This window comes from Labeo rohita, unplaced genomic scaffold, assembly GCF_022985175.1.
Source record: "Labeo rohita strain BAU-BD-2019 unplaced genomic scaffold, IGBB_LRoh.1.0 scaffold_49, whole genome shotgun sequence".
Classification (NCBI taxonomy): domain Eukaryota; kingdom Metazoa; phylum Chordata; class Actinopteri; order Cypriniformes; family Cyprinidae; genus Labeo; species Labeo rohita.
This window is the reverse complement of record NW_026129410.1, coordinates 1928211-2000299: the sequence shown is the minus strand read 5'-3', so window position 1 is coordinate 2000299 and position 72089 is coordinate 1928211. Positions and strand designations below refer to the sequence as shown.

General features: G+C 39.5%; 1 pseudogene; it reads right to left on the bottom strand.

The window, feature by feature from the left end:
* Positions 1 to 17700: 17700 nt before the first annotated feature.
* Positions 17701 to 52503, bottom strand: LOC127160891 (integrin alpha-L-like; annotated as a pseudogene).
* Positions 52504 to 72089: the final 19586 nt, after the last annotated feature.

The following is a 72089-nucleotide window of genomic DNA, read 5'->3' as shown; positions in this document are numbered from 1 at the left end:
CCTCCTAAAGCTGGCGTTTGAATCCTGGTTGCTTTAGGCTGTATTGATGACAGCCTGCTTGGATAAAAGAGAACTTAGGATAAGTAATATTATAATAATATTCAAAAGGGAGCATCGGATGCAATATTCACTTTAACGTGGTGTTTGCCTATAAACGTGTGTGAACACAACCACCTTACAATGCTAAAAATCCTTTCCAAAACAGTCTCTGTTTTGAGTGTCTTAGCAGTATGACGTCATATTGCACAGGCCTGGCCCGCAATCACTGACTGATTGTCCGGTTTTAGCATATTCCAGCCCTCAACCAGTTGTACTTTTTCTGCCATTTTCTCAGCGCTTGAGCAGCTGTACCAACAACATATCTTATGCAATGCAGGTATTTTGTAGTTGGATGAAATAGGGCTGGCCAATATGACAAAAATCTCATATCCCGATAATGATACATATCAAGATATAGATATCTTTTCTGCCTGGTGGATTAATTTGGCCCGACACTTGTGATATAAACTAGGCAACTCAACTTGTGTGAAGTGCTTTCGTCGTGGCATTGTGTACCTGGTGTTGACTGTTTTCATAAATGCACAAATCCCCTGTTTCTGGACTGTGTAAACTGGGACCAAGTCTTTGCAGATGTACATTGCAATGGCTTCTCTTACAATTATATTGTTGGGTAATTATACTGTATATAAATAATGCAGCCATCAGGCAGCTGCTATCAATATGCGGGCCATTGAAACTGATTTTGAATGCACGATCGCATTTTACTTTCACTTTTGATATTTGCGATAGCACGTGCTCTGTGTATATTAGAGCTGCAGTACTTACCACACATTTTACAAGATCAGATGCTTGTCAGTGGTGTTCAGGATCTGTAAATCATTTGCCATCATTCTCAGTCATTTCTTCTTAGTTTGTTTATGTGGTAAGTGAAATATTATATATTGTAATATAACAGACTACCGCTAGCAATCAGTCAACCATGTCCCTTTAGTGGCTTACGTTAATTTATTAGAACACGTTATTTGTTTTCCGTGCCTTTCTGAATACAGACACTCGTTTTGTCCTGTCTGGTCCTTCTCCTGCATGGAGCTAATCAGTTCTGTCTCCCATTCACTCGCCATGCTGTTATTCACGTTTCTGTCTGCATCCCTGTGGTGGCATGTAAGATTGCGGTCATCTAAATTATGAAAAAGTATTACTGTAAACAATGTATTTTGCCACAAAATAAACGATAGAGCATAATGTGGAATGATAGACTTTTCATTTCATCCATCCGATATACACTACCGTTCAAAAGTTTGGGGTCAGTACATTTTTATTGTTTCTTTTTTTTTTTTTTTTTTTTTTTTAAGAAATTAATACTTTTATTCACCAAGGATGTATTAAGTTAATAATTAAAAGTTTATTAAAAGTTAATAATAAATAATTTACATTGTTATAAAATATTTATATTTTGAATAAACACTGTACTTTTTAAACTTGTTATTCATGAAAGAATCCTGAAAAAAAAAAAAAAAAAAAAAAAATCACAGGTTCCAAAAAATATTTGGCAGCACAACTGTTGATATTATCCAACATTGATCATTCTAATAATAAATCCGCATATTAGAATGATTTCTGAAGGATCATGTGACACTTAAGACTGGAGTAACAGCTGATAAAAATTCAGCTTTTCATCACAGGAATAAATTCTATTTTAAAGTATGTTAAAATAAAAAACATTATTTTATATTGTAAAAACATTTTGCAATATTACTGTTTTTTACTGTTTTTTTCTATATTTTTAATCAAATAAATGCAGCCTTGATGAGCATAAGAGACTTCTTTACAGACTATTACAAGTCTTACTGACCCCAAACTTTTGAACGGTAGTGTATATCGTCATATCGCTCAGCCCTAGGATGAAAAAGTGAATACAAGAGTCTTCATTTTCTCCCGACATCAGAGCCACTGAGAACGCAGTGGATTCGCTTTGTTTTTGATGGTAATGCACCACCGAATACACCTAAATTCATTAATGTCTGCACAAATCATTTTACTCCAGACTGCTTTCTGAATGAGTGACAATTCAAGGCCGGTTTTGCTAAAAAGTTCAAACTCAAGGATGGATCAGTACCCACTGTTCATGATCCAGCTGCACCTCCAGAAGAAGTAATAGTGAGTTGGTCAACTGATTTATCTGAAAGATTGGTGGTTTAGCTAGCTAGTAGAGCCTTGGATCATCGACCTAAGGAAGACACAACCGTAATAAGATTAATTAAATTTATTAACAATAGATATGCAAGAGTAAATACAGCACCTAGTGATAAAACCAATAAATGAATATGCACTGCTAATAGATAATAGGCAACTACACATGAAAAGAAGATATAAAATAAATTATAGAAACAAATAAATGGAGTGAACACAGAATGGCAGAACGCAATGCTGTTGAGCTGAATGGAAGAGATTTCTATGGTAATGCTGCCTTTGGGAAAACCACTTAATGGCTCTGGTAGACTTAACGACAAAAAACTCCGTATCTATCTTTGAACAACAATATAGCTATTATTTGTAATGTTGACCCTAAATAAATGTTATCTAAACAGGTTAGAAAACATAGGCTGCAGGTATTATCTAAGCCAAGGTCTTTAGGAAAGAGGTTTGGTAAGTTTATTGTTACATTCCACGTGGTTGGGTGATCAGTCTGGCGGCAGAGACGTCTTCCACTGGTGATGCAGATTGCGTACAGTGGGGAGGGCACTAGGGATGCACTGAAATGAAAATTCTTGGCCGAAACCGAAAACCGAATAAGAGGAAACCAAGGCCGAAAACCGAATACCGAAACACCGAAACAAATTATGCCAATTATTAGTACCATTGCATTTGTGGCTATGACTGTGCACTAACCTTACTAAAATCGAGGCATTGCAATTGCATAAATTAATATTAAAGTTTTAAAGAATAAATCGTTAAGGTTGAGCTTGTCCTCTGCCTGACATTTGAGAAAGATTTGAGAGAGTGCATTTATATAGGGCCAGTGCATAAATTATTATTTTTTTGGCAAATCTAAAAAAATATCTAGCAGAAATATGGCTACAATCTAATAGTCACATATATAGTAGCCTAAGGGGCCGTTCACATATCGTGTCTTTTGCGCGCTCAAGTTCATTATTACAAATGTAGACGCGCGGCAGCCGCGCTCATAACAGAAGCGACGCGGTCGCGACGCGCTCGTTTTTTTCAGACGCGTCCGCGCCGCATCGAGATGAAAACATCAGAATGCTGCAAGCGCACCGCGGGTCACGTGACAAGATTCAACCAATTAGCTTAATCCTTTCCCGTAACAACATTGAAAGCTCAGCAAAGATGGAGAAACAGCTGATCATAGCTGTACATTTTTAAACAAATTTAGCAGCAGAGCTACAGCAAGTGATTTTTAGTGCTGGAAATCTGTTTGTCCTCTGATGAAACTTCCGCGTCTTCATTGAGAGTGCGGGTCATGGTTGCTTAGCAACGGCAGACGCCACAGGCGCGCAAGCTACAGACGCTTTGGAAAGGAGGAGAAATCGGCGTCTAGCGTTTTACACGCGTTTTTAGGCGCGATATGTGAACGGCCCCTTGAGTGTAACCTTACTTTTCATTGTTTTCACTCCGTGGTCCATCTCAACCTCACACCGCAGACATGTTGCTTTAGACAAGCACGTGCAGGCCGCGGTTTCTGTTTGCGTCATCACAACATACTGTTTCGGCCGTGTTGTTTCGGTGATCAAAATCTTTCGGCCGAAAACCGAAAATGCACTTTTGGGCCATTTTCGGCCAAACATTTTCGGTGGCCGAATATTCGGTGCATCCCTAGAGGGCACAGAGTTGCGTTCCGGTAGCCGTTGATGTGCTGACCTGGAGAATGCTGAACTTCTGTTGTGCCAAAGGGGTCCTTAGAGCATGGACCGGGCGGCTGGGTCAGATGGGTTTTCACAGGGTCCTTTGCAGCTGGGCTGCGTCATCGAGGACCCGTGTTTTTCAGGCAGTGTCTGCTTATGCGGAGGTTCTTTGTGGACTGGGCTGCACTGCTTTCGGAGTGGCAAGAGTCAGACGGGGTCCGTCACTGCTGGGTCCTTTGCAACTGAAGGGCTGCCGAATGCAATATAGAAGGTTACTCAAGAGCTGAGCTGAACCTTAACTGTCTTGAAGTCTCTTTCCTCATCAGAGGAAACTCGAGATGTTGTATCTGTTTCTATCTCCTACCACACAGGCTGAAGATTCAGAACACAGTCCGTGACTGGCCGCTTGTGTCTGCGGTGGCCATGGTGTTGCCCGCCCTAGTGTGGAACACATTTGCATATAGTAGAGTACAAAGTTAAACAATGTCTTTAACATTTTACCCATGCAATATTTCTTTACCAAACCTCTTTCAAATTGTTATCCACATCATGAAGATCACTTGATTATTAAACTGTTGAGCAATCACTTATACCATAATATGTTAATAGGCCTGCTTCCGTAAACTGTTATGTTAACAGTCAATGGCCATCAACATAAACTGTACTTTATGTGAGGTGACATAAATACATTGCAGTTTACATTAATTTAAGGTCTCCAAACAGGTATGAATGGATTGGGATGGTTCTTTGTGGCCTTTCTTTGTTTCGGCCACTGCTGTTGCATCCAGAGTTCTGAAGGAATTTTTATGGCAGTCATTCCTAAACCGTAGGATTTTCATTGACCTACGGGGTTGGCCCTCACCAATCCTGTCTTAGGAAAAAAATATAAATGCCACTGACAAATGTGCAACACTGACATAAGGTCATAATAGAATAAAAACGAATCATAATGCTTTTCACAGACTATGTGGACAACCTTTTGGAACTTATCTTTGAAAAAGTTGTTCTGGACCTGACCCCATATGCAGAAAAGGATCTCTTGGCCCAGTTTAATAAACCAGCAAAGCTGGAAGTCATAGTCAGCTATGTGTCAAGGTTTAATCAAGGGCAGGTCTGAACTCCACATACCTTCCATGAGCATCAGGGAATCCTGTCCTTATTCGTAGCACCACACAGGAGGGCAACACCAGCTGACAAAGCTATGCCAAATACCTGCAACGGCTCAGACGAATAAACATCTCTACAAACTGTTTCATGTGCTTTCAGTAATTGGTATGTTATATTAAAGGGTATGGTATGTTTTTTGCCATATTTTGAATCATCCTCTTTCAGATTATTGTCTTTTTGGCCTATCAAGTTAATTTATGGATGTGAGAGGAAAGACATCATCTTCCTAACAGTCCACCAGCACTTAAGCACTGAAGCACCTGTTACATGCAAGGGTCTGGAATACTAAAGTCATGTGATTGATCTTCATGTCCAGTTCATTTAATGTCTCCAGAATTGCCCTATCAACATCTGCAATATAGAGGGTCCAACTAAAAGTCTATGTTTGTTAAAGTGTTATAATTGTTTTATTTGTAGGCACCTTTCACAACACTCAAGGACACCTTACAAGCTCAAATAAAACAATCAAAAATAACAAAAGGCCCTCAATATAGCCTACACTAGGGGTGCCCAAACTCTGTCCTGACGGGCTAATGTCCTGCAGTGTCAATGCAAGTACTTTAGTACAAAAGAAATATGTTCAGTGGCAAGAGTTTTTTTTTTTTTTTTTGTAATAAGAAGTAATTTTGTACTAACTGATGCTAGTGGAGGAGCTTTGGAGGAAAAATATAGAACATAACACCTAAACTTTTAACCAGTATAGACAGAAATACTGAAAAGTTTTCAGTGATCACAGAGGATCAATAACATGTTTTCAGGTTTACTACTGTTGTTGTGGGGAAATTATGTGTAAACCGAGTTTTAAACTGAGATTATCTGTTTGCTATTATCTGAATTACACTATTGTGAACTGATGGCATTTCCATTAACCAATGTTATGTGACTAAAACATATTTTATTTCCTCATTCCAAAGTAGGCAGAGCTATAAGGTAACATATGTGGACATGATAAGCATTAACCTTGTTAGGACATGAATTATGATTGGAGTAAACAAAGACTAAAGCTGGCCGCACACTAGACGATTTTAAGGCAAAAAAATTCCTCAATTATGTGGTGTCATTACGATTATTTAGCTACTCCTGATCAAGACAAAGCGTCCCCAAACACGAATCGTGAATATCAAACATGTTTGATATTTGGGATTCTTGATCGGCCTGCCTATGAGGCGATACCCGCGTTAGCCAATAAGAGCAAGCAAGCAACACACAAGCAACCGGATGCTACGTTCTTCTTTAGCTGAAACTTGGTAGCCACAAAAATGGCACAACTTGTGAACTGGGAGTCTTCTGAGTGCTACGACTTGTACCACATGACCGCTGTACCACCTGACCAATGTATGCTCTGTTTAGGCGTTGATAGTGTTGCCACAGAAAAGCATAATTCCGAGTCTGAGGACTGAACAGCTCAGAGTAGAACGTCACATGTTGTCAACTCGAAATTACGGTAATTACGATATGCCGTGAATGCAGCATTACCCATAAAGGTGCCTAGGATGAGAGATGGTGCTGCTCTCTCTTTGATAGCCATTAAACTTCTGAAAAGATTAATATGCCACTTCAGCTGGAGGATTATAGTGACTCATGCGTCCACTCGTAAAGAGTTTTTTGAGAGAGTTTACGGGTGTACAATGGTTAGAGGTGAAAAATGGCAAAGAAAACAAGAAAAACTAAATTCTCACTTGAAGAAGTTTTTGAACAATGTACTCGGCATGACAGTGATGAGTCGGAGGAGGACATTTCTGAAGAAGATAGCGATGTTTCCAACTTTTTTTTTTACAAACTATTTTACTGACAATAATTCAAAACACCAATGACCTTGGTTCAACTCACCACTCAAAGTCCTCTGACCTATGGGTTGACGTGACACTACCATGGCTATGAATGCAAACATATCCTGTAACTTATATGGGTCTAGTAAAACTGTGGGTCAAATTTATAGATTTTTCTTTGATGCCAAAAATCATTAGGTTAAGTAAAGATCATGTTAAAGATCAATATCATGAAGATATTTTGTAAATTTCCTACCGTAAATATATAAAACCTTTATTTTTAATTAGTAATATGCATTGCTATGAACTTCATTTGAACTTTAAAGGCGATTTTTTGCGCCCTCAGATTCCAGATTTTCAAATAGTTGTATCTTGGCCAAATATTGTCCTTTCCTAACAAACTATACATCAACGGAAAGCTTATTTATTCAGTTCAATCTAAATTTACACTTATGACTGGTTTTGTGGTCCAGGGTCACAAATGGTTCCCTCTAAAGCATGTATCGGGATAAAACAATATATGAAAAATAAGCCTGTTCACTGAGGATATAAACTTTTTGTTCTGGTGGACTCAGACAATGGGTACACATGGGACTTTTTTGTATATGAAGGAAAGCTGCAGGGAAACAGTGGCAAGGGACTCAGTTATGAGTCAGTAATGGAGCTTATTGACACAAGGTTGTTTGGCACAGGATACAAACTTTTTGTTGACAATTTCTATACTAGTCCCTCGGAACTGTATGCGGAACTGTACACACGAACAGAATTGGATTTCCAAAAACTAAAAGAAAAGTCTGGACACTAAATCTCCTCATGGCAGCATACAATGGATCAGAAAGGACTCCCTCCTCTTTGTCCAGTGGCGAGACACAAGGGACGTGTTCATGTGTTCAGTACTCCACACAGCCCATGCTGGGGACACAGTTAAAAAGGAGTGTCAGAGATGCAGATGGACACGGGGTGTTGAAGGACATCTCTGTTCCACCAGCAGTGAAGGAGTACAGCTGCTATGTATTATATATTCAACAATCTTTTATGTTATTTGAAATAAAATACACATACATATGTCTCAGTGTTGTTTTTTCTGTCCATACAGGTGCATGTGTGGGGTGGACCTCTCAGATGCCTTAATCAATTACTGTAAATTCTTCCACAAGACCCAGAGGTGGCATAAGACATTTTTTAATCACTTTCTGGGTATTGCAGTTGTGAATGCCTGGCAGTGGCAGCTGGCAGACCTGCTCCATCACCCACTCCAAACAGAGCATATCACAAACCTGTGCATTTCAGTGGACACAGCACCACAGGCCATCTGAGTTGCAGACACTGCCAAGCAAAGACACCAGTGAAGTGCTCCTCCTATGATGTGCCTTTGTGCTTTTTGCCAAGTCGCGATTGTTATAATGACTGGCGTGATGCCAATAACCTCTGAAAAATATAATTGTATATATATATATATATATATATATATATATATATACAGTATATGTATATGTAATATTAGAGTCCAACAGAACTCCAACAGCCGCTTCACTGTTTGTAATTGTATCACTCCACTTGTACTACTTACAGCGAGTGTCATAGCGGACGTCCAAATCTACTTTATAAATATTACTGTTTCTGTGTCACGGAATGTAGTTTTAAGAGGTTTTCAGGCAAGAATGTACTTGTTTATTGTTCAAATATGCAGTTTGTTAATAAAGATAACGTGTATTTGAAAATGTGTGTCTACGTTTTCGGACGCGTGAGTTCCAGGGTGTTCGAACCTTCGAACTCGGCCAGATGTTCTGGAATGTACTGCTGACTCTAATGTCTCTACAGTGGTTAAACATGAGATATAATTTGTTTTGGGTTAAATCTAACGGTCAGTCTTTGGTCTCATTAATCTATTATTTGCTCCAGAGAAGATAGTTTTGGCAAATCTCATGTATATGTAAATTCAATACTGTATAGAGAAAGTGTGTGTGATGGTGATTTTAGTTACATTATTCCGCCTTTAGATGGCGACAAAAGACTGCTTTTATGAGTGAGTCGGCAGTAAAGACTTTTATAGTAAAAAAGTTTTAAGCAGAAGTTATTTTTAGCTTCAACAACAGCTTGATGCAGCGAACAAATGCACTGGGCAGCAAAATCGCTCTTTACAGATGAAAGGTTATTAACGTTACCACAAACATAATGCTTTAATTGTGAATATGAATAATGCTCTATCAGATCCAGGTACGTTAATCACACTCGCTCAGTAATACCATTGTACTTGTTTTGTCTTTATATTTACACAAAGTTTAGTTTCAAAAATGGAAAAAAAACTATACAATGTTCAGACAATTTATGCTTCAGTTACTGTGTGTCAGCAAGTATTAACTGAATCTGGATAAGGGATAGATTACCTCTAAGTGCAACCTTTCATTAGAACCCAAAATTATGACTGTACATTAAAGCATTTAAGAATTACAGCCTTGTATGTGTCAGTGGTTAGAAAGGGTCATTTAGAGTCTCCAAGTGGCCTTTTTTGGGAAGTGCCCAGACATCAACTTAGATAAACAATTGTAAAACACTAATTTTCTAAGGTATTGTTATCAATTTTGACATTTGGCTTGGTAAGGCTTCATGTTTTGATCCCATTGTTCTTTCTAACTAATAGCTCCCAATTATAGTCATCTAAAGGCATAAACCTTAGAGTGCCACCTTTCAAGAGAGACCAAATCCATGCATATACAAATGGTTTAAGAACAATTAAACATTGATCTCAAAAAATAAACAGCAGGTTTGAAATACTGTGAAATTGACAAAATTTCTTGAGTCAGGCCCTGGTTTCTTCAGTATAGGATTCAAGACTTCTGGTACTGTACTGTCTGTACCTTCTCAAACAATCAACAATCAATAATATCAATAATTAGAGAAGAGAGAATAGCTCTGTAAGTGAGTTGGAACGATACAGTTGAAATTACTTTCAGAACGATGAACGATCAAAACATTGACACCCAGTCAGAATCAATTCTGCTATAATAAGCTCAGTGTTTGTGTCATTTGGTTCAGATGTGTGCATTTTGTTTTTCTTTGTTTTGAGAGTTTTTCTTTTGGATTTTTATTATGTTTGACCCAAAACCCAGCCTACCACCACCCTGATACAAAGAGCCACAGTTTGAGCCCACCCCTGACGGAGAGCCAGAGATACTGCGATCAACAAGCCATCGCCTGAGAGAGCGACAGAGCCAAGGTTTGCCCTGGAGCCGGAGCCGGAGCCGGAGCCAGAGCCTGACATGTCAGACCACGAGCGCGAGCTGGCTGCTAGGCACGCAATGGTGGAAGTGTCAGTAGTGAGCAAGGGCAGGAGGAAAGCCCCACCCACTGCACCACTGCTAGGGGTGAGCTGAGTGTATATTTAAGCAGATACGCCTTGTTTTCTTCTGCCATCATTTCCCATCTGTCCTGTCACGAACATGGAGATCCTTTTTGTGTGGAAGTGGCCTTGTGGCACTGGTCTCAAACTCAGTTTCTGCTGGGCCACAGCTCTGCACAGTTTAGCTCCATCCCTAATCGAAAAAACACCTGATCCAGCTAATCAAAGACTTCAGGATTACTAGAAACTTCCAAGCAGGTCTGAGTTGAACCTGATTGGAGGTAAAGTCTGCAGAGCTCCAGAAGTTTGAGACCCTCTGCCTTACGGTGTGTGTGAGCAGCACATACCATTTCTAACCTCCCTGATCATCCTGAACTTCCACCCAGCCTCCCTCTCCCACCACCTCTGCACTAATCCTCACCTGCACCAATCCTCCTGGCAGCCCCTCTGCTCACCCTCAGCCCACTATCTGTGCAGTGATACTCTGCCAGGTCTCCAGCTCTGTCTGGCTTCTCCCTCCCTCTGGCTCCACCTTGGTCCTCTGTCACTCCAGCTCCACCGCGGCCTTCCAGATCGCTGCCTTCGCCTTAGCCCTCCGGATCCTCAGCGTCACCCTGGCTCATTGGCTCTCCGTCTTCGTCCTTGTTCAACTGTCACACCTATGGACCTGTTTTGTTGCGTTTTCATTCCTCATGAGCTCCTTGTCCTAGTTTTCCTTGTTTGATTGTGTCATTTAGTTCAGGTGTGTGTCATTAATTATGTCTATTTGCTTTAGTATTTGTATTGTAGTCTGTCCTGTGCTCCCTCATCGAAGACGCTCCCACTTTTGATGCAAGGCCTCATGGGGCATAGTAAACTTGTGGATAGAATACTAGGGGTGGAAGAAAAAAATTGATTCTCCAATGCATCGCGTTTCTCTCTTCCATGATTACAACGAATGTTTCTGAATATTTCAGAATCGATTCTGAGCTTGTTTTTTCCTGCATACGGCACGTGCGCACGCTAGAGACGTGGCGAGCTTCAATGCACAGAATTTGCGCTGTGAGACACGTGCGCATTGCTTGACAGTGTGTGCTTCCACCCACCGTGTTTTACTTTAGATATGATTTTGTTAATGCAGTTTGGAACGCAGTACTACTAGATGCACGAAAACTTGCACACTGACAGACTTTCACATGCACTTTTTTTTGTTGTCCTAAAGGTCAATTGCGGCTGTGGTTAAATGCACTTGCATTTGCATTTTCAGACAAAACATCTTATATATCGAAGTACATCTGTGCATTAAGTCCAAAGTATACTTCACTTTATACACGTAAAAAGTGAAGTATAAGTGAAGTGAAGTCGTGTTTTCCTGTTTTTTTTTTTTTTTTTTAATTTAATACACTTTGGCTTGCATTCAATCTGGATATTTGTGCCGTTTATTGTGTCTGCACTGGTTCAAACAGGCATTATAAAGAGGTTAAAGAACAAACTTTAAGGAAAGGAAAGGAAAGGATGTGACATTTGGCCAAGCGTGGTGACCCATACTTTGGAATTTGTGCTCTGCATTTAACCCATCCAAGTGCACATACACAGTAGTGAGTAGTGAACAAACACACACCTGGAGCAGTGGGCAGTCATATTGCTATCGCTGCGGCTCCCGGGGAGCAGTTGGGGGATCAGTGCCTTGCTCAAGGGATTCTCCTCAGTCATGATATTGAGGGTGGGGAGAGCACTGGTTATTCACTCCCCTCACCTTCAATACCTGCCAATCCCTGGGACTCTGCAACCTTTCGGTTATAAGTCTGACTCCCTAACCATTAGGCCATGGCTGCCCCTGTATTATTTGTGTAGGCTTATTTAGGCTGGCACAAACTGGATTCCTACATATAGGAAATACCATTAGATTACTTGAGAGGCAGGGTCTCACATGAAAATTTATTCCTGTCAAAAACATTAGCCTGCAAAAGACTAGCAATCCAAGTTGTCTAGCAATCCACACGTGTGCTTATCTCGGTGGAGAGTGGCTAATGAAGCCCTCGTCACCAGAAAGCCAAATGCTGCCATAAAAGGTTTTGAGTGAGTATACAACAGAAATGAATAAAACATCTTTTTAAATTGAAACTGTAATTTATATTAATTATTGTAATTTCAAACAGAGTTATTACAGCACTTTTCTGATTCTTGATTTTGTGCCTTTGCTGCGGAGCTTTTGTGCTGGAGCAGGACCTGCAAGGCAAAATTACGGCTGCGTTTGTAAAAAAAAAAAAAAATATATATATATATATATAAAGTAAGATCATTTTGTTACTTCTAATACAGATCTAATACATCACACTGCTATTATGTTTGTGCAATTTTGTAGGATCTGAAATGTCCCCAAACTGGCGTGAGCACTGAGGATGGAGAGACCACAGCAGCATCGTGGAAATGGTACAGTGCCATGGATGAACCAATTGGGAGCAGACCCTCCAGATGTTGCTGTGCCCTCTTCATCCTCAGTGATGCCAGAGCCAGTGAAGCCTGTAAAAAAGACCAAGGGACCTCAGTGATCTGATGAGAGAGATGGAGGAACAGGAAGCGGAGAGAGAACGGGAAGGAGCTGACAGGGAGGAAAGAAGATGGAGAGAAATGGAGGAGAAGGAAGACAGAATGGAACGAGAGAGACAGGAGAGAGGAGAGACAAGAAAGAGAAGCCAGAGAAAGAGAGGAAACGACAGGAAACAAGTGAGAGAGAGGAAAGGAAGACAGGGAGGCAAAAGAAAGGGAGAAAAGATTCCTTTGCCTCCTTGAGGTTCTCGCAAAGAAATTACTTTAATAAACTGTAAAATGAAAGCATGTTCTGATTATTTACACATTTTGGTTTACATGAATAAACCAATTTTCAATTTTATTAAATTGATTTACATATTCTATCTATCTACCTATCTATATGCACACAGTACTGTGCAAAAATCATAGGCCACCACTTGCTTTGTTTTAGCAATGCTTTAATGACCATCCATATTTATTTTTTAGTCTCTTTATTAAGATTTAACAAAAAATAATAGAGATATATAAAATGTACATAAAAAAATGAACAAAATGGCTTCATTAGACAAAAATCTATATTTAGTGGGATCATCTGGACACCTTCCAATTTTTTAAAGAAACTCTTCAGAAGTTCCTTCTGTTGCTCAAGTATAAAGGAGCTCACACCAAATACATTCCACTTCAGCCTACAGAAGCAGTATTTTTTTTAATGTGGCATCATCTATTTTCTTGATGTATTACAATATTATGTATTACATCAAATGGTGGCCTACACCATTTAAATAAATGCACATGTAAATACAATGCACATAAAACAATTTCTAGATTTTCATAGTACATTGTGGAATTATAGACATTTGGTGATGTATTCAGATGATTACATTCATAAATTAATTAAAATATAAAGTGAGGAATATTTTGTGCATATGTGTGGTCTAATGTACCACACACACTTCAAAACAATAGTTTTATTATTTTGTATCTGACTTCTAAATGCATACAGAGCACATAAAGGGATATCATGGAGGGCTACTGCTCTGTTTGTAATTTTCAAAGCGGCTGTTATTAATTGATTTGATTAGATTGTTCAGGTGTGTTTAATTAGCTCATGGAGGGACATCGTTCTGCAGAGTTTTTCCTACCCTAAGTTGAACTTGAGACTGCTTGCACAAAGTTTTGCATTAACTACACAAGAGTAACATAGTGATTAAAGGGTTAGTTTACAAAACTATTTAAATTAAATCAGTGTTTACTTTATGTTGTTTGATCCATGTGATTTTCCCCCTTTACACAAGAGGTGAATATCAATCAGTGGACTTTCAGAAGCATCATCAAACAATATCATGAAGCTCCTGAAAGTCAGGCTCCATTAACTGATGTTGTATAAACAGAAAACAGAATAATGAAAAAAGGAATTGAACAACATGAAGGCAGGCAAATAATGACTGAATTTATATGTTTAGGTGAAGAAACCTTTTAAGCCCCCAAATAAAAACTGTATGAAATGTATGTATGCATTTATACTATAAGTAGTACCTTGAAGAAATAAACATCTTTAGAAAATAGTAAGAAAATAAAACAGAAGCTTTATAGAGAGTTTGTGCCTGAGACACTTTCAAAAAAGGTTTTACTAAAATCATTTATATTTCTGCATTTGACAGATGCTTTTGTCCTGCAGTGGCTGCAGAGATCAAACCAGCAACCTTCGGTCTACCAGTTCAGTGGTTTAGCTCACTATACCACAAAAGTAATAAAGTTGTACCACAAATTAGCATATAATTGTAAACATTTGAAATGAAATTAGGCAAGAAATGGAATGCTGACAATACAAATTTTTAAATGTTTTAATTGGTTCAAATGTTTTAGAGGTAGTCATGCTCATGGAGAGCAGCCACACAAATGTTTGGGGCTGAGACAGCTGCAGGCAGATTGTCCCGAACGTGATCTCCCACTCTTGCCTGCGGGTTGTGGGGTTCAGGGGGGCCGTCGTCATGGTCTTCCTCATCCTCTGCCTCAACAATGTCCCCATTGAGAAGAGCGAGATTATGAAGCACGTGCACAGCACGTGACAACCTTAGGCACGAAGGCAGGGCTGATCTCTAAGGCCTTGAAGAAGATGCACTTCCCCGGTGGTGGGTACAGGCTGCCTGTGTACACAGGGCTGTTCCTCAGCACCCTGGCATCGTGCACAGACCCAGGATATCCCACAAAGATCTCAAGGAATTTTCCCCAGTGATCAGTGATGGCCTGGAGTTGGATGGAATGAAACAACTTCCTGTTGTAGTAACAGTGGGAGTTATTTGCTGGAGGTTTTATGCGGATATGACAGCCGTATATTGCACCAACTGCCCTGCTGAAAGCTGGTGACCCAGCCAGCTGTGCAAATCCTGCTCCCACTGCCTCCAGGTCATCACTGGTTGGAAAGCAAATCACCTTCCTTAAAATTCCAAGGACTGTCATGCACAGAGGTCTTGGGGATATCGAAGGTCTGTGACACCACCCTGTAAGATGCTGCATGAGCAAGCCAGTAGAGAAACACAAGCACTGCACCAATGAGGGCACGGTGGTCAGCTGCTTCATCCAAATAAAGCCGCAGAATCAGCACAGCTGCATTAAAATGGCAGTATGATGTGGGGCTCACCACCTGTAAATATGTTATAGTTAGCACAGTTAGTTTAAATAAAGCATTGTGTCATGTGTTAGGGACTTAATTTATTGTGATGGTTAGTTTTATTGTAATTTACTAACTTTTGTGTATGTTACCTATAGTTGTCAGTAAATAAAAATATACTTTAATTCATGCATTGAAATGAAAATTTTGACTGAAAACGCATGTATTCACATTTGTTGATTTTGTCTAGTATTCATGCATAGTTAGGTCATATAACAATACATATAACAATTAAGTTACTTTTTTCTTTGTTTTACTAAAATATATGAATTTCATTAAGAAAATATCCAGTATAATTTACTATTGGTCAGGATTTATCATCATTATTACATAATTGTTGGGGTAAGCTAGTAATGCAGTTATTTTAATCTGAATTTTTAAATATTGATACTTACATTTTTCAAGTGTAAAATGAATAGTCTTTCCCAAAGGCAAGATCTTCAAGCAGCTGCGTGACGTCTCCTTTTGGGAGAGTATAGTGCAAACATTTTTCTTGCAAAACCATACAAGGTGATATGTGCCACTGATGAAATCAGATGTTTAAGATGGTCACAGGTCACATGGTAACGTCAACACAGATTCATCAGTGTACAGATTCATTAATGTAAGTGATTAAGCTGTACAGTAGGTGGCGGTAATACTCCGTAGGAGAGAACAGCCATTAAAGAAGAAGAAGGTAATGTCAACATGGCGGCTATGTTGGGATCGCATTCATACTTAACAAGATTTGGCTGTAGAGTACTACTCTTTTAGCGCTCGTTAAGTAAGTGCTTACTGAAATTAAGTACCTGCTCATTGAGTATGCTTTTTCGAATGCAGCCACTGACTCCTTCATTGAAAGTTTTTTTATTATTATTTTGTTTAAATGAGTATATGTTTTTAAAAGACTTGAGCAATTAACTGTTTGTCAGAACCACTAGTAAATTACGTTATTCTGTTTAGATTTCTAATCTTTTGTCTCCAGAATTGTGAGAGAATCATGGTCTTCAATTTATTAAAAACAACTGGGATTCTCAATTTATCCAGAATCATGAAGCTCTTGTTTAAATGTTGTTTATTACTGCATATAATTCATTAAATTGGAAGTTTAATTTCATAAAGATCAAAATGCACCTACATTTTTTTTGCATTTTGTCTCTTTCAGTTGAATATATTTTATCAATGAGGATTTCTTAAGAAAAGTTTGAAAAAAATTGTCTCGTTCTCGTACACCCAGTCTCGTATCTCATCTCGTGGGATAAGTGTCTCGTCACACCCCTAATTGGGACCATTAAAAATCCTTTTGTTTTGCCTCAGATTACCTCAAAAAGGAAAAAAATGGACCAAGTTCTGGGAATATTTCTGCTTCCGGCTCTGCATTTTGTTTCTGAGGAGGAGGACGAACACGAACATCAGAAGAGGAGCCGTGTCTGCTATTGAATAGCAACAGTGCTTCCCCAAGCCTGTGAACAGGTAATAGATGTATCCTATTTCTATAACAACCTTATAATATGTGTGTCACAAAATAAGAAAAGGCCTACCAAAGCTCAAGTTCTGAAGATTGGTGAAGGTTTAAGGAGTAGGAGCCATCGATGGCTGCCACATTAAAATAAGATATCCAGGAAAAGGTTTAAGCCAGTGGAACTACAACAAGAAACTTTTACTTGGAAATAGTGGCTACCCTGCTAAAAAAACAGCTAAAACCAGCCTAGGCTGGTTGGCTGGTCTTAGCTGGTTTACACTGGAAGTAGCTGGATTTAGCTGATCTCTCAGCCTGGCTGGTTTTAGCTGGTTGTTCCAGCTGGTCTCCCAGCCTGGCCAGTCAAGGAAGTGGCCAAAGCCCCTCAAAAACCAGCAGGATCAGCTATGACCAGCTAAGAACAGCCTGGATGACCAGCTAAAACCAGCCAACCAGCCTAGGCTGGTTTTAGCTGTTTTTTTCAGCAGGGTACTTCTGTTTAAAAGAGCCAGTCTGCCTCATCACACCTTTCAAAGAGCCACTGCAAGGCAATGCTGAAGCATGCTTTAACCAGTACCATGCTAGGGCACGATCTGTAATAGAAAGAGCATTAGGAATGCTGGAGAATCATTAGCAGACAATATTTTTGCAATCCCTGATGGTTCACCACACATTTGCCCCAAAAGTTGTTGCAGCATGTAAGGGTGGATTCCCTACAGTGGTTCAGGCTGTAGGATTGCCAAAAGACTAAAAAAAAACATTATCTGCGTGATGGAGTAAAACTGTACATTTCTTGTCTGTTACTACCCACTGCCACTTATACCAATGACAGAAATAAGCACAGTTAGAATAGCTAAATATGTTGGAGAGCATTGCTATTGTGTCTTGCAATAGGTAGCAATTCAATGTTAAATCAAGACTAGTTAACACAGTTATACAAGAAATGCTTTAATAACAGTATTTTGTTATGGTTACACTTGATTTGGTAGCAAAAGTCAGCACTTATGTGCCTTCAGGAATTCCAAATGGCCCATTTGTTGTGAAAGATCATATTTCAGATTAATATCATGTCTGATTTATTTATCAGTTCTCACGTAAAACTCAATTTCAGCTTCTGATCAGACACAGCTGTTGTTTGAATTTCAGATCCTTTGAAACGGCACCTAGTTGCATACAAAAGAGAAATTACTGAGCTTTTGAATGTAATGGATCCTTATACAGTAAAGCTGAAGGGTCTTATGATTTGACTGATAAAATCTGATATTTGTAGACTCACCTCAACATACTCCTCCGTTCTGCTGTGGATGTCAAGAACAGCCATAGTGTTTCCAGACAACATTTTAGTTTGTGAAAAATTCATTTGTATCTTCATAGGAGATACTGTGTCTGCAATGCAGCGCTGAAACAAACACAAGGATCACGGTCAGACCAAAGCTGCTGCGATTGGATGAAGCTGTGACAGATGACACATACCGGCATGAAGATGGAAAAGCTGAAACAGGAGAACCCAGAATCCAGTAGAACGGACTGTTGCAGAGTCCTGGACGATGAATCCATTGGATCGAAGAATCCTCGATTTATTCCTTGTACCACGTCCACATTCAGGTTCAGAAAAACATTCAGTTTCTTCTCCAGAGATCCTGAGAGACATGAAAGGGTAAGACATGGAGCAGTTTTCTTCATGTGACAGAGAGATTCTCTGAAACTTATTTGACGTTACCTGTGCTACTGGTCCGCTCGCTCACCAAGAAACATGACGTGAGATTAAATGCATTAAATGTGTTGCCACCAGGACATTCAAAGTAGTTCAGACTGATTTCCTTTGGACTGAAACTGAGCTGTGCAGATACAGACATCACAGGCCGAGCTCTGAGAAGAGAGAGAAAAGAGTAAACAAGCTGGGTCACTAATGTGGTAAAAAGGTAGACTGTTTATTAGGTTGGCTTGAGAAAAATCCCATAGATTTACAATGACGAAAAGTTCAAGTGAGCCAAGATAATTCAAACTGCAACTGTCAAAGGTTTTATTAACCTTCCCTTCAATGGCTGCATCCCAATTCAGGGGCTGTGTTTTACAAAGGCTGCATTTGAAGACTGATTCAAACACGGCTACAAAATGCCTTCTTCCTTTCCTGGGCAATGATGGATACAACTAATGGATCCTTCAAGGCCCAGGCTATTCCAAAATTCATTTGCAGCATCGAAGATGACTATTTTTTGAAGGAAAATTGTGCATTACACTTTTAAATGTAAGTTGAGTTTTAACTTACTCGAATATGTAATGATACAAATGTACAAATGTGAGAAAAAAAACAAAAAACTTAAAGTGGTTTAAATGTTGACATCTATCTATAAGCCTTCAGGCATGTCCTGATTTTAAATGTTAGAGTTCCTGATATTTTTTGACCCTGGAACAACATTTTGAATACAAAAATGTAATCTTGACCACATCCCTAAACCTAAAACTTTATGTAAAATCAGAGGAAATGATAGATGAATGACACTGATGTACAAGTATCAAACACTGATTGTAAGCCTAAATTTCACAAAAACTATAAACTGTTTTTTCAGGTCTGATTGGTTAATCACAATGTTGTTCCAGGGTCAACAAAGATGTTGATCCAGGAACATGTCGTGCTTGGTAAAATCAGGTTCTGCAAGCCTTCAGGCTAGGCTTTCTCAAGCCAACTTCAAATTTGCCTTGACAAACTTTTTTCATCTAGTAGTTAATAGTCTGATGAATTCAGCAGTTTGACACCCTATAGGTTTTTCTCATTGAATTTATTCTCCAAACTAACAAATGACATACCTGAGCAGGACAATCCCTCCTCGTGCTCCAATCACGATATCTGTCAGATTATCATCATTCATGTCCAGCTGACCGGACAGAGACACTCCGAACTGCTGCAGACCAGGAAGAACCGACCGCGCTGGGATCCGCTAAACACCACAAACAAACACACACACACACACACATACATATTGAGTGCATTCAGACTTAATCCCAAAGTATACTTCAGTTTTTATAAGTATGTATTTACACAGTGCATGGCCCATTTTTTTTTTTAACCACGTGTTCAAATCTTTCTTTGGGGCTAATAGTTTGTCCACAAGGTGGACACTGACCCACGCCATTGCTGCACAGTCAAAAAAGAAACAGAAGAGACGCAATAATGACAGACAAACATGTTGACAAACACTTGTGTGATTCAGTTTAGAAATTCACACAACTCCAGTCTAAAAGAATGCAAATATATTTTTTTGATCATAACTTCTGGAGAGAAAAAGCACAGACACTGGACAAAGATTAAACTTTCCAGTGTGCATATGTGCCTTTGTTCATGCAAACTATCAAATGGAGTTTACTTAGAAATTCTGCATGTTCTGGCACAAAGTTAAAAGGGAGGTCCAGTGCCGTTTCATTCAAGTTATTTCACTGTTAAAGAATTGGATTCTCATGCTAAACATCGCCAAAGTTTAAAAAAAAAATGATTTGGATGTATAACAGAGTATTTCTGTGCCAAATACGCACTTCCGAGTTTATTACAAAGTATTTTTTCGATCATGGCTTTTCATGACGCCACTCCTTGTATGGGCATTTCTCCCACAAGAGCGCGCCCATCAACGCACTTCATTTGGCTGCACCGCTGCACGGGACTCACTTGGGAAGAATGTCTCTAAAGAAGTGTGGTTTTAATTGTAAAGCAAATGTAACCTTGCTCAGCTTTCCGAAGAACCAAGCGTTACATGAACAGTGGATGCAGTTTGTTTTTTCAGGGCAGAAACTGAGTTTTGCAAGTGTGCTTGTTGACGAACGTTTTATAAATAAGGTCCAGTTCGACGCTGGATTTGCACATTGTTTGATACTGAAAGATGGAGCGGTCCCAGCTATAAAAGATCCCGGTCATGATTCAGAACTGCAGATAGTCATTGAAATGGCATCAAATGTCTGTGTTTTGTTGGCAGTCAGTACATGAGTGCTCGTCAATCTTTAGCTCCACCCACGGCGCGCCTCCGGGAGCTCGGCTGTTTTCAGAGAGAATTGTAAAGCTCTATCTTTTTTTTGTAAATATGATAAAACTAAAGACTTTCTGGAGAAATGAAAGATGCAGTACTACTCTATAGGTACTCAAGATTAACATGAGATTGGGTGAAACTCAATACTGTGTATTATGCCCCCTTTAACTTCTGTTCTGTGTTTGTTTATCGGTCCAGCTAGTGACTATCTGTGTTTGTAGTTGGCACCACATTACTAAAGTAAAAGTCCACTTCCAGAACAAAAATTTACAGATAATGTATTCACACTGTTGTCATCCAAGATGTTCATGTCTTTCTTTCTTCAGTCATAAAGAAATTGTCTTGAGGGAAACATTTCTGCATTTTTCTCCATATAATGGACTGATATGGTGCCCCGATTTTGAACTTTCAAAATGCAGTTTAAATAAGGCTTCAAACGATCCCAAATGCTGTTGTAAAGAAGGGTCTTATCTAACGAAATTATCAGTTATTTTCATTAAAAAAAAAAACAATTTAAATACTTTTTAATCTTAAACACTCCTCTTGTCTTGCTCTCTCTGAACTCTGTGTATTCTGGCTCAAGACAGTTAGGGTATGTGGAAAAACTCCAATCGTATTTTCTCCTTCAACTTCAAAAATAATTTCAAAATCATCCTACATCGCTGCAGAAGTACCGACCCAGTCTTTGCAAAGTGAACATGCAAAGAAGATCAAACACCCTTAACAAAAAAGGTAAAGCGGCGATATAAGATGATATTTTTCGACATACCCTCACTGTCATGAACCGGAAAAAAACAGTTCAGGCAGAGTAAGACAAGACGAGCGTTTGACATTAAAAAGTATATAAATTGTATTATTTTTATGAAAATTACCAATCGTTTCGCTAGATAAGACCCTAAAGACATGAACATCTTGGATGACAAGGGGGCGAGTACATTATCTTTGTTCTGGAAGTGGACTTCTCCTTTAAGGTGATGAGTAGACTGAAATTAGGCTCAGGTTGTTGTGCTGTGGGATGCAACGCAGTGTTTACCATACATCGATTTATATGTGGCGGCTCACCACAATATCAAAACTGACCACCACAAATTGATTTTCCAAAAGGCTTTGACTTTGTTGAATAAACATGAACACTGCACATTTCAAAGTCAAAATGTGGCACGGGTGTTTTTCGACTGTCTTCAGAAAACTTTCAGTGTCATTTTCATTTCATCTTGTCTCTAATGCCTGATAAAGCAGCGTTTCTAAGTACAGCGCTGCTTTGTATACAGCCATTACCAGAGAAACCTCTATTTCTGCTGCTCCAAAACACCTCCTGCTGACAGAGAATGAATTTGCATTTTAAAAATTGAACAACCTAATTTTTATATGGTGAAATTTAATTATTCTGACTGATAGATTTTTATTAAAATTATGGTAAAATGTAACTATATGGTTTCTGTAGGTATCTATATGAAAAATGCATTTAGTATAAATAAAAATACTGTAATTATACAGTATTACATTACTCCTTTGATACATTTAATACATGTCTACATTAAGAATATAATAAAAGTCCAAGTTCCACATTTCTGCCACTACAGTGTTACTATAATAAATCCATAGTAAAATAATGGTGTTTCGTAGATTGAAAAGCTTCACACTGGATCAGTGCTCTTTAATGCTTGCGTGACCGAGACTCATCAGCGAGTAAACACATCTGCTCTAGCGAACTTGTGCTGTGCTTCCGTTTGAGCGTTTAGGAGAGCAGAAAAATGGTCCGCTTGTGGCGAAGTTCAAATGAGTAGCACTGTTTCGTTCCGCTGAAGACGCATAAACATTACATCGAACGTTTATCCAAAGAAGAATTATATTGCAATAATTGTTGTTGTTGTTTTATTGCCCAGCTCCATGTTAACCTATCAAAACCTGTAGAAATTATGGCAAATGATCATCCATATGACTATAAGTACTAGTATTTCTGGGTTAAACATGGGCATAGACACAGCACAGCAAACTCTTACTTGAGGAGCGTGTTCAGGGTTTATGCCACGCGTCGCATCGCCCAGGTAGATGTAGACGACTCCTTCATTCTCCAGTGGCGCCCCGACCGCCACATCTGGCAGACTGTCTCCATTCAGGTCCTTTAGTGAAGCCACAGATGCAGCAAATCTGCCTGTGGTTGATTTGCTCACAGTCTGGGTCTTCTGAAAATGCTACAGAGAGAGAAAGTGAACAGAATCTTCATTCATCAGCACATGGCCAGCTACAATTTCCATGACTGTCACATCATAGGAACCAATTACAACAGCAATCCCAATGGAGTAACACAATGATGACGACTAGCAGCCTTCCAGTTACCGTTACCCGTGTTCATGAAGAATGTCATAATAATAGTAGTGTATTTGTGCGTACCTGCTCTGATAAAGCGTAGACGTACAGCCTCCCATCAGCCCTCTGCTGAGACTGATAAAATAATGGAGCACCAACGAGAAGGAAATCTGAGTCTCCATCGGAGTCCACATCCAACAGACTCAGAGACGCTCCAAAATATGAGCCAACCTGATGACAGAAATAAAAAAAAAAAATGGAATTGCATTGTACCATAAGCTTTTATAGCCTGATGTTCACGGATGAAATACGAAAACAACACATTTTGTGTCACAATACTAAGTAGAAACGAATGAGGTCTTTGTGAAATTATTGTGCTCCTTGTCAGTTAGATATAGCATTGCAGAGTCCATATTGTAAGTGAAATTTTGTTTTTTTTTTTGTGAAATACTAAAACTCATGAGAGTGCATGTGGTTTGAAGGGGTCTGGTGATGTTATTGGTGAACTGTAGGTTTGGGAGTCCCTGGTCTCACCAATAGAGCACGCTAGTATTGTGTCTGAGATATTTTTCCACTGACTTGCTCTCCTCTGATGTGCCGTGTCACTGTCCATGTGCTTTGTTTCTTGGTGAAGAGGGTCACCAGACCTGTGCGTTCGGCCCGTGGTGCCCCAGAAAACAGAAGAGCGACGCCGTGTCTCATTCCCAGCAAAGAAGAGTAACCTGAACATCATCAGCATCATTAAAACACACACAAACTCTTCACATCACACAAGGAACAAACAAAAGCTCCAACATACCCATGTACGAGTCTCTACCGACAGCTGGATCGATGATCTGTGTCTCTTTAGATCCTGATCCTGTCACTTCATACAAAGCTCCACGCCAGTCGTTTGATCCAACTGAACCCACAATCACAGAGTCCTGAAACAAAAGCCGGTGTTTCAGTCTCAGAATTGACAAATTACACTCAATAATGGAGAGTGATAAAGACCACTCTTCCCATCAGCTGAGAACTAGTCCCTGGATCTTTCAACTAAACAAGGTCAGTGACACTCAATCTTTGAAAGTTGTTTTTGATGTTTAGCAGCAAATAAACCAGATCAGTGGTGCTCTGGCTTTATTTCAGGACCCAGATTTTACATCAAGTGGTGACCCAGCATTGATTATTAGATTGTGTCTTAAACAAAAATGTCTCCGTTACAGTATCGAAATCATTCCAGTGCACTGAAACGTTTACTCCATTTACATCCCCACAATGCACTAGAGAGCATCACTGCCTATTTGCTAGTTGACATGAGATTTTTTCTTTCTTCAGTCATAAAGAATTCAATTTTTCTGGGGAAAACATTTCTGCATTTGTCTCCATATAATGGACTGATATGGTGCCCCCATTTTGAACTTCCAAAATGCAGTTTAAATGCGGCTTCAAACGATCCCAAATGCGGTTGTAAATGATCCCAGTCAAGGAAGAAGGGTCTTATCTAGCAAAGCGATCAGTTATTTTCATTAAAAACAACACAATTTAAATACTTTTTAACCTCAAATGCTCATCTTGCCTTGCTCTCAGTGTATTCTGGCTCAAGACAGTTAGGGTATGTGGAAAAACTCCAATCGTATTTTCTCCCTCAACTTCAAAAATCATTTAAAAATCATCCTACATCTCTACAGAAGTACCAACCCAGTCTTTGCAAAGTGAACAGGCAAAGAAGATCAAACACCCTTAACAAAAAAGGTAGAACAGCAATATAGATAGCACACAAATCACTTTTAAACTACTTTTATGGATTTACATGAACTATTCCTTAAGAAAAATAATAATTTATTACTTTATACATGACATTTCTCTAACCTCCTGGTGGATGACACTGAATCCACTCTGTGATAACTCTCTCTGTACGTTTCTGCCGCGTGCTTCCTTTGACCCTGAAACACAAAAGGAAAACTCTTACTGTATACTTCATTAGCTGCTTCTATTTTCAAGCGTCCATTTTCCTTACATTTGCATTTTACCTTTAATGTTGTTGATCTTTTTTTGCAGGTTGTCAGCAAGTCCCTGGAGTCCACTGTATTGTTGAATGTAGAAGGTGTTGTTCTGTTTTGGTTCTGATGCCAGTTTAGTGAGTGTGTTTAAACTAACCTTTCCCACCTGAAAAATAGTGTATTGTGTAATGTTTTCACGACTAGTGACACCAAATCACCAAAGTGTCTGAACATTCAAAGTAAATGACGTGTGACCTGTAAGGAAACTCACCCCGATGATGTAACGGACGATATTCTGCTCATCACATCTACTGAGGACATTTTCCCTGTCATTATCAGATGGTTCTCCATCTGTGATGATTACCAAAGCTTTCTGAGCATTGGGATTGGCTCCAGACGACACGTTATTCAGCAGATTCTTTCTGATGATATAGCATAAATAAATAAATAAATTACAAATAAACTGAACATAAATGTAGTTAATTCTGTAGCTTTTAGTCAAATAATAGGCCTGCAGTTTTGAAAAGACAGCAAGCAACCCCCCGCACGTTTGAAAAGGGAAATAGCCTGCGCTATTTGCCAACTAAAACTTCCCACAACGAACATACATGAATGTTAAGTTTTACATGTTTATTTCAGACTTTTAGTGACAAGGAGAAAATAAATTATCATATTGTAATAATAAAATATATTATTCTCTTAATGATCAGGAAAGTTATAATATATCATAATGTATGTTGGTGGTCCAAACGGTGAGCCTTAAGTCTTACTGTCTGGGCTAGTACTATAGGAATAACAATAATATAAAATTGTTGTTATTATTATTATATTCTAATTTGCTTGACTTCTAAAACACCAGTGTGAATGTAATTTAGACTGAGACAGTATATCACAACTAAAAAGAAGGTTGAAGTTTTCAACTTTTTCTCTGACATAAGTTTTTTTAGGAACACGAGTTAGAGCTCTTAATTTTGAACTTTCAAAGTGCATTAGAAGAATTTTATTTTAAAATGTACAACATTTAAATTTTTTCCAATTCTTCATTTGTCTATTTTTAAAACATCACAATAAATATCATATTGTGGACTTCATATTACGATATTATTGTACCGTGAGATTTTGATATCCTTACATCCCTATTTATAATCATAGGATTTTCACTCACAGAACATAGTTGATTGCTTCGTGTGTGTTTGTGAGAGATTTCATGTGTCTCTCTTTCATGAGTTTCACTTCAGCAAAGCCATTCTGATAATCATTGAAATCAAACACAGTTTGTCGCTCCGATGAAAACTGGACAGCAGCAAACTGACAAACAGAAAGACAACAAACAACAACATTAACATCATTAGACGTCATGTTCACACCTCATTACACAGTACAGTGTTTGTACTGCACACTTTTACACACTGATTTTCACATTCAGTATTTCCACATGTAAAGCTGATGGATTATTTACCTTTATGGATGAGTCTGAAAGTTCCTCCATAACATTTTTAATAAAGTCTTTGTTCATTTGAAACTCATGTGCTTTCATACTGCTGGATCCATCAAAGAGAAACACCACATTGACTTCTCTTTTTGGTGCATTCTGCAGAAAGATCACAGGATACAGAAACTCACTTTAGCAGTCAAACCAAATCAATAATTGCCCAAGTATACAGTAGTCAACATCTGAAGTGGATCAAAAAAGTTCAAAGCTGTCCTAAGACAAGAACGGGTATTGTTTTGGTTTTAGAACAACTTTGATGAAAGGTTTTGATCCACTTCAAATGTTGACTACTGTATAACTGAGCAGGTAGGGAAGCGAGACGAGCAGGAAACACAAGGAACATGGGAACTCATGCAACGACTGACAAACCACGAGTGAAACACAAGCACTATGTATACAGGAAACAAGCTTAACAAGATAACAAAGGGGCATGGTTAATAGGAAACAGCTCCGGATTGAAATCAAGATCACTACAAAGTACTTCAAAACATGGCACAAGACAGGAAATAACAAAAGTCTGCAAACATAAAGGGAATACATGACAATAACGTAATATCATGTTTTAAATCTTTAACTGAGTTGTCAAGAAATATAACTCCAAATGAAATGTAACAAACCAATAGATGATTCACAGTGTTAAAGTTTTAAATTGTTAAACTGCATCAAGTGCTGTAAGTCTTGGATAGTGTCTGCAGTTTCTGTGTACAACTAACCAGACCTTGGTAAGCGACAGTAAAGTCTGAGACGGCCTGTAAGCTGCTGTTGAACTGGTAGCAAACACTGATCAGATACGATTTTCCACCACACTCAGGAGAAAAATACGGACTGCAGCTCTGAGAAAGAGACAGACAGAATCTGAGACATCAGGAGCTTCAGCAAATCACAAAATCAGCTGAAACCAGAGTTAGAAAACACACATCACATGTGCCAGTATTCGGTAATGCGACATATCATTATAATACAAATATATTTATTTTATATATTATTTTTTTTTTATACATTTTAATAATACTTTTCCCATCAGTCTGACATTGCACATCACTGCTTCTGGGTCCAAATGCTCTATCAGGTGCCACAGGAAAACAACAAACTGTGCCAATATACACTCACAATACAAGACTCTAGACTGCAACAAATTTTCAGAATGTACGAGTTAAAATTTGACGTTGTCACATGGTCTGCAGTGCTCCAAAGCCTCTGCTCCATACAGTGCACGCTGCAGAGCCACGGCACATTCATGTGAAGAGCAGGAAGTTTCAGTGTGAAAAAATATATTGTTTTGTGGCCAAATATATGCATATGTTGCAAACAGTAAAGCTTAATTAAATATATTTTCGAAATAGTAAATATATTTTGCATCATAATACATATATTTCTAAATGTATTTCTGTGGCAAGAAAATGCATTTTTTGGACTGAAATATACAGAGGTCAAAATATATTTTTTAAATACTTTTAAAATATATTTATACGTGGCCAAAAATATATTGGTAGAAACTATATTTTTGTAAATATATTTCAGCAAATATATTTTTAAAGCCATTTTTGTATATTTTTAAAATATATTTTAAATGTAGAAATATATTTTCCAAAACATACAAAAATACATCAGTAGAAAATATATTTATGTAAATATATTTTGAAACATATTTATCAAATCTATTTCTTGGCCATTTTTTGTATATTTATTATTTTTACAATATATTTTGAATGTATAAATATGTTTTTAAAAATACATATTTTAAATATATTAATATATTTTCTGAATAAACAGTCATTTCCCCAGTCATTTTAAATTTTATGCAAAACTCTAAAATTACTAAAATCTGTAACAATTTAGCTGTTACATTGAGTATTATATCATTATAATTCTCATTTTTATACAAATAAATACTATATTATTCATAGAGTATTTCTCTTTTTTTCTTAAATTTAACAGAAATGTATGTAAAATTACAAAAATAAAGCTGATTATAATATATAAAATCACCACCAGATGGTGCAAAGGCACCATTTCTCACACTATTAAAACAACAACACAATAAAGATCACATGACTTGCAGCAACTCCTGTCTAACAAAAACTGTAAATTTCAAGTAAAATAACTTAAAAAAAAAGTGCAAAAATTGTATTTAAACTTCAAACACTGTTATTTTACAGATATTTCATGAGCTATTATGATCAAACCTTCACTGTATTAATAAATACATAAATAAACTCAAATGACTTGCAGCAATAGAATATTAAACTTAATTGGATCTCTTAAAATCATTTATTACAAACCAGTCTGACAAACTATTTCATACAAACGTTCATTTTAAGAATTAGATGTTGAGTTTCAGATGTTGATGTTTTATTGAAAAGTTTGATGTCACCATGATAGAGATCAGTATATGCCTTAGTCAGGCTCTTGAGCCTTGATTAAAATGTTAGGTTTTCTCTAGCTGCTTTTAAGTCTGTGTTTCTAAAGCATGTTTGTTAAAGTGACAAATCCAAGGGAAAACTGATGTCAGATGATGTTGGCTATTTATTGCTGGTGCTGTAGACATCAGTAAGAATCCATTAAGAATAAATCATTAAGAGACTGGCTTTGTTTACTATTACAAAATTGTAGGCTGCATTTTTGTGGCAGAAATATTGTACCAATATGAGGTTCAGATTTTAGTGAGTATTAAGAAAATATGTTGAGCTGTGAGATTTAGATGCACAGAGACATCAAGAATCAGCACATGAATCTCAACAGTGGTGACAATCTTTAAAAAGCTTTATTTATTAATCTATAGGTTGTTTTGTGTTCAGAGCCGATCTGTTTATCTGAATATTTTATCAACATTGTTGAGATTCATACGCTGGTTCTTGATGTCTGTGTTTGCCTGAAATATCCTGCCAGAGTATTTTCCACGTAATGGTTTTATAAAATCTTTCAAAACATCACAGCTGTGTAAAATTAATAACAAATATTAAATAATCAGAGACCAGACTATGAAACAACCACTACATGATGACAACTTCTTCCAATGAGTTTCTTCTGCTATTTTGCCATAGCAAATGTGCTTCAGAAATGCAAAAGATAAAATTTGTCATATAAACTCAGGAGTCAAGAGCCCAACTAAAGCCAACACTGACCTCCATCATGGTAAACTTTATTATTTTCAGTAGAAATGTAATATCTAAACCTGTTAATTCTCAATAAGAACCTTTGTATGAAAGAAATCAGGTTAATCTGGTCAGTAATGTGTGAAGCTGGTGTTTTTTTACCATATTTTTTTTCAGTGTACACAAAAAAATGGGCAAAAATATATTAGTAGAAAATACATGTACGTACATATATTTTGAAATATATTTAACAAACATATATTTTTTGGCCATTCTTTGTATATTGGAAAATATTTTTTTTTTGCTGTATGGGAACATTCAAAGCACAAATAATAATACTGATAAAAAGAACAGTTTGAATGTTAACCACTTTCGTTACCATATAATCTTCATTAGGGCGATATGGGCGACGCACCACCAAAGCGAGAAATGGAGGGATTTTTTTTCTTTCACATTCAATCACAGTGTTACGCTAGCTTTCACTCTTCTATACTGTTTGTTCTGCCTCTGGAAAAATAGTCCAATCATCGCCGAGACACGTTCTGTGTAGTTCCGCCCCTTTCTGGGCGATTTCTGTCAGACTGAGAGTGCCTATGAGTGGCTCTCATAGACTTTCATACAAAGATTATTTTTTTCAAACTGCAGGCACTGCAATTCAATCTCGATGGGTGCGAGAGGGCTAGCACTGATGTGCTTTCTTCATTATCCATAACCTTAACTTGTGCAGTGATTGGTCGGAACAAACATACTTCTAATAATAAGAAATATGAAGTCAGGGCTAGTCTTTATGGGCTGAATAAAGCAAAGCAGTATCTTACCAGTGAAGTTTTGATGGATGACGATTGTAATGAAGGTAAAGACGATCACAGTGACATACAGGAGTCATACATTATTACTTAAAGTCAGTTATTAACAGTGTAACCTCCATTGTTTTGAAATAAACAAACAGTGTATATGCGCTCTCCGATAGCTTTATGAGCATGTTTCAGTATGATCGTCTGGCAAGTGTTTTATAATGGACGCTCACTGAAGAAGTTTATTATGTTTTGTTTGTGAAGGTAATGCACCTGTTTATATCAGCATCAACACTCACTCTGACAGTGGAACTGTTCACCCATCATGCTCAGCTGTGTTTTGCTCTATTTAATCATTTATATAACGTTACGGTGACTGGGATAGTGGTCTGTTGGTGTCTCTGTGCTAAATTCTGCTAAAATAAACAGGCTCGTCACTCAACAGTGGGAAGAGGACTTGTAGTTATTTATACAGGATGAATTATAAAAAGTGATTTTTAAACAAATGTAACACATTTTTTTTTAACCAAAGATATTATAGACTTTTGTTAAGCACTGTATACATCAATTTTGAATTTTTTTTAAAATTAAAAACTAAATGTTTTCATTTTGAACATCATCCTCAATCTTGAATTCGGTTAAACAATTATCTTTATTTAAAATGTTTCAAATCTTAATATTTTTCCTTTTGTTTTACTGGGATAAATCATATTGGGATGTATGTTAAATAATGTATGTATTGATTAATCCCATGTTGTATCCTCCTGTGACCAACAGAGAATTTAGTCACAAAAGAGAGACCAGTGGGTAGAACGAGTCTAGAGCCCTGCAATGTGATATAATACTACCACAAAATTAGAATCCTAACCTTTAACTCCATACCAGAATCCCAGATAGCCAGACAATGGAGATTTAAATAAAAATAAATAATTAAAAAAAATATTTCCATCTGGGATGCTGTGATCAGCTGAGAACTAGTCCCTGGATCTTTCAACTAAGCAAGGTTAGTGACACTAAATCTTTGAAAGATGTTTTTGATGTTTAGCAGCAAATAAACCACATCAGTGGTGCTCTGGCTTACAGGACCCAGATTTACATCAAGTGGCGACCCAGCATTGATTATAAGATTGTCTTAAATTCCCCCTGTAGTGAAAATCAGGATTTTTATGTTGTTTATTTGTCTATGTGGTGTTTCTAATGCTTTTAGACAAACCATGTGCCAGTCCATTAATCAACACCATTGTTGAGTATTTTCTCCTTAAAAAGGCTGTACCAGAAATGCGCTTTGAAACAGTCCTTTTTTTGCTACGTCACAAACTTAAGTAACCAGTCACGTCAAAGGATAGATAGCTAACCACTAACTTGAAAAATAACCTGCAGCAACAGTGTAAAAGTAGCACAAGTAGCGGAGTCAGACGCACCTCTCTCGCATTGCCATCTGCACTTATGCTTGCGGGCGCAAACTGGAATCACAAACTAGGCTGCATTCGAGCCTTCAAGGCATTTTGAGGGCACAACAACATCAAGTAAGTAACTTTACCAAATGTTACAGTATCCACTGTAGTTGTCTGTCTTGAGCCAAAAACACAGTTTTATCAGAGCAAGACAAGAGGAGCGTTTGAGATTATAAAGCATTTACTATAGTTTTTTTAGTGGAAAGGATGCTCTGGCTGGTGTGACTGCACTGGGACAGGGTTAATTTGCATATTCATAGATCTGCATATAGTAAATGAGGCAAGGGAAGTTCAAAGAGTTACATTCAAGCATTATATTTTAAAAAATGAGAAAATTATTTTCACAAAAAACAATTATTTAATGTTTAAATTAATTAAACATTATATGAGTATCTTTGTTTTGGAAGTGGACTTCTTTAATTATTAGATTGTATCTTAAACAAAAATGTGTCTGTCACAGTATCAAAATCATTCCAGTGCACTGAAACATGCACTGCCTAAACATTCCCACAATGCACCAGGGAGGATCACTGCCTGTTGGCTAGTTGACAAGATTTTAAGATTGAAAATGTTCAAATGACTAAAGACAACTTTGAACATAGCACACAAATCACATAAACTACTTTATGGAATTATATGAACTATTCCTTAAGAAAAATAATGTATTTATTAATAATTAATTTATTACTTTATACATGACATTTCTCTAACCTCCTGGTGGATGACACTGAATCCACTCTGTGATAACTCTCTCTGTACGTTTCTGCCGTGTGCTTCTTTTGACCCTGAAACACAAAAGGAAAACTCTTACTGTACTTCATTAGCTGCGTCCATTTTCCTTACATTTGCATTTTACCTTTAATGTTGTTGATCTTTTTTTGCAGATTATCAATAAGTCCCTCGAGTCCACTGTACTGTTGAATGTAGAAGGTGTTGTACTCTTTTGGTTCTGATGCCAGCTGAGTGACTGTGGATAAACTAACCTTTCCCACCTGAAAAACAGTGTGTAGTGTGTAATTTCTTTACGACTAGCGACACCAAATTATCAAACTGTCTGAACATTCAAAGTAAATGACATGTTTGACCTGTAAGGAAACTCACTCCGATGATGTAACGGTCAATATTCTGCTCATCACATCTGCTGAGGACATTTTCCCTGTCATTATCAGATGGGTCTCCATCTGTGATGATTACCAAAGCTTTCTGAGCATTGGGACTGGCTCCAGACGACACATTATTCAGCAGATTCTTTCTGATCATATAGCATAAGTAAATAAATGATAAATAAACTAAACATAAATGTAGTTAATTCAGTAGTTTCTAGGCCAATAGATTTTTAACATATAATTTAATAAAAACACAGAGTTCTCCTAACCAAAAATATTTCATACATCTCAAATTAGCTCATTCTTCCACAATACTAGCAAATACTTTCAACCAACAAACACACTTTATCGTGGATGAAACAATGACCTAATAAACACTAACAGGTTGCCTGCCAGAGGTTGCCTTCATTACATTTCACTGCAATGTATGTTCATAGTCCATGTTTACATTACAGTACAATATTATTTCTTAGTTTTACCCTTTTGTATAGATTATGTAGGTGTTCAACTATATAAGTTTGCTTTGATATTTGTTGTTGTTTTTTAAATTATTTTAAATGTATTTCAATACTGTATTAATGTAGAAGTGTACCACATTTCTGTCTTATTCATTTTTTATTATGAGTAAGACAAGTACATTTTGATCTTATGTTTGAAAGTTTTGTGAAAAGTATGTAAACATGCAAACTGGCCCATATGTATAAAGAGCTGTGCTGCTGTTTGTGAGAAAAGTGAGAAAAGAACTGATGTAATTTGAAAGATGTAGTCACCAGGTGTGCGGTTATTGATTGTACGGGGGGTCATGACCTCCGCAGTTTTGAAAAGAGCAATCGACACCCGCTCAGTTGATAAGGGAAATAGCCTGCACTATTCGCTAACTAAAACTTCCGACAACAATCACATTCATTGCAATTCAAGCCATACACAAATGTTTATTTCAGACATCTTTTAGTGACGAGGAGAATCAGTTATATAAGTGTATAAGTTAATGTTAAAACACAATACATTTTAATTTAATCATTATTTAAATTTTTTATTGACCTGTTTTTAAGCACTGTGCACTGTTAATGTTGAAAGTTAAAGTGGCTGGCAACAATAAATATTCTTATTAGGAATAAAACTGCCTTGTTTTTTAACTGTGCAGAGCTGTAGCTGAATAGTTAGGCCTACTACGCTACTGTATTTTAATGTTGGTCATTATGGTGGTACTTGGAGAGCCAAATATTTTCTGAGGTGGTATTTGGTATAAACGTTCGAGAACCACTGGTTTAATTGATCGTGTCTGTTTGGATCATAACCATGTGGTAACTGAGGAAGATTTTATTAACTAAAATATAGAGGAATTGTGTCCAAATTAATCTACCCTTATAATCCTACTTATGTATTGCTGGACCTAGCACATTCTATGTTGATGTAAGAGGCCATAAGTATGGGAAAATAGCCAAGCCCATATGATTAATTTTTGGGCCCCACTAGCAGAGTTATATTTCATGTTATTTTAGAGGCCACTAAGAGGCCTTAAGGAAAACCATCTGTTTCCCATGATAGTATTTACCTTAAGACCCCCGCCCCAGTGATTTAGGGTGACATGCTTGCGTGACTAGACCAGTATAAAAGCGGTCCTCAACCAAGTAAAGTTTAGTTCTCTATAGACAACTCGGCTTGATTGTCCTCGGCAATAAAGTCTATCTTTTGGCATCAAAACCCAAGACTCAAGAGTAATTCTTTAACGGGGAAAGAGGGGAGACCACAATATAACCTGTGTTAACTCTTCTTCATTCAAAGCTTCATAACATATAATCATCCCTTGTAATTAACTATTAACCCAAATAGTGTGAAATAACGGAATCAAAATGTATCGAATTGTGCAAGTTTGAAAGTTTAGACATTCCACATAAAAGACTGGTCTACAGGGAAGAGATTGTTAGGATATGACAATATTTGATTGAGATACAACTATTTGAATATATGGAATGTGATGGTGCAAAAAAATCTAAATATTGAGAAAATCTCCTTTAAATATTATTTAGTAATAAATAATATTATTTATTAATTACTACATATTATTAATCAAAAATTAAGTTTTGATATATTTACAGTAGGAATGTTACGAAATATTTTCATGGAACATGATCTTTACTTAATTTCCTAATGATTTTTGGCATAAAAGAAAAATCTATAATTTTGACCCATACAATGTATTTTTGGCTATTGCTACTAATATACACCAGCGACTTAGTCCAGGGTCACATATGTACTACTTATTTCACCTCATATTGTAATAATAATTAATGTTATTCTATTAATGATCAGACAAGTTATAATATATCATAATATATGATGGTGGTCCGACGGTGAGCCTGAAGACTATCTGGGGTTTTGCTTACATTTTGTTCCCCCCACTTTGAAAATGTGTGCCCCTGGTAATCACTAAATGCATTTTGTGCCAAAGCAATGATACAAAGTTCAACTCACACAGACTGCTGTTGTGCTTCACTGTGTAAATGGTTTTGAAAAAATGATCTAAGTATTGAGAAATGTGTCTTAGCGATTGTAAACAACAGTAAGAGTCATTTATGTTTATTTGTAGTCTGTCCAAGTGTAAATTCAGTGAGCATTCGTAACTAGGGATATTATCAATATCGTGGTATCGCAATAGCAAATATCTCAAATAAAATTGATGATATCATGGTCACATGACACTATGAAATGATATAGGTCTTCCAGGCAAAAAGTGTAGATTTTTAAATATTCTAACATAAAAGGTCTTTAAAGATGTGTTTTGTGCCATTATGCTTTGGCACAGTATCTGTCAAATGAACTAAAACTGAAAGCACAATATGGCTTGATCCCTTCATCAAGTCTGTTTTTGCTGCGCTTTTCATTTTCATTTATTTTACAATGCAATTGTTTTACAATATATGGCTAGTACTGTCATAGGAATAACAATAATATAAAATTATTATTATTATTATTATTATTATTATTATTATACTCTAATTTGTTTGGTTCCTAAAACACCACTGTGAATGTAATTTAGACAGTATTATACAACTAAAAAGAAGTTCAAGTCCCATTTAAAGTTTTCAACTTTTTTTCTGACATAAGTTTTCTTAGGAACATGGGTTAGAGCTTCTAATTTTGAACTCTCAAAGTGCATTAGATAGAAGAATTTAACTTTAAAATGTACAACATTTTTATTTTTTCCAAGTCTTCATTTGTCTATTTTGAAAGCATTACCATAAATATCATATTGTGGACTTCATATTGCAGTATTATCATATCGTGAGATTTTGATATCCTTACATCCCTATTTATAATCATATAAGGTTTTCACTCACAGAACATAGTTGATTGCTCTGTATGTGTTTGTGAGAGATTTCATGTGTCTCTCTTTCATGAGTTTCTCTTCAGCGAAGCCATTCTGATAATCGTTGAAATCAAACACAGTTCGAAGATCCGATGAAAACTGGACAGCAGCAAACTGACAAACAGAAAGACAACAAACAACATTAACATCATTAGATGTCATGTTCACACCTCATTACACAGTACAGTGTTTGTACTGCACACTTTTACACACTTATTTTCACATGTTAAGTATTTCCACATTTATCCACAAGTTTCCTATGCTCCATGAGGTCTTGCGTCAAAAGTGGGAGCGTCTTCCGGTTCAAAGTAAACAAGCAGGACGTGACACTCATTCATTCAACGGTTGACAGCAGTGATGGGCAAATAAAGCCTTGTGAAGCACTGAGAATTTCCTGAATTTCTGTCTCTGATAAATTCATTTGCCCATTAAACTGTGGCATTAAATGCTAGTACAAATATCTATAAGATGTATTACAAGAATAATGTACATATATATGAATTGCATATGCCAAATATTTAATTGTTCTGAAATTTTTCATATTACTTATATGAGTGGGTTTTTTAAAAAATGTAATTAAATAAGTCTGAATATGTAAGATCTGGGGGTTCAAACATTCATCACATTCTCTCATAAAGGTTTGCAACTTCACAAAGTAAACAATATATATTGTTATATATATTATTTACCTTTATGGATGAGTCTGAAAGTTCCTTCATAACATTTTTAATAAAGTCTTTGTTCATTTGAAACTCATGTGTTCTCATACTGCTGGATCCATCAAAGAGAAATACCACATTGACTTCTCTCTTGGTGCATTCTGCAGAAAGATCACAGGATACAGAAACTCACTTTAGCAGTCAAACCAAATCAATAATTTACCAAGTATATAACTGAGCAAGTAGGGAAGTGGATCTAAGTGCAGGTTAACTTTAATAAACAAGCAGGTAAGGAACTGGGGAACTCATGCAATGACTGGCAAACCACGAGTGAAACACAACACCCCTAGAGTTTACAACAGGGAGAAACGGTTTAAATTGAATGGTATTACAGAAGAAGAACGAAAATTGAGTAGCTATAAAATGTTATATTAAACTCTAAAGTAAAACACACATTAGGCTATACTAGTGAATACTAAATACAAAGCTAAAATGAATAAACGAGTAAAGTGAAACTCAAAGGCATTGGGCTCACAAGCCTCTCTCATCGACATCCAAATGTTTCCATTTTTCGCTATGTAACATTTGGTTGCTAAACTATTATCCACGATGTTGTTGAAATGCAAAATAAAAATATTTAGACATAAAAAAACTATTATCCATGATGTAAACAAGTCTTTGTACTTCACTTGTGTTCAAATTATCTACGTAAATCATCCTTCACAAGTGCAAAAAAATTTGGGTGCTGCACGCTGATTTTACAGTGGACCTTTTAAAACTAAGCAGTGAAACTTTTATGTTTGGTTGACTGCATTTTAATTTGATTAACGGCTGAAATGTCAAGTTAGTAATGCTGAAATTTGTACGTGTGCATGTGAGGCGCCTGCGCGATCAGTTACATTTATTAAAGTTAAGATATAACAAATAAAATGCATTAAGAGTGTCACAAAAATGAAAGTCTTTTGTTAATCTGTTAATTATTTAAGAGAAATATATTTTGTGTATGCTAGCCCTATTTATTTTATTGCTTTTTTCATTTCTGTTTTTCTCCGTTCACCGAAGTGCAGCAGGTGGGTGATGTGATATTTATGCTGCTATTTGTGCATATAAAAAAAAGGCTTCGTTTGTCGGCCAGGGAAATAATCTAAATGAATACAATGCTGTCATTATACAATTCTCCGAAATCCTCTATGCTGCACGTAAATTCAGGCTAACTCAAAAACATGCGTACACGAGCTCAGACCTGACGTGAGATTTGATCGTAGCCACGGCTCATGTCCATATTAATAGATTCCAAACTTTGCGTAGAAACAACCGTATGCCCAATTTTCTGTTGTACGTTCATTTCATAAATGAGGCCCAAAGGGAATACGTGCCAATAACATAATATCATATCTTAAATTAGAGGTGCTCAAACTCGGCCCTGGATGGCCAGTGTCCTGCAGAGTTTTGCTCCAACTCCAATTAGACACACCTGAACCAGCTAATTAAGCCCTTACTAGACTTAGTAGAAACTTCCTGGCAGGTGTGTTGATCTCAACTGTGCAGGACCCTGGCCCTCCAGGACTGAGTTTGGGCACCCCTGTCTTAAATATTTAATTGATTTGTCAAGAAATATACCTCCAAATGAAATGCAACAAACCAATAGATGCTTCACAGTGTTAAAGTCTGAAATTGTTATACTGCATCAAGTGCTGTAAGTCTTGGTAGCATCGGCAGTTTCTGTGTATGACTAAACAAACCTTGGTAAGCAACAGTAAAGTTAGAGATGGCCTGTAAGCTGCTGTTGAACTGGTAGCAAGCGCCGATCAGATACGAGTTTCCATCACACTCAGGAGAAAAATATGGACCGCAGCTCTGAGAAAGAGACAGACACAATCTGAGACTTCAGGAGCTTCAGCAAATCACAAAATCAGCTGAAACAATGTTAGAAAATAAACATCACATGTAGACATGGCAGTATTCGGTAATGTGACATATCATGATAATATATACAATATTTTTACCATAGGTGCCTAAAAATACAGTAAATAATTCTTTATTACAAATTATTCAGTTTTTTTTTAACACATTTTAAGAATACTTTTCCTATCATCTGGTTAAAATGCACAACACTGCTGTATGCTGCATCACAGACGCATGATGTAAACAAGCTCAACATGATGGGAAGTTCACAGCTGAACCAGTGTAAGAGATGCGCTAAATGAAAATCCATATCCGCTTGTTAAGTCTGACGTTGCACGTCACCGCTTCTGGCTCCAAACGCTCTAACAGATGCCTCGAGAAAACAACAAACGGTGCATATATACACTGACAATGTGATATAATACTATCAAAAAATTATAATCCCAGCCTAAATGTGTAATATGAAAAACAGTGCTCATAAATGGCTGTTGAGACAGTATTCTCAAGTGAAACGAGTTGAGGCTTGGACCCAGAAACAGCATTTGTTAAGTCATGACTTAACAAGCAGATTCACTCTGACAACAGATGGCGCTGACGGAATGGCAGAAATCTAGTCATTACCCTGGTAAAGCCGGGCTCACACTACAGGATTTTTAGCCCGATTTTCCCCTCCCGAGAATTGGAGCAAAAATTTTGTCGAGCACCTCGATCGGTCCCGATGTTCAGTACAGATTATCTGTTAATGTGAGACATTCACAGATCGAATCTTGCACCTCCTGATCTGCTCTCACACAAATTGGGGCTGCCCCGATCATATCAAACATGTTTGATATTCAGGATTTTAAATCAGGATGATCACGGCTATGATTACATCAGTACTTTCACAACAGCCAATGCACGACCGCAAAACAGCTGCTGTACGGTCCATTGGATAGTGGAGATGGAGGAAACTGCTTCTTATGTTTCTGTAGTAACATTGTCTGTATAATATGTTGAAAACATACCACAACCACATGGAGCAATGAAAGCTCTGGAGTGAAATTGTCTCAGTTTTGAACGTACCAGGTGAGTGCATAAAGCTGCTAGCACGCTAACTAACATTTGTAAACATTAGTTGCTGAAATGACAATCAGTTGCGTAAGATCATGTGAGGCGCTCCCTTTTTAAGGGATTTAAGGGAAGATAATTTGCAAAGATTTTCCTTATGTGTGCGCTGCAACCGGATTTCATAATCGGTCAGAATTTAAAAATCCTGTAGTGTAAGCCCAGCTTTACCCTGTGAAAAAAATCAGCTGCACTACTTTCTGTTTCTGAACAGGATTTAAATGATTTAAACAGCCATTCAGATATTTGTGCTCGCTGCGGTGTTCATCACAGCGTTAAACATGTAAATACTTAGACTTAATAAGCTGTTTATTTTCTGTTAATATGGACTACAACATGCCCTAGATTTATTATTATTTGAAAATGTTTTGATTCTTTAATGTGTAGCTTTATATTAAAGCGCCATGTAACACCACACCAACAGAGGGAGCCCTTGCCCAAGAACTGTCTGTTACAGCTCCCTCTGCTTCTTCTATGGTTGCTCCCTGTTATATAAAGAGGGCCATGCCAAACAGGCATTGGCGAAGTATTGTTTTGCCGTAGCGGACTCTACCAAGCGGTTTCCCTGTTTCATTGCCTTGTTTTGTTGCATTGTCATAATTTTGCCTTGATTCATAGCCTTGTTTCATTTGATACTTTAGACTGCTCTCTGATATTTTGATCTTCTTGCCTGTTTTTGGATTACGCTTTTGTCTTGCCCAGGTTATCACTGTTTGTTTGGAGATCGACCCTGCAGGTTTTGACCATGTTGTGTTCCAATAAAGCTTGCACTTGGATCTATCCACGCTGTCTATTGAGTCCTGTTGCACTCCATTAATTAACATTATAGTTCAATAATTAGTTAACATAAACTGGCAATAAAAAATTCTTCTGAACATTCATTAATCTTAAGCTGCTTTTCCACCAAAATTACCAGAAACAATTTGCCCCAGAAACACTTTTTTCCCCAGACCTGCTGCTGTTTTCCATCATGGTCTAAAGTACTGTAAAGATTAGGCAAATACTCTGGTGACCTAGGACTGTGCACAACTTTCGGACTTCGCAAGTTCGACTCGGGAGTGTGAGTTCCCGGCAACGGGATGACGCAAGTCTGGTAATTCTGCAAACACAGGACACAGCATTTTCACCCCTTGTCCTACACTCCAGTACCTGGAGATTTGGTTCACCCTACATCGCTGTTTTACCTTTTTTGTTAAGGGTATTTTATCTTCTTTTCATGTTTACTTTGCAAAGGCTGGGTCGGTGCATCTGCAGCGACGTAGGATGATTTTGAAATGGTTTTTGAAGTTGAGGGAGAACATGAGATGGGAGTTTTTCGACATACCCTAACTGTCTTGAACCAGAATACACAGAGTTCAGAGACAAGAGCAAGACATTGGAGGTGACTTTAATACAGTTATTAATCCAACCCAAGACAAATCAAATACACCACCACAATTTAAGCCATGGCAATCCACAGAAACCATTAAACAATACATGACTGACCTTGGTCTTGGCGATAGCTGGAGATTGAGAAACCAGAATTTAAGAGAATACACTTATTTTTCAGCAGTTCATAAATCATACTCGCGTATTGATTATTTCTTAACAAGCAACTCTCTCATCCCAGACATTTTAAATACAACAATTAATCCTATCATCATATCCGACCATGCTCCAGTCACTATAACTATTAATAATACAGATATGGCAAAAAAATCATTTAGATGGAGGATGAATACATCACTGCTTAATGACAAAGACTTTAATGAATATTTTAAAAAAGAATGGGCATTTTTCATGGAAACAAATAACATACCAGGCACTTCTGCAATAACTCTCTGGGAAACAGCTAAAGTTGTTTTAAGAGGAAAAATTATATCATACTCTACATATAAACTCAAAAAAGAACAAAAATTAGAAAAAGACTTAGAAAATAAAATACACACATTACACAATAGTTATTCCCGTAATCCTGATGAACAGATTTTAAAGGAGATTAACAAAACTAAGGATGATTATGAAGCTATTATAAATAAACGGATAGAATTTCAAAAACAATGTCTTAGACACACAATATTTGAGCATAGTAACAAATCAGGTAAATACTTAGCGAATCTACTCAAACGTAATCGAGAAAAACACTAATCCCGATAATTAAGAACACAGAAGGAAAGACACTCCACACCATACAAGATATCAATGATACCTTTCGTACATTCTATAAACATCTGTATAGTAATAACAAAGATTCAAATACCAAAGACACTAATACATTCCTCAATAAAATAATCTTACCCAGTTTAACCTCCACACAAAGAGAATCATTAGATAAATCTATATTAGAAATTGAATATAAACAGGCTCTTGACTCACTATCAAACAATAAAGCACCAGGCTTAGATGGGTACCCACCTGAATTTTATAAACACTTCTGGTCGACTATATCACCATTATTCATGCAAATGACAACAGAAATTAAAAACACTTCTTCTATTCCAGCACATATGAACACAGCGTTAATTACAATATTACTCAAACCAAATAAAGACCCAACATTATGCACTAGTTATCGCCCATTATCTCTTGTTAATACAGATTTAAAAATAGTAAGTAAAGCTTTAGCAACCCGTCTGGAATCAGTAATTACATCTCTCATCCATCCGGATCAAACAGGTTTCATAAAGGGACGCCAATCATCTAATAATACCAGACGATTATTCAATATAATGAACATATGTAAGCAAAATAAGGAAAAAACTATAATCATATCACTGGACGCAGAAAAAGCTTTTGATAAAGTTAATTGGCACTTTCTTTATACTACACTTAAAAAATTTGGATTTGGAGACTCTTTTATCAACTGGATTAAAACATTATATAAAACACCATTAGCTTCTGTTATAACAAATGGTAAAATATCTTCACCATTCCAACTTCAGCGAGGGACTCGACAAGGCTGCCCCCTATCTCCATTACTCTTCGCTTTATTCATAGAACCTTTGGCTATTGCAATAAGACAGAATGATAACATCCATGGAGTAACATCACATAACACTAATCATAAAATTTCTTTATACGCAGACGATATATTACTGTTTATACAAAACCCCCAAATATCTCTTTCAGAAATAATTAAACTCATCAATAAATATTCGACTATATCAGATTATTCCATAAACTGGACCAAATCAACAATTTTACCACTGAATTTGAATTCACATGACAATAGTATACAGAATACACCATTCTCAATAAATAATATAACATATTTAGGAATAAAAATCTCCCAGAACCTATCTGACTTATTTAACCTTAATTTTATTCCACTACTAAAAACAATAGAAGATGACTTAACTAGATGGATGAATCTACCACTTTCCATTATAGGCCGCATTGCAACAGTTAAAATGTGTATACTACCAAAAGCTCTTTACTTATTTACCATGACACCAGTACAGCCAACTAAGAAATGGTTCTCCTCATTAAATCAATCTATAAGTAAATTCTACTGGAAAAACAAGAAACCTAAAATAAGTTTACAAAAGTTACAAAAAAATAAAGCTCAAGGTGGTTTGGCAGCACCTAACTTTCTACACTATTACTTAGCATCTCATCTACAATACCTATGTAAATGGATAAGACATGACACTACCCAAAACCCATGGCTAGAGTTAGAACAAGCAGAATGTAAAGACATTGCTATATCTGACCTCCCATCACTCACTAAAAAAATTAAAAAACAAAATCTATTTTCAAATCCAATGATTAAAACAACTCTCACTGCTTGGTGGCAAACTAATACACTGACAAATCATGTGCTCACTCCACATATCAATTCACCCATATGGAATAACCCGGATTTTACTATCAACCATAGTCCACTCAGCAATAAAAAATGGAAGGAGAAAGGCATCACACACTTACATCATCTGTTTCCGGGTAACACCTTCATTACATTTACAGAATTAATGCAGAGATTTAATCTAGGAAAAGAACACTATTATTACTATCTACAAATTAAAAATTCTATTAAAACCACAACAGGAATCAATGATATAGCACAACCTCCTCCAATTTTATTAGCACAATCAGTAACTCTGCAAAGCCGCTTTCGAAATTATGTGCTTTAATATCATCTATAGACACAAACACTGCTGCACCAGTAAAACAATGGGAAAAAGACCTTAATATCAGCACAGATAAGGAATTTTGGGAAACAGTTTGCGGAAATATTTTTATCTTTAGCACAAATACAAATATCCAATTAATTCAGTATAAAGTTGTACATAGAACACACATTACGCAACACAAGATGTTTAAAATGGGCCTAGAAAATTCTGACAGATGCACCAACTGCAGTTTAAATACACAAGACACCTATCTTCATGCAGTTTGGTTATGCCCACCAGTTAATCAATTCTGGACAGATGTCACAAATAAATTAACAGAAATCTTCAAAATTATTATCCCAATGCTCCCAGTACTATGCCTTATCGGTGACACATCTCAAATTAACCCAGCTTTTAAACACCCAGTTCCTTTACTCATGTCTCTAGCTATCGCCAAGAAAACTATATTACTTAACTGGAAAAATAAATGCCAAATTTCAGTTACACAATGGATACATTTGTTAAGGGAACATATCATTCAAGAACAACATACAACAAAAACACAAAACCAGCTACTCAGATTTAATACAACTTTCAGCCCTCTGTTTTCACCATTAAATATTGAATAAAACTAGCTGATGAGCTGATGCCCCAATTAAGCCTCAAGATTTATAATTGATGCCTCAAACTAATTTTATGATATACAAATACAAACAATGATATTATATTTATATGATAGCTGTATGATAACTGACTTTGATGAAAATGAAATTTGTTTGTTTTTGATATTTTTAAATCCGGCATATTACTACTAATATTAATACTACTTCTGTTGTTACTATTATTATTGCTATTATTATTATTATTATAGTCAACAGGGTTGGAGGCAGTGGTTGTATATGTGTTATGTATTAATTTAGATAGCACATAAGCTTTCAGGGTGTTGCAGCTGCTTTGTCCCTGTCGGTGGGTCTGACGGGCACATCTGGGCGGCACGGGCTCTATCGGTATCTTGGCTAAGGTAACCTGACCCCTCCATTTGCTGCTCCTGTCAGCATTGCCCCATCTTACTGAGTTTGACGAAATCAAAATTGAAACTATGCTGGATGTGGTGTCTTTGGTTGGGGAGCTGACTGATGAACACCAGGACTACGGCCAGTTTGCAACATAAAAAGGGTTCAGTGGATAAAAACAGTACTAATAATGAGCGGTCACCCATCAGATCACGCACAGACTGGGGGAGCCTGTTCTGGAGGTGCATGGTGTGGTGGACCATTATATAAAATGGCATTCACTGGCATAGGAGTGGGGTCTAGTCACTGGCAGGGTGAGATACAAGGTGGAGGGACAGGATGGAGTGGGGACAATGTTGGGGTCTGTGCCGATGGGTGTGTCGGATGTGCTCGCTGGCGGGGATGGGGAGGCTGCTGGACCTTAGGGGATGGGAGACATCATTTACAATAATTAGCAATAACTCTACCAATTAGTCTATTTTATACTAGTGTGCTATTACTATTACAATCATCGATGCTCCCACTGCTTCCACCTCTGTGTCCATTACTGGTTTCATTATATTATTATATTTCTACTAGGGCTCCTCTTAATTATCTGCTCAGTCACGTAAAAAGTAGGATATCATCTGTCATTGATGTTACTGCATCCTGGATCTGTGTCATTATACTGAGGTTAACATCTACTGCTCCGATTGCTGTTTAACATTGTATTATAATATTACTACTATTGTATTTTGAATTGCTTCCCGTTCAATATTTAGTACAGTTATGTCTATAGTTAAATCTTTTTACTAAACAACACAGAAATCGAATGATTTGACTTATCTCTGTACCCATGTAAACTACCACATCCATACATTTACAGCTTGTTTTTTTGTCTTTTCCTCATCTTTGTTCCCATCTTCTTGTAATTTTCTTTTTTTTTTTTTTTTTGCTTTGTTCTGCCTTGTTTTATTTAGTTTTCTCCCCCTCTGTGTCTCATTTGCGTATATATGTGTATATATCTGTGACTGGTCTCAGTCTGTGTCATCATGTTGCTGTCTATCTATGTTTTATTGTGCTTAATAAAAAAAAAAAAAAAAAAAAAAAAAAAAAAAGAGCAAGACAAGATGAGCATTTGAGGTTAAAAAGTATTAAATTGTACTATTTTTTTTTTTTTTAAATGAAAATAACCAATCGTTTTGCTGGACAAGACCCTTACAGTCACAGCAGCAGACGACACAGCAGCAGACATGCCAATGAACCGGACACTCTCTGAACCTGTCAAACACCAGCAAAAACACATGAGAGAGAGAACACAATATCATTAGCTCAGTATAAAAGCAATGAAAGTCAACAGCAGTCACTGATATGGCTGTGATGGTGATACCTGGCCGCTGCAGCTGTTTGCAGGACTGCAGATCTGCAGTGCAGCTGTAAATTTCCCCTCTTAAATTTCCTTGTAATGGGGCTCCAACAATGATCCTGAGAAGAACACCCACACAATCAATCAGACATACAAGACGGCCAGAAAACACCTAGCAACCACTCAGAACACCCTAGCAACCAGTGTGTGTGTGTGTTTAACTTACTGTTTCCTGTTTCCAAACTCAGTCTGATAAACGCTGTAACCAAAGAAATCTTCTGGTGTGCCATTAAATCTCAGTGGATGTTCAGTGTCGATGTTGAAGGCCTCTGACAGAGACGCTGGAGAAGCAAGAGAGACTGTTGAGTTCCATCTCAGAATGTGGTGTGAGAAACATGGCAGATTTATCGTCTCATTGTAACCTCTTTCAAGACTCCAGAATATGAGCATTTTATTGCTCAGAGGCTTGTTTTTTTTATTTTATTACATTCAGGTTTGTCAACTTTAATGGTCAGCAGAGTACGATGAGAGGCAAGAACTAATGGGAGAAGCAAGTGGAGAACAGGAGCTGCAAAGTACTTTTAGCTGGGACTATCTTCTGGGAAGCTTTTAGCTGGGACTATCCTACACATTGTTCTTTACTCCCTACGCCCTGACCAGGGTTGCCAGGTTTTCACAACAAAACCCACCCAATTGCTACTGAAAACCATCCCAAAAGTAGCACAATCACATTTTTTGGTGGTGTTCCGCTGGTCAAATTAGCATTCCAGGGGCTAAATATTATGTTATTGGGGTCGTGTCAACCCGTGGACATGAAAAACAACCCGCGGCAACAGTGTTAAAGTAGCCCAATTCCATGGGAAAACCGCAGACTTGGCAACACTGTCCCTGATGCAGGAAATTTGGTTAAATTTACTTCGAAACATTGTTTTACAGATTTGCGCTATACCGTGGCCTGCAGTGTCTTCACACACAGACAAAACTTACTAGAGAAATATGAAGTGTGACATAATTATATCTCTGTAAATAAATACAACTCACAAACTTTAATGCCCTTTGAATGGAAAATTTACACTCCCTTCAAACTGGTATCATGTCGGAATATCCTGTGATGTACTTCGCAGGGCACTTACGGTTTAATCGAACACATGTATAAAGTGATAAGAGATGCATACAAAATATGCTGAGCGGTGTTATGTGAGGGCTGGAATTGGGAACCACTGGCCTAACCTAAATGGACGACCTGAGGATGATGTGAATGCCAGCAAGTAGAAATAATGCTCAGAATGCTTGTCGATTAAACATCTCTGATGGTATTTATTGATATGGATTTTAATCGGGTTACAAGAAAAGATAGGAAATGGATTTAATTGCAAACAGTTACTACTGAATTTGTGTGCGATATGCTACGCTGGCATTCGAGTCCACACATCTGCAACAAGTGGGCAGCTCCAAACTAACAGGCTACCACTGAGTGAATAATCTGCATTACATAAAGAAAAAAACTTTTTAAAGATTACTTATTGTTGCCAAGTTATCTAGAATGACCATGCTAAGGAAAAGACAATGTAGGAGACAGAGTAATCATTTATTTCTAACAACAACAAAAAAAACATTTCTATAACTCAAGAAAATAAAATTGAAAAAATTCTGGAAAACAGGTAGAATAAGCAATAAACCTACAAGTAGGATCTAGACATGTTTAGTAGGAATTTAATTTGACTTTGAAGTGTTGGTGTGTGTGTGTGCACCTGGTATTTATCACGTTATGGGGACCAAATGTCCCCACAAGGATAGTAATACCAGTAAATTTTGACCTTGTGGGGACATTTGTGAGGTCTCCATGAGGAAACAGGCTTATAAATCATGCAGAATGAGTTTTTTTTGAGAAAGGAAAAGTGCACAGTCTCCTGTGAGGGCTAGGTTTAGGTGTAGGGTGATTGAAAATAGGGTTTGTACAGTATAAAAACCATTACACCTATGGAATGTCCCCATAAAACATGTAAACACAACATGTGTGTGTGTGTGTGTGTGTGTGTGTCTTTGTTTTTATTACATGGTGGGGTCCTCAACATGAAAACACACTCACATAGTGGGGACCAAAAACATAGTGGGGACCAAATCCCCGGTCCCCACAATGTTTTGCTTGTAAAAGGCTCAGGGGGTGTTGCTGATATGCCTAGTGCAGTTTTTTTTCTGGTTCCCCTCCATGCACATAAACCGGATTTCTCTGTGTGAGTGTGTGTGGCGGCGCTACTCTACAGCGCCCCTGTAGCCCGGCCGCGGAACTGCACCTCTACACACACTGACGCGATACACACACTGCTCATGCGTAAATCTGTAGATCACCTAACCAAATCAACGGTAATCACCGTCAATCAATATCCATCGATGGATGAATCGATATTTTCAGGTAATTAGACAGTTTTTTTCACATTATTTCGTTAATTCAATAATCTAAGGAAGTCACAGTATAGTTTAATCCTTTGTGAAATATCTGAAATGTAGTTAATGATTTTTTTTTAACGAGATGTCTGTTTGTTTTTATTAGTCTTAAAAAAAAATATGCCGAAATCACCGATAAACTTTAACTGCTTGTCTGCACGTAACTTAACCTGTTTACATGAGGAAAATATTATGCTAACTTGCTAAATCTCTGGCACCTCGCAGCGCGAGGACGGCTTGTTTCTGCCTCGACCAAAGCGGACGCGCCGAGGAGCGCGCACACCACGGACAAAGTTCAAATGAGTTGTTCAAATGAACTTTTGTCGCTGCGCTCTGAAGGGCTGCACTGAACCCAGCTTTCCGCGTTCGGTGTGAAAGCCGCTTAATGCATTATACATTGCTGAAGTTTACAACATAGAGGTGTGCCCGGTTTGGGTATAAAAGCAAATTGCGAGCACTTTCCACGGTAGACCGTGCTAACTTGTCGATCAGCCACTTCAGCCGTTTCATCATCAGACTCTGGCTCGAATTGTTATGGTAAAATCGATGCCATCTCTTCTATGTATTGACAAGTATCCAGGGCTGTCAGTCAGTTATGGCAATGGGCGTTTCATTTTCCGACACGCTGTACGCGGTAGACCAATCATAAAGGACTGCGCCATCTGACCAATCACAGCAGTGAGGGCTCACGGAAAGGAGGGGTTTAGAGAGACTGATTCTTCGAACTGCTTCGCACGAGTCGTTTATGAATCATTTAGAAATGGGGTAAATTTAAATCTATTTTTGGAGAAAACTGAAGTGTTTTTTGACCTTGCGTACATGTAAACCTGTTTTGGGAGTCTATTAAAACAATATTAGCAACCTTTAAAATCGCATATTAGGGGCACTTTAACCAACAAAAGATGTTAAATAAATGTATACATATTAAGTAAACCTACTGTATCTGAAAAATGAGTTTAGTTTGTATCTCTACCCAAGAAATGAAATTTGCCATCATTTATTCCAGTTTTCCCAAATGTAATTGTTGATTTGGTCTAAAGAGAGAAAAATCAATGACTGTTTTATTTTATTTTAAACTATTTTAAAACAGCTACCACAACAAATATTGGTAACTGCTGTTTGACTAAAAGTTGACAAAAATGAAATAACTTCAACTAAAACTACGAAAGACCAAAATGACTAAAATGTGACTAAGCCTATTAAGCATTTTCCTCTCAAGATAAATCAAAAATGCCTGTCAAAACACTGTATAAAATCTCTCTGAGAAGTTTGTTACATGGTAAAACATATAACTTCCTGTTGCCAGTAGGTGGCGCTATGACTGTAACTGAATATGGGCATGTAGATGTCTTCAGGTCAGGAGTGTTATCACACATGTGAAGTTTGGGGCAGATCGGACATTGTATGTCTGAGTTGTAAAAACGTCCTGTTTCATGGCAAAACATCGAAATTGGTCAGGCCGCCATGGACACACCGTTTAACAAAAACTCTAGATCTTCACAATTTTAAGAGATTTTCCTCACTGCAGAACACAAGATCTAGGGGGCAAGGTTTGATCCAGTTCCAATCCTCCCACGTTCATACCTGCAAACTTGTCGCTTTTCGGCGACAATCGCCGTTTTCATTGTCAATTGGTTCTACACGTGAATCGTGGATCCAATGCTGGAATTTCCGTTAGCAAGATAGCAAATTTTCTAGCCATCTAACATTATTAGCTAGTTGTAATGTTAATTCCTGCATTGTCTGACCGTCTTGCTAACTAAAGTTAACCATTTAGCTTGCTACGTAAGTATATAGTATTTCAGATAGCCAACTTATTAGGCTATGTTCACACTTGGCGTCTTTTTTCAAACTGCCAGCGTCTGTTTTACATTCTAATCCTATGGAGTAAACCGTCTTTTCAAAAAAGTCATGAGCGCTTTTAAACGTACGCCAGCGTCTTTTTCTGCAGCTCAAAGCGTCTTTTCAAGTTGAAAAAAGTTCAACTTTTCTGAAAGAAACGCCTACGTCAAGCGTCTTTTTGACAGCTGACCAATGACAAGCCAGTAGCCAGAACTGACGTTTCCATAACAACAAGAACAAGAAGAAAAAATGGAGACGGTGCCGGTTGATAGACTTTTATTTTATTGTTAGTGTGAACATAGCCTTAGGTTGTAACCTTATCATTAGCCCCTAACTTAAGCCAGGTGCTCTGCCCTGAGTTCTGGCTACTACTCCAATTCTGAGCTACCCTGATTAACGACACGTTATGGAGGTTGTCGTGTGCGCAGCAGTCATTCAAGTCAGCTGGATGTAGCCCAAGCGTAGCCCTACTTTTAAAGCGTTTTTGATGTGTTGATGTGGGTAGATGTGACTGTTTACACAACAGCTGATGCGAGAGTAATACAGTGTAACATAAAGCAATTTGACGTCTTGTTGCATTGGATGCGCCGCATTACTTGTAAACAATGTCTATTTAGAATCTGGCGAACGTGCAAGGCTAATGCATCGCCAACAGCAAATTTCTGTAGAAGGAAAAAATAAATGTTTTTCAGTATAATATAATTTGTGTTTTTTGGTACTTTTGTTGTTTTCTTATTTTAGTGTCATGTGCCTAACACTTACTTGAGTTCACAGTGTCGGCGTCGGCATCACCCATTCTGCCTCCCCCCCCCCCACACTGTCACCTTTTTTTCTCTGATGAGTTTGCAGGTCTGCACCTTACATATACCTAAACCTACCCATCTCCACCCCCTAGATGTGGGTCCAACCCTGTCTCCTGGATCTTGTGTTCTGCAGTGAGGGGCTACTGTAATTTAACATCTCAAGGGGCTTTGGTGAGTTGCAGTGTAATTTTGACAGGCGTTTTTGATTTAGTCTTAGTCTTCATCTCGAGACGAAAATGCTTAACAGTCTTAGTCTCATTTTAGTCTTTAATTGTTTTAGTCTAGTTTTAGTTGATGAAAAGTCATTGCATTTTTGTCAACTTTTAGTCATTACTTTTAGTCAAACTGCAGTTACCAACATTTATTTTGGTAGCTATTTTATGATCTTCAAACAAAAATAGTCATTGATTTTTCTCTCTTTAGACCAAATCAATTAAGCTTATGAGAAATTTGAACCAAGGATTGAATTTAGGAAAACTGGAATAAATGATAACAAATTTCATTTCTGGGTAGAGATACAAACTCATTTTTCAGATACAGTAGGTTTGACTAAGGTTTGACTGTTAATATAAAGCCACCAAACAACTAACACACACACACACACAGCCGAGCTCCGTCACTTTAACTTGTAAATGTAAAAAAAATATTCTTCAAACATGCACACACATCTAAATGAACACATAGTTTTACATAAACTTGTAATGACTCTAAGCCAAAACAAACACTACAAGAAACTTGAAACATTGTTTACTTATGAGTCATTTGTATCTTATAAAGAAATGTCTCACCCCACACGAAGAGAATCCAGATTTGTGTCTGCATTCTGCTGTTGCTGGTCTGTATGTGATGGGATTGCTCAGAATACTTCATTTCAGCTCAGTGCCAGAACTCCTCCGCTTCGGCTCTGGAGAGAGCGTGTGTAATCATTATTCTGACCTAATTCTGACACGCTTGCTCTAGTTCCAACAACAGTACAAATGTTTTTGCCACTTTCTCTTTAGTGTAGATGGGTCATTGACGTATAAGAATTTTCGACAGGCCATTTTTAAAATACCAAAAATTGTAAATAACCCTCGTTTATTTGGGTTATAATTACCAAGATCAATATAATATTCTGATATAATTTAATTCTGTATTTTCTTAATATTAGTTTTGTGTTTATTATAATTTGGATTGTTTCTTTGCACTTTTTAAGTTATTTAACCGATAGAGACTTTTATTTTGAAAGGCGGCTTGACAGAAATGCACAGTGCCCGCTCATGGACGGAGATCGGTCGGAGGCGGTTGGCAACAGCTGGATTGTGACTGGAGCGTTGATGGAAGGAAGTGGCGTAGACTACGGAAGTGATCCGGAAATGGAGGAAAGTAGTGTGTATGATGACAGTGGAGGTAATGCAAGTAACGTGTGGAAAATAGTGGATAGACGGAAAAGAAGCTGGGGGCAAATCTCAGAATCGGGTAGTGAAAAGGAAAACCATCAAGTGAAAAGGAGGAAGGAGGAATACAAGTACTGCTGAAGTTTATTTCGGAAACTGATGTAGTGATTAATCCTCTGAAACTAATTAAAACACTGAAGGAAGAGGTAGGTATGCACAATACCAGAAGAAAAACAGTGGTTAGAGGAGTGATAACAGGGATTCCTACCGACGTTTCAGAGGATAAAATTAAGAAAAATTTGTCTGGAGCAGCAGTAAAGGAGGTGAGAAGACTCAAATGTTTCAGAAATAATGAAAGAGCAGATAGTCTATCAGTAATGGTGCACTTTGATGAAAACAAATTGCCAGAAAGGGTTTACTTAGGATATGTAAGCTATATGGTCAGACCTTATGTTCCTCCGCCATTGAGATGTTTTAAGTGCCAAAAATATGGTCATGTAGCAGCAGCGTGCAGAGGCAAACAAAGATGTGCACGTTGTGGTGGAGAACACGAGTATGGTAAATGTGGGCAAGGAGTAAGCCCAAAGTGCTGTAATTGTGGGAAAGAACACAGTGCAGGATATGGAGGATGTCAGGTGAGGAAGAATGCAATGAAAATTCAAAACGTTAAAATAACAGAAAGAATCTTGTATGCTGAAGCTGTGAGAAAGGTGACAAGACAGCACCACAGACTAGCACCATGATGAAGGAAAACAAAATAGGGAACGAAGAAGCAATAGATAAAGTAGCATTGGTTACATTCATTGCAGAGGTAGTGAATTGTTCTGCTCAAACTGAAAGTAGAACTGAAAAGATCAAAATCATAATCAAAGCTGCAGAAAAATATTTAGAATTAGACGGAGTTACTGTTGAAATGATAAATGAAAAACTTAAGGTGCAAGCAGTAAACAGTAAGAAAACAAACAAACAGAAAAAATGTGGTGGTACTTAATGGTACTCACAATCTTGCAATGGAATGCAAGAAGCTTAATCGCTAACGAACAGAAATTTAAGAAAGTTATATCAGATCATGAAAATAGTCCTGACATTATCTGTGTGCAAGAAACATGGCTTAAACCCCAATTAAACTTTGTAATACATGGGTATGCTTTGACAAGAAGAGATAGAAGGGAAATGGTGGGGGGGTAGCAACATTTATTAAACAAGGAATAGAACATAGAATAATTAAAACTAAAGGAGATCAAGAAGTTGTGGTGGTTGAAATTTGGGAGGGAAAGCAAAATATTACAGTTATCAATTTTTATAATCCCTGTCTCAGGTTGAGCAAGAAAATATTAGAAGAAATTGGAGGAAGTGGAAGTCAGAGAACGATTTGGTGTGGAGATTTTAATGCGCACAGTATGTTATGGGGGAGCACCTCAACAGATAATAATGGAAGCATGGTAGAGGTAATGTTAGATTGGGGAAATTTAGTATGTATTAATGACGGGACGTATACAAGGGTGGATGTGGCACAAGGTAAATATTCCATGTTGGATTTGACGCTTGTATCGGAGAGATTAGCTGGAAAATGTCAGTGGAAAGTTTTAGAGCAAAACACTATTGGTAGTGATCACTTTCCTATCTGCACTAAAATTGGGATAGAAATAGCACAAACTAAGGAGGAACGAAGGCCAAGGTGGAGGTTCAAATCAGCGGTTTGGGTTAAATATGAGGAGAAAAGTCAAAGGAAAATAGAAAATGTAAATGAGTGTGTGGAGGATGTAGAGGTTTTTAACAGAGAGATAAACAAAGCATTAAGAAGTGCTGCTAGCGAGGTAATAGGTAAAACAACTACTGACAGTAGGAGGAAAGCAGTGCCATGGTGGAATGTGGAATGTAATAAAGCAATAGAGCAAAGAAATAAAGCACTTAAAAGAGTAAGGAAATCTTTAAATTTTAATGATTTTATTTGTTACAAAAGAACACAGGCAGTAGTAAGGAGGGTAATCAGAATAGCCAAAAGAAGATATTGGAAGAGAGTATTGTAATAAAATTGGGGAGGATGTTGAAATCAATGAAGTATGGGGGATGATTAGAAAGATGGGAGGGGTACAAAAAAAGAACAATAAACCTGTACTAATATGCAATGGAAAGCAAGCTATAACAGACAAAGAAAAAGCAGAAATGTTAGTAGAAACCTTTGTAAAAGTACACAGTAACACAAATTTGACTTAAGAAATAAAGAGAGAAAGGGATCAAAAAATTAAAATGAACCTTCAAATATGGAAGGAAAAGGATCAAGAGGGTGGCATATTAGATGTAGAATTTAGTTTATATGAACTAAAAAAGGCATTTATGGGGGTCAAACAAACATCACCAGGACGAGATGATATCTGCTATGAAATGATTAAACATCTATCAGAAAATTCTTTAACTGTTATATTGAGTTTGTATAACAAAGTATGGGAATCAGGGAGGTCCATTACCAGTTGAATGGAAGCATGGGATTATAGTTCCAATAACAAAACCTGGTAAGGACCCTTCACAACCAACAAGTTATAGACCAATAGCACTGACGTCAAATTTATGCAAGATAATGGAACGTATGGTTATGAACAGACTGGTATATGTGCTAGAGAAGGAGAATCTTTTATCATCTTATCAAAGTGGTTTTAGAAAAGGAAGGAACACTATGGATTCTGTTTTACATCTGGGAAATGAGATAAGAAAGGCACAAGTAAATAAAGAAGTAGTGATTGGAGTGTTTTTTATGTTGAAAAAGCATATGATATGATGTGGAAAGAGGGTCTACTAATTAAACTAGAAGAAATAAAAGTAAAGGGAAGAATGTGCAATTGGATAATGAATTTTTTATGTAAGAGAACTATTCAAGTGAGAGTGGGAGCTGCATTATCCTCTGTATATAAAAATAGAGAATGGTACACCTCAGGGAACTGTTTGTAGCCCAATTCTTTTTAACATAATGATTAACAATATTTTTAATCAAATTGATATGGGTATAGGTAGGTCTTTATATGCTGATGACGGAGCACTGTGGAAAAGGGGACAGAATGTGAAGTATGTGGAAAAATGTATACAGTCAGCTGTGGGAAAAGTAGAAAATTGGGCTAATGAATGGGTTTTGTTCACTGAAAAAAGGGATACCCAAGTGATATGTTTTACAAGGAAAAGAACATATCCAAAAATTAATATTCAAATATATGGGCAACAGTTGGAGCAAGTCACAGTTGCAAGATTTTTGGGAATCTGGATGGATGCAAAACTGAATTTTAATACTCATATCCAAAAAGTGACATAAATGCAAAAAGGCAATCAATGTGATGCGATGCTTGGCAGGATTAGATTGGGGAGTTTGTCGGCAATCCCTTAAAAGCATTTACTGTGCACTGATCAGAGCAACTATGGATTATGGATGTATGGTTTACAGCTCGGCATCTAAATCCCAACTTAAAAAACTAGACAGTATTCAGTTGCAAGCTTTGAGAATATGCTGTGGAGCAATGAAAACATCATCAAATAAAGCTGTGCAAGTAGAAATGAGTGAGTTGCCACTAGAGTTACGAAGATTAAAATTAAGGATGAGATATTGGGTTAGTGTTAAAGGACATTTAGGTGAACATCCAGTAAAAAGTGTATTGAGGGAATGTTGGCAATATGAGCAGGAAAAATTGATAAGTTTTGGCTGGATTGTAAACAAGGAAGCCCAGAGTATAGGAATCAGCACCTACAGTAGTAGTGTCAGCCATTCTGCCTTGGTTTTTTCACATGCCTCTAATCAATTTACAATTACTCAGTAGGAATAATAATAAAGAAATGAACAAGTTAGAAAGCTCAGAAGTACAGGACTATATTGAAAAAAACATATCAAAGTGAAATTCAAATATACACAGATGGATCAAAGGATCCGGAATTAGGGATAACGGCAGCAGCAATTTATATTCCTTTCTTCAAAGTTGAAATATTAAAGAGATTATGAAACAATTTATCTGTTTTTTCATCAGAGTTAATAGCAATATCTCTGGCATTACAATGGATAGAGGAAGTACAGACAAAGAGAAATGTTATATGTACAGACTCATTAGCAACCTTAGATAGTTTGATTAGTGGAACATCACCAGCTAGACAATATATTGTATATTGTATATGTGTTACAAAGCTTGTTTAGGTTAAGACAAAGTGGACTAATAGTCAAATTTCTGTGGATTCCATCACACATAGGAGTTTAAGGAAATGAGAAGGCAGATCAACTGGCTAAAATGGCTTTTAAAAAGTCAGAAATCGAAGTAAAGGTTACATTAAGCAAATCAGAAGTTAAAAGTATGATAGCATGCGAAGTAAGGAAAAGATGGCAAAAGGAATGGGAATGTGAATCAACTGGGAGACATTTATACAAGATACAAGAAAAAGTTGGAAAAATGAGGAAAAGTGTTGGAAATAGGAAGGAAGATGCAGTGATCACTAGAATGCGTATAGGGCATTGTTTCTTAAATAAATCATTATATAGAATAGGAAAACATGAAAATGGAAAATGCGACAAGTGTGTACAGGATGAAAATACTGAACATGTAATAATGGAATGTGAGGCTTACAGAAGGCAAAGATTCCAGTTAACTAAGGCATTAAATAAGTTGGGGATAGACAAAATATCAATGCAGGTGTGGTTAGGAGATGGATCAAAACAAATAGAAATATTCCACAATTTATTTATTTTTCTGAAAGAGACTGGTTTGATCAATGGAATTTAATTTGTTGATATAAATGTGTACGTACACACATAAGTAAAATTACTGAAGTAAGTAGATTAGCACTTCCAGTCCAACCATCAAGTGCTCCACACTCCTTTCCAGTAGGTGGCGGGAATGCACCTTTAAGTTGGTTTGCCAAACGCCATTAAACCCTACAAGAAGAAGAAGAAGAAGAAGAAGATGCACGGAGATCGCAAATACGGAGAGAGAGAGCAAGCACAGACGGAAACAGATCACAGAGTTAATTTAGAGGATTAAGGACACTTTTAAGTTAATTTAGGCATCTAATCAATGTTTATCGTTTCATTTTTCAGTATTTTGTTTTGTTGTTGTTTTTTACTTTGCTGTTTGGCACCTGGTTGTAAAGGATAACAAGGTAGTAAAGAACATTTACACACTTATCCACAAGTTTCCTATGCCCCATGAAGCCTTGCGTCAAAAGTGGGAGCATCTTCCGGTTCAAAGTAAACAAGTGGGACGTGACACTCATTCATTCAACAGTTGACAGGAGTGATGGACAAATGAAGCTTCGCGAAGCACCGAGACTTTCCTCTGACTGTTTCGGGAAAAGATTCAAAGCGTCGAGAGTGTCGAAAACAGCGCGATCTGGTGGTTAGTAAAAGTAAAGCAGCCAAAAGCCTGTGAAGCTCCGTTGGAAGAAGCATTCACCACAATCTCCATAGATCGATCCATGTTACATGCACAAATAAAAGCCTAACCGTGTGTGTGTTGGTTTGTTGAATTTGTGAATTAATTAATTTACCCATTGAACAGTGCCATTAAATGCCAGTAGGAATATCAATATGATGTAATAGAAGAATAATGTACACATATATTAATTGTATATGGCATATCTTTAATTTTCCTGAAATAATTTGCATTCTTCATGTTTCTTAATAGACTGGGTATTTAAAATGTAATTATTAAATAGGTCCCAATGAAAATGTACTTGCAAAGTAAGATCTGGTGGTTGAACATTAGGACACGCAAAGTGAATCGCGCACATGACTGGACAGAAAGTGAGGCTTCTACGAAAGGGATTTCTACATTAACAAGCCTTGAATCGAGGCTTCATCTGGCATGCCCTTTAACACAAGCTCTGATGTCTCAGTTCAAATGTCATTTCACTAGCTGACAGTCATTCAAGATTTAGCGATCCAAATTGGCTAATGATGTGGGAACACAAATTCGAAAAGCATATGTTGTCCATAAGAACGTAATGACATCTCTCATAAAGGTGTGCATCTTTACAAAGTAAACAATGGTTAAAAAAAACACTTAACCTCTTTGCCGGAAGTTGTACCCATGTTCTTTTTTACAGTAGCGCCCCCCCGGAAACTTGTGGATAAACACACATACATAGCGTACATCCTGTCTCTATCTTACAAGTAATTTTATGTTTATGATAACAATGTTAGCATTAATTTAGTGATTTTGTTGCTGTAAAGTTGATTGTTTGTTTAATTTATATAGATGTGAATTCACTGAAAATTCCAATATTGCTTATTCATCTGTTCTTCTAGCTGGTATGGTGTTGTGCAGTTAATAAGGACTATAAATACAAAGGAAGACAGTACAACATCAGTGCATGAGTAAATCCTTTATGCTTCAACCGAGCCGTCACAAAAATAATATCTATTGTAATTGTTCAAACATGCTGTGTACTCTAACTCATATGAAAATCTTAAATTAAGTGATTTTAGTGTTTGTTTGTTTGTTTATATCTAGATCAGGTGTTTTAAGCTCTGAGCCCTGCAGAGTTTAGTTCCAACCCTGCTCTAACACACAAAACAAGCCTGAATGACCTGATTAACGTAAGCCGTCTGAAGTGTATATTAAATCACTATGAAATTAATAATAACTTCATAATGTCACACTCACGCACACACAAGGGGATGGAGGAGACGAGAGATGAGTGGCAATACTTTTCAACAATTTATTAAACAACGTCTTATTTAAAAGACAAGTCATCAAACAGTGAAAGAGGTTCTTAACTGAATGCTTTGGTAGATTGTTGGAGTCCAAAAGTCCAGTGTAGAGCCACGCCACAACATCAGAGGAAGGAGAGTGAGAACCAGCATGTGAACGGTAGACCAGACAATGAGCAAATGGCTGGAGTGTCTATTTATAGGGCGTGGCTCAATGAGGAACAGGTGATGTGAGTTAGAACTCGGGTGACAGAGAACGAGTGGGTGGTGCTACCGGAGGTGTGTCAGATGAGGGTGGCAGTGGTGAATGCCTGACACTACCCCCTCCTCCACGGGCGGCTCCCGACGCCCGAACACGACGTCGAGGGCGACCTCGACCACGAGGGGCAGGCTGATCCGGATGGTCTCGATGGAAGTCAGACAACAAGGTGGGGTCCAGTATGTCATCCCGTGAGACCCAGGATCGTTCTTCAGGACAGTACCCCTCCCAGTCGACGAGATATTCCAACCGGCCCCCTCGACACCGTGAGCCCAGGATCTCGTGGACAGTGTATATGGAAGGAGGTTCCAGGATCTCCGGAGGAGGGGGCTCCACTTCAGCTCCCGGTTGTTCTGTGGCAGAGGGATAACAAGGTTTAAGCAGGGAAACGTGGAAGGTGGGATGAATACGATACCTTGGTGGGAGCTGAAGTTGGGACTCAGCTTACGACAGGGTTGACGGAGGCGGAGATCCCGTGTTGACAACCAAACCTGGTCCCCAGGTTGGAATTCGGGGGCCGGTCTTCGTCGGATGTCAGCGAAGCGTTTGTGTTTTCATACAGCCCGCTGCAGGTGGTGGTGAGCTGAGTCCCACACTCTCTCGAAACCAGTGGTCTACCGCTGGAACATTAGAGGGTTCCTCCGTCCAGGGAAACAGCGGAGGCTGGTACCCGAGTACGCACTGAAAAGATGTTAAGCCGGTGGTATCTTGGCGCAGGGAATTCTGTGCGTACTCGGCCCACGGGAGGAACCTGCTCCAGCAGTGTTGGTCCGTGTGACAGTATGCCCGGAGGTAACGTCTGAGCTCCTGGATCTTCCTCTCTGTCTGGCCGTTAGTCTGTGGATGATATCCAGACGATAGGTTAACAGAAACACCGAGTAATTTAAAGAAAGCTTTCCATACATGAGAGATGAATTGAGGTCCCCGGTCTGACACGATCTCCTCAGGCAAGCCGAAGTGGCGGAATAGGTGTTGGAACAGAATCTCAGCCGTTTCCATCGCCGTGGGCAAACCTTTCAAGGGGAAAAACTTGCACATTTTAGAGAATCGATCCACCATGACCAGAATGCAAGTGTTACCTTCGGCTGCCGGGAGATCGGTCACAAAGTCTACTCCGATGTGGGACCAGGGCCTCTGTGGGATGGGTAGTGGAACCAGTTTGCCTGTAGGGAGTTGACGAGGAGAAGTAGACATGGCACAGACAGAGCAGCTCTGGACGTACCTGATGGTATCCCGGCGCATACTGGGCCACCAGTAACGAGATTGTATGAGCGAGAGGGTCCGTTGGCTGCCAGGGTGTCCAGAGCCCGGAGACCGATGAGCTGTGTCCAGAAGGTCTTGACGTAGAGCGAGAGGGACGAAGATCTTGCCTTCTGGACATTCTGGCGAAGCAGCTTCCTGGAGGGTGGCGCTGCGGATGTCCTCGTCCATTTCCCAAATGATGGGGCTGACGATTAAGTTGGAGGGTACAATAGGCTCTGGTTCAACGGGTTGATCGGTGGAATGGAGTCGGGCGTCCGCGGAAATGTTCTTAGAGCCAGGTCTATAGGTGATCTTGAAGTTGAATCGTGTGAAAAACAGAGCCCATCTTGCTTGGCGGGGGTTGAGTCTCTTGGCCTCCCGAATGTATTGAAGATTCTTATGGTCAGTGATGATTGTGAAAGGATGTTTGGAACCCTCCAACCAATGACGCCACTCCTCCAGGGCGAGCTTGATGGCGAGAAGCTCTCTATTACCCACGTCGTAATTCTGCTCCGCCGGTGACAGCTTTCGGGAGTAGAAGGCACAGGGATGGAGGAGTGGAGGCTCACCGACCGCTTGGGACAGTACCGCACCTGCTCCAGTGGTGGATGCGTCGACCTCTACCGTAAAGGGAAGTTCTGGATCCAGATGGTGTAGAAGAGGTGCGGTACTGAAAATCTTCTTGAGATGGAGGAAAGCTTCGTGGGCAGAGGGGTTCCAGCAGATGGTCTTCGGTTTACCCCTCAGGAGGGAGGTTAACGGCGCAGTGATGGAACTGTAATCCTTAATGAATCTTCGGTAGAAGTTGGCAAACCCTAGGAAGCGCTGGAGTTCCTTGACTGTGAGTGGTTGAGGCCATTCCTGGATGACTGAAACCTTCCCCTGATCCATCTGCATGCCCTCGGCTGAGATGATGTAGCCCAGGAAGTGTACTGATGGACGATGGACCTCACATTTTTCCTGCTTGAGATACAGACGGTGTGCTCGGAGCTTATGGAGGACCTGCTGGACGTGGTGGCGATGTTCGGCCATGTTCCGGGAGTAAATCAAGATGTCGTCGATGTAGACAATCACGAACCGATGGAGGAATTCCCGGAACACCTCGTTCATAAAAGTTTGGAAGACGGATGGGCTGATGGAGAGGCCGTACGGCATTACCCGGTATTCATAGTGGCCAGTGGGTGTCACGAATGCCGTCTTCCATTCGTCTCCCGCACGGATACGAACGAGGTTATACGCACTCCGCAGGTCCAGCTTCGTGAAGACTTGGGCTCCACAAAGCTCTTCGAGGGCGACTGGGACCAGAGGGAGCGGATAGGGTTGTTGAATGACTTGGGAGTTGAGTTGACGGTAATCTATGCAGGGCCGTAACCCCCCATCCTTCTTGCCCACGAAGAAGAAGCTGGAAGCGGCCGGTGAGGTTGATGGCTGGATGAATCCTTGAGCTAGAGCCTCCGAGATGTATTCCTCCATCGCCTGGCGCTCCGGGATGGACAGAGGGTAAACTCACCCCTTGGGGAGCTGGGCCCCTGGCAGCAGATCGATGGCACAATCCCATGGCCTATGTGGTGGTAATTGGGTGGCTGCTTGTTTGCTGAACACATCCTGGAACGCCATGTACTCAGCTGGGACCTCAGGAACGGAGTCTTGATCCGGGCTTTCAATCCGAGTGGAAGAGAGGATGAGAGGCTCTGTAGAAGGTTGGGGTACCTTGATCAAGCAGTGTTGATTACAGTAATCACTCCAGTGTAGAACGTCACACGGGTCCCAGCTGAGCTCCGGGTGGTGATGTTGCATCCATGGACGTCCCAGGATTATGCTGGCGGTGGAATCATCCAGTACCAGAACCCATGCAAGTCGACTCCACACGTTTGTCACGCGCAGAGCGGAACCGCCGAATCATGAACGGACTCTGTTTATACTGTGGACAACCTGGTCATCACCTCCGTCAATGTCCCATCCGACCCCCACGCCCCGTGGTGAGTACCCTCACTACAGAGGTGGAAATATCTTCTCTCACATTGCTACCCGTAACACTGCATACTTCTAATATGTCTCTTTGTGTTTCTGCGCTGGTTGATTCCGGCTCTTCAGGCAACTTCATCTCTCAAGACTGTCTGAATCAACTTCAACTGACTCGTCGACCCCATCATCAAGTACTATCAGTTAAGACCATCCAAGGAAAACCACTGGGGCGTGGGAAAATACGGCACTCTTCACCCATCATCACTTTGCAAGTCGGTCTGTTTCATTATGAGGACATCAAGTTTCTGGTACTGGAGGATTCCACCGCTAGCATAATCCTGGGACGTCCATGGATGCAACATCACCACCCGGAGCTCAGCTGGGACCCGTGTGACGTTCTACACTGGAGTGATTACTGTAATCAACACTGCTTGATCAAGGTACCCCGACCTTCTACAGAGCCTCTCATCCTCTCTTCCACTCGGATTGAAAGCCCAGATCAAGACTCCGTTCCTGAGGTCCCAGCTGTGAGTACATGGCGTTCCAGGATGTGTTCAGCAAACAAGCAGCCACCGAGGCAGGCTGAGGAGCGGTAATGGGTGGCTGGCAGGCGGCTAGGTTTTGGGCGACTTTGGTTGTTCGTTGCAGAAAGGCCTCTAATCCAATGCTGTCGTCATACAATGCCATTGCAGCTCGAAGATCGGGATTGAGGCCTTGCCTGTAGGCCCCGAGCAGTGCCTTCTCGTTCCAACCACTAGCCGCCGCCAGCGTACGGAAGTGAAGAGTGTAGATATTCGCTGAAGAAGTGCCCTGCTGTAGCCGGAAGAGTTGATCCGAGGTACCGAGTTCTCCTGTTGTTGTGCTGAAAACTTCGGTGAAATGATTAATAAACTGTTCGTATGAATGAATGATCGGATTTTCCGCGTTCCAAATAGCTTTAGCCCACAGCAGGGCCTTACCGGTTAGGAGTGAGATGAGAAATGCCACTTTGGCGTCCTCAGTAGTGAATCGTTGTGGTTGCATCTTGATGAAGAGATTAACTTGAAGCAGAAAACCGCTACACTCAGCCGCCTCTCCCGCAAATGTAGCGGGCATGGCCATGGGAGATCCTGAGACGGATGGCGGCGTCGATGGAGGTTGGAACGCCGCCTTCAAGGCATTCACCAGCTCGGTGAAAGGGTTAGTAGCGGCGGGTGTTTCGGTGCTCATGCTGTGTATTTCTTGTTAGCGGTCTGGTCTTCTGTCACACTCACGCACACACAAGGGGATGGAGGAGACGAGAGATGAGTGGCAATACTTTTCAACAATTTATTAAACAACGTCTTATTTAAAAGACAAGTCATCAAACAGTGAAAGAGGTTCTTAACTGAATGCTTTGGTAGATTGTTGGAGTCCAAAAGTCCAGTGTAGAGCCACGCCACAACATCAGAGGAAGGCGAGTGAGAACCAGCATGTGAACGGTAGACCAGACAATGAGCAAATGGCTGGAGTGTCTATTTATAGGGCGTGGCTCAATGAGAAACAGGTGATGTGAGTTAGAACTCGGGTGACAGAGAACGAGTGGGTGGTGCTACCGGAGGTGTGTCAGATGAGGGTGGCAGTGGTGAATGCCTGACGCATAATACTTGTAGAAATGACTTAATATTCATAGCTTTTTGAAATGATATTACATAATATCCAAATGTGGTAACTATATACCAGCCATTAAAAAGGTTATTTTTTTCCAAATTTGAAAAAGAGTTGCAAACGTGCTTGAAGCTTCCTTGGGTCCTTAACAAATTCACATGATGAAATGTCCTATCTTTCAATGTATTTCAAACCTGAAAGTCCTAAAATGGTAGTTTCTTGGTGGACGCACCACATGATATTTCATAAAATGAACATCATCAGACAACGTTTGTTTTTATTATGATGGAAATGTAAATACGAATGCTTACAAAACACTTTGGAAATCATGCCAAATAGTGCAGAAAATTAATCTAAATAAATTTAGGGTAATTTCAAAGATTTGTCCAAAACAGCAGTTCAGTCAGGACCTCTTAAGTAAAAAAAAAAAAAAAAAAAAAAAGAAAGACAGAAAGAAACCCTAGGCTACCTCTACATTAATCCGGATACATTTGAAAAAAGATGCTCTCTGTCCACACTAGTGTTTTCAAGCGTGTTTCCAAATGTTTCTCATCCACACTGAAACGTAGGAAAATTTTTCTGTCATCTTTTTAAGACTGTAATATGAGGAGTGTACAAATATATCTTCACCAGCAGTGTGAAAGTGAATTAACAGCCACAATCTATTGGTACAGTATGTGTCACATGACTAAACATGTGTCATCATTTTCAAAAGCCTCCGTTTTCACAGTCCACACTGCAACGCGAAAACGACGTTTATAAATTTATCCACTTTAGAGAGCGTTTACAAAAAGCTCTGTTTTCCTTGACCAAAAACGCTGTCTCAGTGTGGACGGAAGGCCAAAACAGAGAGAAAAAGATGCATTTTCAAACGAAAATGTATTAGTGTGGACATGGCCCTAGAAAAACCTTTAAGTCAACTTTTATTTGTATGTTTCTAAATTTACATTTGGCGGTATGGCTCTGTTCTAAACTTCCTGTCCTTTTCATGAGCTCCATGAAAGCCGAGACAGGACAGGAGACAGCAGCAGCTTCAGGGGCAACCCTCCCATTTTAAGAATAGGAGAGCAGCACAAAATCCCCCAACAGACCATACCAGGCAATCCTTGCTGGCTCTTCCTGCTGATTAAGAGCCAGCAGAGAAACCAAATGAGCACTGCAAGAATCCAATTACTGCTTTAAAACAGCCAAACGTTTATGTGGAGTCAGCATAAGAATGAAGCTGGGAGTAATGCATATATTGAATAAGTAAATACACAAAAGCTACTGAAGCCATACATATTATTTTTAATCACAGATTAGGGAGCATAACTCTTTTTGAGCCTCTAGGATGGCTCGAGCATCGGGGGTCAGATGTAGCATTCATGAGCGACTGAAGACCATCACCCCATGGCCTTTAATGTAGAAACAGGAGAGAAGGAAGCTGCAGTCGTAGCTGCCCCTATGCACAGAGAATGAGCTGTATAACATTCTGGGGGAACCAAGCTGTGGACATGGGACCAGCTTGTGGACGGCTTCTCAAGTAGGCCAACATGGAAGACAATGGAAGACATTCAGAAATGAAAATGACTGTGCCTTCCTTGTTTTTATTAGTTTTAGATTTTAAATGTTTTAGATATATGGTGTAGTAGTGAAATAAATGGTTACATCAGAAATTGTGCGGTCTTGTGATGGATTAAAACTCACCACCACTGAGAAAACCATAAAACGCTGTGAGCAAAACAGACATTTAATCAGAATGAGACCCAAAGCATCCCTCTCTTAAACGTGATATTAACTTCAGCAAAAGCGGGAGCATGAAGGGGAGACGGTGATCGTTGCCTTGAGGTTTTTTTTGAGGACATTAAGCAGGAGACGAATAGATGGATTTTCTAGTGGAAGCGCAGGTGGAATTGGATGCCAAAACCATACTTTTGATGCTGGAAGGCTGCATTTTTCTTCATTCAATACAGTGGACTATAAAAGCACAAACGTATGACACATTGACTGATAGTACAGCTAAGAAAAAAGTAGTGTAATGGAGGCCAGCGGTAGGTGCTGTATAGGAAAACCTCACTCCCCTGATCTCAAGAAGCACATGAGCAACTGACACAAGTGGCTGCAGCCTTTAGCTTCCTTGTTACTGTGCCCACCTCCCATGCTGGAGACCTGGGGGAGAGGGGTTACATTGGTGCCGTGACCCGGATGGGAGTGAGGTTTGGGGGGTGAGTGTAATGGAGGCCAGCAATAGGTGCTGTGCAGGTAAACCTCACTCCCCTGATCTCAAGAAGCACACGAGCATCTGACACTTGTGGCTACAGCCTTTAGCCTAATTGTTAGTGCGCCTGCCTCCCACGCCAGAGACCCTGGTTAGAGACCCGCTCGGAGCGGTGTGCAAGTAGGACCTGGGGAGAGGGGTTAAAGTAGCACAGAAGGAACTGAAGTGAGACCAAGCAGTCATACATTTTTAATGTAGATTTAGCTAGACCATTATGCATAAAGTGAGCTGCAGAGTGCAAATATAATTGAAAGGTCATATCTACCCTTATGAAAAAGATGTTTATTCAAGTGTGCTATTAGTATACTTTATAAACTAAAAATAGGAAAGTATACTTTTAGTCTACTTTTTATGTACTTCTTAAAAATGGGTCTTATATACTTCTCAGAAATATACTTAAAATGACATATAAGAATACTTGACATACTTAGGAAAAAGTCTAAATATATTTGAGATATACTTGTGCTCCTAGAATCCGTGTTTTCATTGTTATGCGGTAGGGGGCACTATTACAGATCTTCTGTACAGAATTTCCAAAAAAACACATGTAAAGACATCTAAACAACATGCTTCCACATGTAATCTAACATGATCATCAGACATAAAACTGCATCAAAACAGTGTAACATTATGAAATAAAATGTCGACCAGTGAAGAGGTATGATGACTGTAAAGCTATGGGGTGTTGATCAACTCCATCTATGTTTTGATTATATCATTCTGAATCCAATTCAGTCTTTTTTTCAGCTTTTTGTTCAAAATCTTTCTTTATTTTTTATTTATGAAACTTACCCACATTCAAGTGTTTATAAAAGAATGCATGAAGCTAGAATACGATGTTTTTGTTTACAAGCAGATGCCCTGTACTTTATTTTGATGTTTTGTATGTTCAGATATTCATAAAACAAATATATATATATTGTATACAAATTAATACCTAAATAGGGACATAGTAGTATACTTGAAGTATGATGTAAAGTTCACTTAAGGAAACCTAACAAGTATACTTGCAGTATAAAACAACTGAACGAGTAGTTTACTGAGACTATACTTCAAAGTGTACTAAAAATGCTACCACAAGTATTTAATTAGTAAACTATCAGTATACCTATAAATTCACTTTTAGTATAGATGCAGTGTATAATGTGACGAGTGTCTGAGGACTCATCAGCGTCGCCCTGGCAACAAACGGTTCACACCTGCACGCTCTCATCATCACAGATCGGCCACCGCTGCTTCCCAATCAACAGCCGGCTTTATAAGCCGGCGCTCCGCTCAGCCAAATGGTCTTGGTCTCAAGCTGGTACGAGACGGCTCTAACCTGTGTTTTTCTTTTTCCCAGAGAGCAGCGAGTGACCGATCTGCCCCCACTGGAGCACCTCCTGGCCACCCACTTTCGATTGCACGGAGAGCACGACACAGACAAGCCGCACCAGCCTCACGCCACGATACCCCTTCACCTTTTAAAGTATTTCTTTGTCAATAAATCCACCCTCCGGGGCTATTCACTCAGCTTTCCTTGTCGTGTGATTCTTCACCCGTGACAATTTGGTGGAGAATGCGGGCAGATACGTGAAGAATCACCGACAAGCGTTTGCACAACACCCCACGAAAATAATATATATATATTTTTTTTTGTTCTCATCTGTTGCAGCGGAAAACGGTCAGCGCTCTTCCCCAAATGGAGATGCGGGACCTGCTTCAACGCCTCACAGAGGTGAGCGTCCGCCAGCAACAAATTGTTGAACATCTCGCCACCCGGCAGGGCAGAACAGAAGAGGATTTAGCCGCCGTCCAGTTCCGCGCTGCCCAGCAAATTCCGCTACCTGACCCACGAGCGCAAGCCACACGTCTGTTACCAAAGATGACAGCGCATGACGATGTGGAGGCTTTCCTCCAAATGTTTGAGATGACTGCCACTCGCGAGGGTTGGGCTGTCGAGGAGTGGGCACCGGCGCTGGCACCGTTGTTAACCGGCGAAGCCCAGCGGGCGTATTTCTCTCTTTCTCCGGCGGCGGCTGAAAATTATACAGAGTTGAAACGTGAAATCCTAGCCCGACTGGGCTTATCATCCATCTGCGCGGCACAACAGTTCCATGAGTGGGAATATAAAGCCCGCGTGCCAGCCCGTGCCCAAGCAGCCGACCTCGCTCGTCTCGCCCAACACTGGCTAATGGAAGGAGAGCCTACCGCCGCTCAGGTAGTGGAACGGGTGGTGATCGATCGTTTCCTACGTGCCCTCCCGCGATACCATCGGCAAGCTGTGGGGATGAAGAATCCCACCACCATCCTCGGACTAGTGGAAACGATCGAGCTGGCGGACGCGGTTCAACACCGGGAAGCTGGGGATAGAGCGCCGCCGTTTCCCCGGAGGGTGGTCCAGGAGTGACGCGCGCCGGAGGGCACCCCGCGCACAGTCAGCAGGCCCACGGTCCCCTCGCCGCCGGACGAACCGATGCCCACCGCTGACGCCTCCGCACCGCCACGAACATGGCTGGCGGGCTGTATTGTACATCAAGGTCCTCCGCCGGCGGCCCCGGAAGCAGACGTCTTCCTCAACGGGAAACCTCTTAAGGCGATCCTCGACTCCGGCAGCGCGGTCACGCTCGTCCAGTCTCGACTGTGCCCGCCCCTTCCCGGACAAAAGAGCCTGCTTCCAATAACCTGTGTTCACGGCGACACACGCCAAGTACCAGCGCGCCGAGTGACAATTTCCGCCGCAAACGGTGCCTGGCCAGTGGAGGCTGGGCTGGTTAAAGACCTTCCTGTGGCCGTGCTGCTGGGTCGCGACTGGCCGGGATTCGAACGCCTGCTCGCCGCCGTCACCCAGCCCGTCAGCCTGCGAGGGGATCGTCGACGCCGGCGTCGGCCCCAAGGACCTCGCCGTAGGCCGGCCCTGCCTGCGTCGGACAGCGGGAGAGATGGTGAGTCCCCCTCCCACAGTTCTAATCTGTTTTTTGATGTCTTTCAACAGGCTGCACGAGGGGGCTCATTTGCCAAAGCACAACGGGAGGACAACCGTCTAAAACACTGTTGGACACAAATTCGGATTGTGGATGATGAAGACGTCCTCCCACGGCCCCATCCTCTCCCGCACTTTATTGTCCGTAACGGCCTGCTGTACTGTGTTGCACAGCGAAGGGGGGAGGAAAAGGAGCTTTTAGTCGTCCCACGGAATAAAACTGAAACCGTCCTGGAGCTCGCCCACTCACACCCGATGGCAGGTCACCTAGGGGCCGCGAATACCGCACAGCGGATCCGGGACCGCTTCCACTGGCCTGGCCTTGACGCGGATGTCAAGGCTTTCTGTCAAGCATGCCCGACCTGCCAGATTACGGCACCCAGGACTCCTCCCCCCAGCCCTCTTATCCCGCTGCCCATCATTGAGGTGCCCTTCGAGCGCATCGGACTAGATCTCGTGGGGCCGTTGCCAAAGTCTGCCCGAGGACACGAACACATCCTGGTCATCGTGGACTACGCCACCCGCTACCCAGAAGCAGTCCCCCTGAGGAAAGCCACAGCGAAAGCCATCGCCCAGGAGCTGTTTCTGCTGGCTAGCCGCGTTGGGATACCATCAGAAATCCTGACCGACCAGGGAACACCGTTTATGTCCCGGCTAATGGCTGATCTTTGCAGGCTGCTGCGGGTGAAGCAGTTGAAGACCACAGTCTACCACCCACAGACGGACGGGCTTGTGGAACGATTCAACCAAACCTTGAAGCAGATGCTCCGGAGGGTAGCGGCGGAGGATAAGCGGGACTGGGACCTTATGGTCCCGTATGTACTGTTCGGCATCAGGGAAGTTCCACAAGCCTCAACTGGCTTCACCCCCTTTGAGCTTCTCTTGCCGTCAACCTCGGGGCCTCCTGGACGTGGCCCGAGAAGCTTGGGAGCAGCAGCCTGCCCCCACCGCACCGTCATAGAACACGTGAAACAAATGAGGGAACGGATCGATCGGATCATGCCGTTAGTCCGGGAACACCTCAGCAAGGCACAACAAGCCCAGCAACGTCATTTCAACAGGGCAGCCCAGCCACGGGAGTTCCAACCGGGAGATCGCGTCATGGTTCTGGTACCCACGTCGGCATGTAAGTTCCTCGCCTCTTGGAAAGGACCGTACACCATCACGGAGAAAGTCGGCCCGGTTACGTACCGCCTCCGACAGCCAGGTAGAAGACGGAGTGAACAACTGTACCATATCAATTTGTTGAAGAAGTGGGTGGGGACCAGAGACCAGCTCGCTGCACTTAGTCTCACCGATCCCGTGGTTGTCGACATTAACCCACACCTGTCGGCTGCCCAGAAGACTGAGCTGCAACACCTGGTCGGTCAGTACCCGGATGTGTTCTCCTCCCGGCCCGGGCAGACCAACGTCATCCAGCATGACATCAGGACGCCCCCTGGAGTGATCGTCAGGCAACGGCCCTACCGAGTCCCGGAGGCTCGTCGGCAGGCCATTGAGGAGGAAGTTCAAGAAATGCTGAAGCTAGGGGTAATCGAGCCATCACGCAGCCCATGGTCCAGCCCCATCGTGATGGTCCCGAAGCCGGACGGCACCCTCTGCTTCTGCAACGACTTCCGCCGCCTAAATGAAGTTTCACAGTTCGACGGATACCCCATGCCTCGGGTGGATGAACTTCTAGATCGCCTGGGAAGAGCCCGGTATATATCCACATTAGACCTCACAAAGGGATATTGGCAGGTGCCCCTCACTCAAACGGCAAAAGAGAAGACGGCCTTCACCACTCCTAGTGGGCACTGGCAATACCGGTCTCTTCCCTTCGGCCTCCACGGCGCCCCCGCGACGTTCCAGCGAATGATGGACATCCTTTTGCGGCCGCACCAAAACTACGCGGCCGCTTACCTGGACGACGTGGTGGTGCATTCCGAGGCATGGGAGGACCATCTAGATCGTCTGCGGAGGGTGCTTTCAGAACTCCGGCGGGCTGGACTAACCGCCAACCCCCGGAAATGTCACCTAGCGCTGTCAGAAGCCAAGTACCTGGGTTTTCAAGTCGGCCGGGGTTTAATTCGACCCCAAGAGAAGAAGGTCGAGGCCATCCTCACTGCTCCCAAACCGGAAACCAAGACCCAGGTACGAGC